This window comes from Pinus tabuliformis, chromosome 2_1 (genome assembly GCF_031772625.1).
Source record: "Pinus tabuliformis cultivar Carrire ecotype Pingquan chromosome 2_1, CPIR1, whole genome shotgun sequence".
NCBI lineage: Eukaryota > Viridiplantae > Streptophyta > Pinopsida > Pinales > Pinaceae > Pinus > Pinus tabuliformis.
In genome coordinates this window covers 642,268,676-642,340,764 of record NC_142299.1, presented here as the reverse complement: position 1 = coordinate 642,340,764, position 72,089 = coordinate 642,268,676, and the positions used below count along the sequence as shown (strand labels likewise).

Below are 72,089 nucleotides of genomic sequence, written 5' to 3'. Positions count from 1 at the left end.
CGAGGAAAAGCCTGGGCAGTTCTGATTATTTCAGGCAAAGAAATCCCCCCAGGGTCAGAGAAGAGAGACTGAAAATGATTCTTTCCCATAGCAGACAGGTCTTCAAATGAGGAAGCCTCCCTGCCTTCCGAATCCCTCAACTTCCATATAGTATTTGCATTCCTCCGCCCTTTTGCATAATTATGAAAAAATTTTGTATTTTCATCCCCTGCTTTCAACCAGATAGCTCTGCTTTTCAGTCTCCACTCCTCTTCTCTATCCAATAAGATCTTCGCTCTTCTCTTTTCCAGAGCCAGTATTCTTTCTTTCAAATCCGGAGATGCATAAGCATCAGACTCAGGGTCTTCAAGGACCCCCAGGGCCTCATCAATGCTTACTAGCTCTTCAATTTGTTTTTTCCTTCTATCTGAAGCCCATTCAATGGCTGCTTTCTTAAGTCTTTTCAGATTATCCATGAAGCGGCCGGCTTTATTCTCCGAGTGCTCCGAACCCGAATGTCTCCAGGTTTCATTGAAGAGCTTTATGAAGGAGTCCTCCTGAAGCCAAGAGGCATTGAATTTGAAAGGCGCGGCCGGTTTTGGAGGGGGTTTTGAAAATTCCAGCAGAATGGGGAAGTGATCCGAGTTTCCTCCTTCACCAACCCACTGCCGAAACAACGGAATAATGGACGCTAGCCTTTCACTGATGAGGAACCTGTCCAATCTTTTTGCAATTCTATCATCCCCCGACCTTCTGTTCCTCCATGTTGGCTTGGCTTTTATGATATTTACATCAATCAGCTGATGAGAAAGAAGAGCATTTGAAAAGAAATCTGACAGGGGATCCTCCCTCGCGAGAGGCCCCCAAGCTTCGGCGGTTCCCAAAGAAAAATTGAGGTCTCCCCCAATTATGAGATTCTTATCTTTAATCAGACTTTTTGAGAGGAGATCATTCCAAAAAGGAACCCTTCCCTGACAAGGGCCGTAAACATTAACAATCACCAAAGGAAAATCAAAGTCAGGGGAAACAACCTCCATTCCCAAAACATTCGATAGTCCCCATGCATTTAACATCTTCAGCCTTCCTTTTCTAAAGCCCATGGCTATTCCTCCCGAGTGACCTGAAGCATCCGCAGCTATGAAGACCCAACCCGGTAGAAGAGAACAGAGAGACGATTCAATATCCATACTTTTGCCCAATGTCTCTTGAAGAAAGACTATATCCGGGTTATTACGCGAGATAAGGTCTTTTAGTGCTAGTTTTTTAGGTTTACTAGCTAACCCCCTACAATTCCATGAAAGACAGATCATTTAATAACCGTCTCAGGGGGTTTTGCTGCTCTAAGCGCCCCAGGAATTGTCATCTGTTTCCCATCAGCTACATCAAAAATTGCTTTAACTTGAGTTTTTGATAGCAGGGATTTTCGCCCTCTACCCTTCTTAGAAAAGCTCTTAGGAGTCTCCACCCCTAATCCACCTACAGGCTCCATAGTCTCATACGAACAAACCGACTTCTTACTTAGGGATCTAAGGTTATAATGTCGAGCAGCAGAAGAAGGCCCAGCACCCTTACCCAATGGGGGAAAATCCTCACAGTTCAGATTTAAGGAGGGCATTTCGGCAGAGAGATTATCAATATTTTGCATGACATCATTACAATTATTTAACAGAGAAGTACCCCCAACAATAGAATCAGAGATAAAGGCAGAATTTTTTGAGGAGGACTGCATACCCGTTTGTTCATCTTCGACAACGGCGTCCGGACCAGGAGGAGAAGTGTCCATCATCAGCTGATCATCTGGAGAAAGCACCGGGCCACCGTCCTCCTTGGACTTTCCTTCCTCAGACTGATACAGTTTCTCTTCCGCAGCAGCTCCAATTTGAGTAGGCTCCTCCAACTGGCTCTCAACATGCCTCTTGGGCCCTTCCCATTCCTCTTCATCCTTTTGGGTCCTCCTCCTTCGCCTTCCCAACGGGCAATCCCTCGCCAGATGCCCGTACTCGTGGCAGCGATGACAGCGGAACGGGAGGAGTTCATAATCTAATTTCTGTTCAACTTTATACTCCTTATAGCGCAGGGTTATAGATTTTGCCAGTCCATCCTTGGGGTTGAGTCTCACCAGAATTCTTGCCACACCTTTCTCATAGGTATGCAGATACGACCTATCGGCATCCAGGTAGGTACCCAGCAAATTTCCTATAGACTTGAAGACAGAGTCCGCCCATAGAAACGGGGGTAAACTTGGTGCCCTGACCCAAACAGGGAACTCGTCGACCTTTTCTGTTTCAGCATCGAAGAGCGGTGTCCATCTTTTGAAAAACACTGGCCGGTTTCCAAATGCCCAATTCTGCCCTTCGACCCACTCCAATGCCTCCTTACAGTCAAAACTGGCCATGAACCATCCTTTGACCAGAGCATTTGATTTGAAAGAAGCCGCTGGGGTACCCAACCACTGACTCTCCGCCCACTGCCTGAGGGCTTTGCCTGAGACAGGCCTCCCTCTGATCCTGCCCACGAGCGTGACCTCAGCCACATCCAGCACGTCCTCTACCTGCACATCCATACCCAGAACCAGCTCCGAAAAGCACTTCGTCTTCAAAAGTTTTGATTTCTTTCTCTTTTCCCCTGTCCTTCTCAGCTCCGGCTCGGCATTCTTATCTCCGAGATCAGGGGTTTGTTCTCCAGCTCCCCTCTGTGCCCCATCTTCGGCCCCTGCTGCATGATCAACCCCATTACTTGACGGAGATTCGACAAGCCCTTCAATCGGACTGCCAACCTTCCCTGCCACCGAGGGGCCCTCCGCTAATCCTTCGCCTGCACCAAAACCCTGCTTTGCATGCCTACCCGGTTCGAAAGCCAAACCCTCCGACCCAACAAAACTCTGATAGGAATCCTTAGAGAAAAGGCCTCTGTTAACCGCCGACAGGTGGGAGTTTCCTCCGACCTCCTTCCCTGAAGCTTTTAATCCCCCTACGGGTCTCCAAACCCCTACGTTTTGCACCGAATTTATGATATCCTCTAAACCTCCAGACGGACAGAAAATTTTTGATGGCGATAATGACTTACCGGTCGGCGCAACGAAACCCTTGCCTCCCCATGCGTTCGGCTCTACTTTAGGGTTTTCCTTCACAGGGTCTTTTCCAGAGATACCCAGGTTGCCCGACAGGTCCCAGCTCTCGTCCAGCAGACCCTTCGCATAACTTGAGGCTCTTGAGGCAGCCGCCGCGACCGAAACAGCTCCATGTCCTTCAGACTTGTCAAATAACTCTCCAAGGTTCTGCGCATTGATCTCCTTTCCCCATACCGTGAGCAAATCTTCAGGGGATGGGTCCAGCTCCACCGACTCATTTGCATTTACCATGGTAAAAAGTTAAATGCCAGAAATAGCAATGCCTCCTTGCAACCGTTACCCGAGACAGACGCTGAAAAAACCGCCTACAGGCAAAAAGAACAGGCTTATGCAAGACCGGGACAGCAAAACTCCAAGGAAGTTTCACGGGCTTGAAAAACATGAAACCGCCCTCGCATCAACTAAACCGAGACAGGTAAACCGCCAGCCTGAAAGGGAAGTTTCCTTTAGCCCGCCGTCAATAGCACCGTTGACCCACGCAGATAGACACGGCTCTATGCATCCGCCAGCTCTGCAGGCCCCGTACCTGCGTGTCATTCTGCAGAGTCCTGCATCACCTAGGCCTAGGGCCTAGGGTTCCAGGATCGAAACCCTCCCTCGCCATCTCAATCTTTCTCGTGTGCAGAAAATATTCACTTATTCAAGTCGGTTCTTTTTCTCTTTTATCGAATTGAAGCCCTCAAAATTCATATAAGTATTGTTTAATTCAGAGTAAAAGGACAAATTGTGGAGAATTATGTTGTTGTCTTAATGATATTTTTTGCAAAAATATTTAGTATTGTATAATATGTCAATTTTTATTAAATGAAATGCTTGTCCTTGCAAATTTTCACACATCTTAAGAGGTATGAGTGTGTTCACTCACCATAACTTAGCCTAAAATGTATAATTTAAAAAAATTTATATATGAGCATGATATACACAAAGAGAGCTAAGTTTTTCATATCAAACATTATTTTTTTATGCTAAATTATATTTTTATTAGTTTTTGAAGTTGGTGAGGTGATTTTCAATTACATTTTGCAAACACGTGTTTGCGTAATTTTTTTTAACTATTTAAATAAATTGAAAAACAAAGAATATTTTTTATTTTTTATTTTTTATTTTTATTTTTATTTTTTTTAACTATTTAAATAAATTGAAAAACAAAGAATACCCTTTTGAAGAGGACTGGTAAACGAAGATACTGGTATTTTTGGTATTTTTTGAAATTTTTTCATTGGGTATATTTTATGATATTGATTTTTTATTCAACCTCTTTAAAATAATTCAAAAAAAAAATCAAGCATTATGTTTAAAAGAAATTAGATGAAGAATATCATATGAATTTGAAAACGTAAAATTCATATGGCATTGGATAGATGATTCCTTCATGAATCCAACATGATCAACTCTGCCACATAAGGTACAAAATGGTGTTGCAGGAAATTTTATAGAAGGGGTGCTGAAATTGTGGATTTTAGGACTTTAGAGGCTTGAGTTTAAATTTCAAATTCAAATAGCTTGATCGAGGGTTTCATAAACCCTTGATCAAGCCATATACGTGGTTAATAGGGATTTTATAGAAGGGGTGCTGAAATTGTGGATTTTAGGACTTTAGAGGCTTGAGTTTAAATTTCAAATTCAAATAGCTCGATCGACGGTTTCATAAACCCTTGATCAAGCCATATACATGTTTAATAGGGGCTCATCGAGCATTTATACAAAAAATTGAATCCCATAATTTAGATTTTAGAATTAACAAATATTTAAAATTTATGTTTTTACCACGTTTTAAATTTCCAAATTTTATTATAATTTTTGTTATTATGTGATATAGAAACCTTGTTAAATTTAGTATTAATATTAAAAATATTTTAATTAAATTATGAACTTTGATATTAAAATAAAAAATTAATGTTAATATATTTTAATGTTAATATTAAATTTATTAAATTTGGATTAATATAATATTATTAACTTTAATATAACATAAAATTTGTTATAATATAATATATACTAGCACAACCACATTAATAAATATGGTTGATATATGCTGTAGGCACCAACAAAAGAGTTATTAACATACAAAAAAAGTGGTACAAGATTACTCAATATGTTAATTTTATTTAACCTATTCTTTTTTATAAATCTATCTTAATAAAATATATAATATTTTTAAAATCGTGAAGTAATCATAACCTAAAGCTACCTAAAGAAATAAAACCTAAACAATATCAATTGGAATACATGAAGCGCTCTATGTATCTCTCATGGAGGTAGCTAGAATATTAATATTTTGGAATTTTTTAGATAATATTTCCATAGAAAATTATCATTTTCCCTCCAAGTGAATGTAAAACACACATTTGAAATCTTACATTTTAAATATTTATTATATAAAAAAACTTAAATTGTTGTACGACATATCAAAAAAAATAAAATTAAACATAATATTTTTTTTGTCAAAGTATTTTAAATTTTTTGAAATACAAAGGAGAGAGAAGGGTAAGATAGGGAGAGGGGGGACACAAATATGAAGAGAGGGAGAGGAGGAGAGATTCTTCAAGAAAGAGAGGGAGCTCGAGAGATGGAGTTGGAGGAAATGATAGGGAAGGACGAAGTTTGAGACATATAGAGAGAGAAAGGTGGAGAGAGAGGGGGAGTGACAAGGAAGAGATGGAGAGAGAGTGTATATGTTTTGGGGTGCGATAGAAAGACAAAGAAGGAGAGATGGAGAGAAGAGGGAGGGAGATAGTCAACAGAGTTGTACGACGAAGCTCAAGAGAGAGAGAGAGAGATATAGAGAGTGAGTGAGTGACGAGGGGGGGAGACATAGGGAGGTGGGAGAGAAAGGAAGAGAGAGAGGACTTGAGAGGGAGGGAGAGAGGGAGATGGAATTGGAGGGGGAGAGAGAGGGAGATAAGAAGAAAGACATATAGAGAGATATATAATATCCAATGAGTGTCTACCCTTGAAATTTAAGTAAACCTATAAAGAGAAAAGCCAAAAATACAATAAAAAAAGGTAGCTTTCTTCTTTTCCCTCCAAAATATTTGCATGTACCTCTTTTTAAATTTAAAGTATTTTGATTGGTTTACATATTATGACATGGAAATTACATGAAAATTTCATGGGCAGTTTTAGGTTGAAATTTCCTCTAATGTATCAAGAACGATTGAAGAGGAGCATGGTGCTTCAAATTAATGATTATCTAGAACTAATGTTCAATATGGTTGTGATATATTTGGTTCACTTGCTTATCTAGATCACATTGTATGTCTTCTTCTTCCATTCCATTCAAATCTTCTACTATTTTTTGACTAGTCCCTTGAACACATAAAGGATCTGATGATAGGCATAGTACAAATTCTTCAATCTTAGGATCCAACAATTTCTCTCCATCAAATGTGGCCCATGATTATTTAATATCCTCTATATTTTCTTCTTCTAGATTTTGTTATTCAATGATAGAAATACAATCTATTTTTGCAATACTCTTCTTGATATAAGATGAATATTACTTAGATCAAGAGGAACTATTTGGAAATTTTGTACCTCAACATTGTAAGTGGGTTGAGTTACTTTATTGTTTGGGTTTAGAAATGGTTGAGTAGGAGTAGGTATTTGATATGGTTGTGGTTGTGGTGGAGGTAGATGGTATTGATATTGGAATTGAGGATACTAAGGATGTTGAGAGAAATATGGATCATCCCATTGAGGAGGCTACAGTTGATATGGATAAAGAGGAGGAATGACATATTGGGGAGGATAAGACCGTTAATATTGAGGGAAGTATGGGTCACTCCATTGGGGAGATAAGAACATGGAGTGGGCATAGACCAAAGTGAGGTGCTAGGTGGGTACTGAAGTTGAAATTTTGCATTATAACTTGTATTGAAAAAGGAGGGCTAGTTCATACCTTGCTAATATTGGTTGACAAAGTAGAGTTGCTCCATGCTTCCTTCTAACTTTTGTGCCACCTATTCTTTTTCTACTTGCAAAACTAGACGGTGATGTGGTTATTATTGCACCACATGATCAAGTTAGGGGTTTGTGGTATTGAAGAAATCTATATATTTTTTTTTTTTTTTTTTTTTTAAATACGAAGAACATACTAATGTTGATTTGTTATTTTATTTTTATGCAAAAAAATATGAATGCATTAAAGAAATAAGGAATCAATCAAAGAGCAAGAGAGTGCTTGCTTTGACACCCTCCCTGACAATGGTGCCAAAAAGGTGATGGCTCTTAGTATTGTAGCAAGATTACCGTAATTCAAAGAATGCCATTTAATTATCAACTCGGGGTTCATTCAAACTTAAGAGGGTATGACACTGTATGTGAAACAAACACATTCCTCTCCCTAGTATGACTCCCTTTGATGAAGGTGAAAAAAGTTAATGAAGTAACTTAAAATGAGCAAAGATCCAAGTGAGCCACCAGTCCTAAGTTGTATAAGGTAAATAAAAATAAGAAAACTTATTCTACTTTGCTTGAATGTAAATGACAGAAAGGAAGAATATTCTACTTGCAAAAAATGTAAATCACACATCTTATATTACTTTTGTAGAAATGTAAAGCACAAACCTTATATTACTTTTGCAGAAATGTGAAGAACACATCTTATATTACTTTTGCAGAAGGGAAACACTTCTCTAACCTACTTTTGTAGGAAATAAATCACACATTGTAGAAAGTAAATTATAGGAAAGGGAATCTAATATAGTTTCAGAAATTGGCATTCAAGAAACAAACATTACAAAAGTTAAATGACGACTCTACCAAGCCTTGGCTCAACTAAAGTGGTCTCGAATCATTCATAGGCTATTCTAGGACATAAACCTACTTCTACCATGAATTCAAAGTGAATCTAGGCAAGGGAGAAGCTTGAAAATAGCATTAGGGGAGTTTTGAGGTCTAAAATGGGCCTCCTAAGGAAATTATAAAATAATAGTGGAAATAATAAAATAATATTAGATTACATCATCAAATTTTAGAGGGAAAAAATAAAAAAAGTATTATTTTCAACTCGTATTTTTAACTTATCTCCCTATCGATTTACTCAAATTTTGAGTGGAAACACTCGTTGGATGCAAAATTTGATTCCTCATCTAAGAAGTACCCATGTTGCATACTTTCGATGGACCCTACTACACGAAAAATGAGAAATACATGAAAAACATGATTGCAATCACGCTTTTTCATGTATTTCTAATTTTTCTTGTAGCAGGGTCCATCGAAAGTATGCAACATGGGTATTCCTTGGATGAGGAATTCATTTTTTCATCCAATGTGTACTCCCACTCAAAATTTGAGTAAAAACTTAGGGGGATAAGTTGAAAATATGAGTTGAAAAAGTAGTTTTATGATTTTATTAATTTTTAATTTTTTAACTTTTTTACTCCAAAAATGGTGAATCATCCCCCATGGTTGACATCATCATCTTGAATCCTATTGGTTCTTATAAAGTTTATTTTTGTTGTACATTTTTCTTAGGAGGCCCATTTTAGACCTCAAAATTCCCCTAATGATTGTTATAGGAAACTACCAACAAGCATGTCTATCGAGTTAACTTTCCAAATGCCTAATATAATCAAGTGAAAATGTTTTGGGTTCAAAATTTTAATTAATTTCAATGTTTTCATACTTCAATCCAAGTCGAATCAACTCAAAATAGTTTCATTAACACGTGCTAAAATTCAACAGAAATTTACTTCTAAAACCAGAAATTTCAAAATAGTGGTCTAACAAACTAATCTAAGTAATCCAATGATGAAAATGACTTTACCAAGCTATGTTAATGATTCATCACATTATTGATTATATAAAACAAAAACAAAAAAAAACCCATTTCAATCTTTTAATCAATCTAACCTACAACAAATGAAGCATGAACACTACGTGCAGAAATGGAAAATGTACATAAATAAGAAAATCTTAAAAAGAAGATAAAAGAAATGGTACAACAAGGCTTTGAGGTTCCTGGGATGGCCAATACCAAGGATACTGAAAGTCCTTTGAAGGAAACCAAGCCTTAGAAGCTAAAAATGAAATTATCATTCATTACTGGAAACAAGTCAAGTACATCACTGCAGGAAATGAAGTTAGAACTGCTTAATAATCGGTGTTCTTCTCAAAAATACAAAAAATTCCTCTCCTTAGAGGCTAATTCTAATTAGTACTATACAAGTCGATGGGGGAAGCGGTCTCCTTGAAATGAGAGTTTCTTTCCCCTCCAAAATCCTTCAAAAATTGGATATGGTCCCCAAATATAGTAATCTTCATTAAATGTTCATTTCTAGCTTTACCTGTAGTAGGGAACACATCCCTAGATTTTCTCAATTAGTGGATTTTCATATTTGTTTAATAATTTCGTAATATCATATTTATCTATTCTCTAATCCTGGTCCATCTTATAGAGGGACCAAGTCACTAAATTCTCTCATTATGTAGATCTTCAGAATTTCCCCAATATTCGAGCACAATATTTTACAAAATAAATAATATTAGGAACATAATAAGCAAGGATAAATCAAATTCCTAAGAACCTATTAAGACTATGAATTGACTCTGTAATGTGTAAGTAAGTGAGTTAAGAAAATGTTTGAGGTACCTAGGAATGACCAAATGAGCCTTATAAAATATGTGATTAAGGGGCTCGTCACCAATCTATGATTTTTCAATGCTACAAGCAACCTAAGGGACAATGAGTGAGTCTTTCATCGGTTATGCTTAGAAATAAAAATAAGAGTTGTAATACACATGAAAATATGATATGTGTAATAAGACCACTTAAATTGTAAGCACACTCAACAAAAGTACTTACATGTTGATGAACCATAACTACAAAATATTACACATATTCCTCCAACTAATGATTAATCATTACATACCATCCAAAAGACATAAATTAATGAATAAAGAAATTAAAAAAATGAGTTGAAATTTTTTGTGTGCAGCCACAAGTCAATTCACTTAGGGCCTTTGTTGAGGCTTCAAAAATTGGTAGCTCACTAGGAAAGTCCATGAATCTTTACAAGGCTTAAGACAATTAACAAGATTTAATAATAAAGGTGTTTACCTAAATGAAACAACAAAAATTAGCTTAGTGGATGCCTCTATATATCCTATTTTAGCTTACTTGCATGAGTATTTATTTTGGATTTGAGTAGATCATTTGTTACTTCTCCAAGGTAAGGTTACGAAGTTCATTCTCATGAATTAGTTCTTCTCTGAATGCTAGTGCACTATCACAAATTAGCTATAAATACAAAACCAAACATTTAGGTTAATTATTTTGTATCCCTCATCTTGCTTTACTATTGCTAATATCCATAACCCTCACAAAGTAACCCTAATGGGATAATACATGTTTATTAAAATTTCTTTAATACACTAACTTTATGATAAGGAACTTCCTTATGCATAATACCTTGGAAACTCCATCAACCTCTAGGTCAAACATCAACCATTAGTTAGGTTTAGTTGAAGTAGAAATTTGACTTACTCATGCTTATATATTGGATAAGTAGCGTTCCAACACAAATCTTGTGCCTTGAATACTAAGGTAACAAGTAATAGAGATGGGTATGTGTAGTATTACCAAGGTAACAAGTAATAGAGAAGAGCCCATGTAGTGTTTATTGAGTTCGGAGTGGATTTCCATAATTCCAACCAATTCGCCATTTAGTTGACATCATAATCCTAGAAATACACACATCATGCTTTAGGCATATGTGATGCTACTAATGCGATATAATGGAGCTAGAGGCATGTATACCATCATTTACAATCATTGATTTTAAAAAAATATAAATCATTAGTTACAATAAATGAGTTTTGAGTGTTCAAGAATATAAGTCATCACCTACAATTAATGAATTTTGAGTGTTGAGGCAGTAAATTTAAAAGAGTATAAATCTTCAACTACAATCAATGAATTTTGAAACATATAAATTGAAAATAACAAGGATGTATATCATCAACTACAATTAATAACTTTTGAAATATATAAATCTAAAAAGACTGATCACCTCTTAAAAAAACAAAAACCAAAAAACAATTTCAAATAAAACCGGATAAGTATATTGATAAACAAAATATGAAAATCACAAACAAAAAACATCTAATAAATAAATAAAAATTTAAAAAAATCAAATATATTTAAAAACAAAGAACAAAGATTCGTGTCACCAACTTCAAGTATAATAACGCAACGAAATATTTACAACGAGGTTGTTTATATGGTTGAAATATGTTTATTAGTTTATTGATTATCCACAGCACTCAAAGCAATTAATAACAAAGCTTCAAAACTTTCTAAATCTCAATAAGAAAATTTTTAACATCACTAAAAGCTATGGCAAGTCAATTAATAAAAATAATTAACCAGATTAAGTGATTTTTATAAAAATTTTCCATGAGATACGTTCAACCATGATTTGGCAATTATTAAAGTTATAAATTTCACTACAGTTTCAAGTTATTAGTTCATTTAAATTTTACCTGGAGTGGATTGGTAGATGTAATTTGGCCTAGGCAATTGATATGCTTTAAATTTGTTCTTTCACAAACATTAAATCTTCCGCAGAGTATTTATTTAACAGTAGTGCAGTGGAAATGGATCGACACAATTAACATATTTTCCTTTTTAAATTTTGTTTTTATGCACGGTTGGATTTCATATTTTAAAATTTGAAAATTTGTATTTTTTTTTTCTTAAATTTCTTAATGAGGTTGTTTATATGGTTGATATATACTTATTATAAAATTAATATTATTTTTAACAATGTATCATTTTGGTCAAATATGTATTTTGTGAACTTTGGTCAAATTTGTATTTTGTTATAGTGAGCTTGGAATATCATACTTTTTAGCCTGAGAATTCATTATATTCTCATTATAAATTTCCAGCATTGATTCCTACATTTTAAAATTTGATCCTTGGGTGCGAAGAGTTTGACTATTGTTTTAATATGGTATAAGGCCCTTATCATGAGCCTCGCCAGACCGACCAAGCATAGGCATAGTATGTGTTTTCTCAGACCCCATTTCTAGCAAATTTATATCTTCCTTTTTATGTTTCACTGGGTTAAGTAATTTGCATTTCATATTTGGTTGTTACTGTAAAATATTACAATCCCATTTGTTGCTATTACAAATTCTTTGTTAAGTTCACCTCTTTTGTGCATTAGCATATTTTTCTTTTTGGATTATATCCTATAAAGTATTGTTTATTGGCTATTTTTGGTTTTGGTTTTAAATTTTAATTTTTGGATTATGTCTTATAAATATTGTTTATGGTCTATTTTGGGTTTTGGTTTTAAATGGGTGTTTTAAAGGAAAATTAATTACACATCTTGTTTACATCATAATAATTACACATCTTATTCTAAAATGGACTATTTTGCTAAGTAAATTTTGCTTATGGTGGGGGGAAATTTAATTTGAGAAAAAAAAAGAAAATAATTACACATCTTGTTTACATCATAATAATTACACATCTTATTCTAAAATGGACCATTTTGCTAAAGGAATTACACATCTTGTTTACATCATGTTTCACCACATCTTGCTTCTCAACATCATGGGAGTAGGTTCGAGAATTGGCGATATCTTGTATGTTCTCATTATAAATTTCTAGCATTGATTCCTACATTTTAAAATTCCATCCTTGGGTGCGAAGAGTTTGACTAGAATTAAATATTTTTTTTAATATGGTATAAGGCCCTTATGATGAGCCTCGCTAGACCGACCAAGGATAGGCATAGTATATGTTTTCTCAGACCCCATCTGTAGCAAATTATATCTTCCTTCTCTTTTTGTTTCACTAGGTTAAGTAATTTGCATTTCATATTTGGTTGTTAAGGTAACATTTGTAGCAACTTATATCTTCATTCACTTTTTTTTTTTTAATATCTTAGTTTCTAGGTTCTTATTCATTTATTTCTGCTAATTTTCTTCTGCTACTTATATTTCAGTTTTTCTTATTCATTCACTTATTCATCATATCTCTAAGTAATTAGGTTGTTGGTTCTAAAATGTTTCTTAGTCAAACTTTCAATCTTCAAAATTTCAACATGTAATATCATGTGCATAAGATGGATTGATGCATGTCAAAGTAATAGGCACCAAGGATGTTGGTTTTGAAAAGTTCAGTCAAAATTTTAATTTTCCAAATTACGTTAACTACCATGCTCATTGATATAAGAATGTTGGTTCTACAGTCTTTTGTTTTTCCATTTTATTTTATTAGAGTAAATCTAATAAGATCATGACATTGATGGATTGATGCATGTCAAAGTAATAGGCAACAAGGATGTTGATTTTGAGAAGTTCGTTAGTCAAAATTTTAAGTTTCCAAATTACGTTAACTAACATGCTCATTGATATAAGAATGTTGGTTATAGTAACTATAAGATCATGACATTGATAAAATGTACAAGGCAATTTCTTTATGAGCTTTTTGGCATCTAGATCTAATTAGTACAACTTTGAACAAGTTTATTTTGTTTTTTTTAAATAGTCCACACATTGAAGATCTTGTCTAGATGATGGATTATATGATCTGTTTTGTCATAAACATCTTTGATAAGGTATCTCAAACATGAATTTTAATGGAAGAAACAAGTTTACTGGATAAACCCTTGGAAAATAGCCAATCTAGGTATATCATGCCTAGCATAAGAGTTCACAAAAACTTTGTTTAATTCTACTCCTGAATATTAGTGTGAAACCTTCATTTTACATACAAATAAAATGACTAGTTGGCCTTCACATTGGCAATGTCTTCATTCTTAACCATGAGAGAGACCTTAATACGGTGTGAGAGAGTGCCTTTAGGATTTTTGGATTAGTACCATGGGTCATATTACTGCATTCACTTTATATCCCAATTCCTTTAGTAAAGTCTTACTGATATCTTGTATAAGTGCATACTACAAATTATATATGTGGACTATTGTATGTGTAAGTATATACTATAAACTAGAAAGTGTATATATGTGCACAACAATATGCCATGCAGTTACAAACATACATTAGATAGTGATGATGAGATAGTGGTAAAGGATCTATTAGATGAAGTCATCCCTTCCATCTTGAAAAATAAACAAAAAAAATTTATACTAAGTGCTAAAAGGTGAGGGTAACATAATCTTACATTTTACCATTAAATAGTAAGAGGGTAACATAATCTTCCATTGTACCATTAAAAAGTAAGATAACATCGGCTTCTATTCCATCATAATAACTAAACATGAAGCAAAAATTTTATCAAATATTTGCAAGGCATTTAGCCTTTTCAATCTTATTGGTTACAAAAATCGTGCACAAAAATGCTAAGAAAATACCACTTTGCCCACTTAGACTAACATAACTAACTAGATACATGTTGATTTCACCCCATGAGAACCTAATTTCAATATATTTCATGGATCTCTTGACCACCATAGTAGATATTTCTTGCTAGAACACTTCACTTTATATCTCTATTTATGATAAATTCTTGGGATTTGATAAATCATAGATAAAGTGTGTATTGGGTATTGTTCTACCAACAGAAGATTCTTTATTGTTTTATTATTCTAGTCATCGCACTTAGCGAAATGATTACAATGGCCACGAAATAGATGGGTAAGGCAAAGTGTTCTAGCCTCTTGACTTTGGGGAATGACCGTGGACAATGAGATCAACAATATATTGGTAAAAGATCTTACTCCCAGGGCTTGACCACATGCAATTGTCAATGTTTGGCATAGTGGAACCCTTGTAGACTTTCCCCACATCTGCCTCTTCAACCCCAGGTCAGTATGTCTAAGGTTCAATCCATGATTGTTCCTTAGAGTTGTGGTTGGTTCTCAAATTTTCTCATTTCTAAAATTAATTGTTGCAGTGTTAGACAAATTTATTCAATGAAAATGACACGCGTAAAGTGACACCGGGAGGAGAAGCCATATATTTTATTGGATGTGATGTTGAAACTTGTCCTATAATAAGGTAAGATTATGTTATTATTTAGATTTGTTTATAACAAAATCATGTTTGTATGTATATTTTTAATATAAAATTTAATGGGAGGAGAAGCCATATCTTTTAGTGGATGTGTTGAAACTTATCAGATAAAGAAGCCATATATTTTAGTGGATGTGATGTTGAAACTTATCCTATAATAAGGTAAGATTATGTTATTATTTAGATTTGTTTTTAACAAAATCATGTTTGTATGTATATTTTTAATATAAAATTCAATGGGAGGAGAAGCCAAATCTTTTAGTGGATGTGATGTTGAAACTTATCAGATAATAAGGTAGGATTATGTTATTATTTATGTTTGTTTTTAACAAAAACATGTTTGTATCTGTTTTTTTAATACAAAATTCAAATATAATTAAGTTGATAGATGTGGCTTATTTTGGAATAAGGGTTTTAGGTTATAATTAAATTATAAAAAATAGTTAGTTGTATTTTATAATTAGTCATAATAAAAAAATGGTTTCCTTAGCCTGTTTATCTAGGTTGGATGGAAATTTCATCATCTTGCCATTTCCTTGATCAATCTGGAGGGTGAACACTTGTGAATCTTAGAAGCATATTTTGATTACAATGGCCACGAAATAGATGGGTAAGGTGAAGTGTTCTGGCCTCTTGACTTTGGGGAATGACCATGGACAATGAGATCAACGATATACTGGTAAAAGATCTTACTCCCAAAGCTTGACCACATGTAATTGTCAATGTTTGGCATAGTGGAACCCTTGTAGATTTTCCCCACATCTGCGTCTTCAACCCAAAGTCAGTACGTTTAAGGTTCAATCCATGATTGTTCCTTAGAGTTGTGGTTGGTTCTCAAATTTTCTCATTTCTAAAATTAATTGTTGTAGTGTTAGACAAATTTAGTCAATGAAAATGACATGCGTAAAGTGACACCGGGAGGAGAAGCCATATATTTTAGTGGATGTGATGTTGAAACTTGTCCTATAATAAGGTATGATTATGTTATTATTTATATTTGTTTTTAACAAAATCATGTTTGTATGTATATTTTTAATATAAAATTCAATGGGAGGAGAAGCCATATCTTTTAGTGGATGTGTTGAAACTTATTAGATAAAGAAGCCATATATTTTAGTGGATGTGATGTTGAAACTTATCCTATAATAAGGTAAGATTATGTTATTATTTAGATTTGTTTTTAACAAAATCATGTTTGTATGTATATTTTTAATATAAAATTCAATGGGAGGAGAAGCCATATCTTTTAGTGGATGTGATGTTGAAACTTATTAGATAATAAGGTAAGATTATGTTATTATTTATGTTTGTTTTTAATAAAAACATGTTTGTATCTGTTTTTTTAATACAAAATTCAAATATAATTAAGTTGATAGATGTGGCTTATTTTGGAATAAGGGTTTTAGGTTATAATTAAATTATAAAAAATAGTTAGTTGTATTTTATAATTAGTCATAATAAAATAATGGTTTCCTTGGCCTGTTCATCTAGGTTGGATGGAAATTTCATCATCTCGCTAGATGTGGCTTATTTTGGAATAAGGGTTTTAGGTTATAATTAAATTATGAAAAATAGTTAGTTGTATTTTATAATTAGTCATAATAAAATAATGGTTTCCTTAGCCTGTTCATCTAGGTTGGATGGAAATTTCATCATCTCGCCATTTCCTTGATCAATCTAGAGGATGAACACTTGTGAATCTTAGAAGCATATTTTACCATAGTTTTGAATGTGGGGTACACCCCCGAGGATTTGAAAATGTTTGTACTCTTAGGGTTAATATGCCCATCTCAAAAGTCGATAATTAAATAAAAATGCATAAAATTTTTCTTCCATCATCTACGCTACTATTTCCTAGGCTCCTACCTTACTTCCTAGGCTCCTGCCTTATGACGTTATTATTGCAACATGTGGTGCAATTTCTAGTTTTAATCATTCCCACTTTATTATGAAATTCCTAAGTTGTAAGTAGTCTTTGTTACAATACCATGGCTTATCAATAACACATTCCAAATATAACACATGTTGATATGACATTTTCTTTATTTAGTTAATTTGAGATAAATTAACAAAGGAGTATAACTAACTTGGAGATAAATTTTAACCTTTGATTTGTAAATAATACTATGAATATTTAGGCATATTCTATGAAATTTAAATTTCTACTATCCACCTAATAATTAAATTAAAAGTGGGGGAAGTCTAGAGAGAGATGGGTTTCGGAAGGCTGCAGGAACTGCAGGAGCGCACGGGCTTAGGGTAGGCACCTATCTGAGGGCTTACCATAGAAAATAGGCACGACTTGTCAGTTTTATTCAGTTACCTACCCACCGACCACACAGTTTCTGTCTCCATCTCACCATTCACCGCGCTACAGTTGGAAGTATGGACGGGCACATGGAGGAACTGGTGGATTATTCTGCGGATCCGTTTGAGGACCGCATCATCTTCGAAAATCCATACTTCGCACCCTCGGTCTCAGCCACACTCAGCTCCCTGGTCCCTTCATCGGTTTTCACTAACCCTAGCCCTAACCCTAACTGCCCTCCCTCTGCAGTGATCTCGGGTTTCTCTCTCGGTTTGGAAGCCCCTCCATTATCTCCCGGCACGGAACAGCTACAGGCTTCACTATCCCCTCAGATTCGGTCTTTTGACCAAGTTCTTCAGCCTCAGGGAAACCCGCCCCCGACTGCGGTCACTCAGGTCACGGCTCCTCTCACCTCCCCCTCCTCGGGGATTCGACCCTCCGGTTGTTTCAGTACCCCTGCTGTAAATGAGAAGCCCGTCAAACTCTCTCCTCCCGAAGGTGTCTCTAGCCCCCTGGTTAACCACCCCTCTGCACCCCGCACAAAGAAAAGGAAGACAAGGTGCATCAAGGCGACCGACAAAGAGATCACAGTCCCGTTTGGAGATCCAGCAGATTTCGGGGGCGCAGCACTCATGGCTCGATCGGTTCTAGTGGGACATGTGAGGGGACGCACCTTCACGGTGAACAGATTGACGAAATGGGTGGAGGAGATTTGGGGCAACCTGCTTAAGGATCTTCCAGAGGTTCACATACTTCTGCGTGGTTGGTTTTCCCTACACTTCACCAAGGAGGACTATATCGACCTAGTTCTGGCAAAATATTGGCACATCGAATCTGCACCCGTTCTGCTCAAGCGTTGGAGTCCCCTTTTCGACCCTGAGCGCGAACAGATTGGGGCTGGACCACTGTGGGTTCGACTGCCCGGACTACCTCTTCAATACTGGAGCGAAGAGGCACTTCAAAAAATTGGGAACGCACTGGGCACGTATCTGGATCACGATCGGTCGTACATTGAATCCAAGCAGAGAACCCTAGCTCGAGTCCTGGTTTACCTGGATACTCGGGACGGATTGGAGAAGAAGATTACTCTCAAATGGGGGAAATACAGCAGGATTCAGTTACTCGACTACGAAGGCGTTCCTTTTCGATGCTACCACTGCCATCAAGTAGGGCATTTAGCAAATGATTGCCCTTTATTCAAAGGAACTGAAGAATCCCCCAAAATCTCGCCCTCGGTCACTCGGGAGACTACTCCGGTCATCATTCGCTCAGCTCAGGGCGCGGCACCCGCACAGGACTCACAGGCGAAGACTGGGCGGATGGGGCAGAGACCATCATCGCCTCCCTTGACAAAGGCAAGGGCGGCCGAGGCTGCAGCTCAAACTTCGGGCACTGGTCAAACCCCTATCTCTTTACCTTACGAATGCTCATCTGCATTACCACCTGCATCTGCATCGGCATCATGCACTATGGCTCATTGTCCCCCATCTGTGCCCCCTCTATGTGATTCCACTGCCCCGCCGACCGTTTCCCAAATCCCTTCCTCGCCATCATTATCTTCCTATTCGCGGTCGTCTCACACATATTCCCTTCGACCTCGTCCTCTGATTTTGGGAACCTGTGGGGGTTTGGGCATTATCCCCCTGAGTATAGGGCATCAGGTCACTAGGGGTAGAAAATCAGATCTCTCAAAAGCCATCTGGAGAGCCGATGTTGAAGTCGCATCTGGAAGGCAATCTACCATTGAAGGGGTCCTTAGAGCAGCGCCCACCCCGCGTCGTGGCCCTCCATGAAGTGCCTATCATTTAACTGCAAGGGTTTGGCCAGTGAACCCAAAAAACTGGCCATCTGGAGACTATTTGAGACTGAGGTACCAGATATCATATTTCTCCAAGAAACTCTGGGTCCTGCTACAAACATCGCTCAATGCCTAAACACTTTGGCTCCCCGCTGGAAATTCTTGGCCTCGGATGCTATGGGGCGTTCCGGGGGGTTGGCAATTGGATACAACCCCAGGACTATTAGAATTGACTCCTCCTGGGGTGGGCATGGGTTCTTAGGGGCGGATATATTATCGGCAGAACTGGGAGTGGTATTCCGTATCGTGAATGTATACGGACCATGTCAGCACAGAGAGACCTTCTAGAATTGTCTGTTAAATCTATCACTGCTGAACGCGAGCCATACCATTCTGGGTGGAGATCTGAATTTTTCGATGGGGTTCCGTGAATCTTGGGGCTCTATGGCACAAGTGGATTCAATCACTGATTTTATGAGAAATGCCCTAGAACAAGCTGACTTTGTGGATGTCCCCATGCATCAACCCATGCCTACATGGCGTAACAGGAGAGTGGGTGATGCTGCATTGGCTCGCAGACTTGACCGCTTCCTTCTGAAGGGACCTCTGATCCAGGAACTTCACCACTTTAAACAATGGGTGGGATCTGGAGGATTATCGGACCATTCCCCCATACACCTGGAGATCCTTGGGCCAATGCCCAAACCAAAGGCGCCTTTCAAATTCAATCATACTTGGCTCCAAGATCAAGACTTCATCAAGATGGTATCCGATTTTTGGCAGACTCATCCTATCAATAGGGAGGCAACACTGGCCAGAGGGTTCTGTAAGAATCTCACAGAGCTTAAACACATTGTTATAAACTGGTCCAAGGAGAAAAACAAAAAGGATTCGGCTCAGCTCTTAACTATTGAGGAAGCATTGAACTCACTGCTCGATGATAGGAACCTTGGATTCAGAACGGCAGCGGACAAGACACGTCTGATTGAACTTGAAAATCAGAGGGCCACACTTCTTAGACAAAAAGAGGAATCCCTCAGGCTCCGCAGCAGAGCTATTTGGTTAAAAGCAGGGGATGAAAACTCAAAATTCTTCCACAATTTTGCAAAAGGAAGGAAAGTGGCCAACACTATTTGGAGTCTGCCACAACCAGATGGGGGATTGGCGGATAACTTCAACAAACTCTCCCGGCTGGGTACTGCACACTTCCGAGCCCTATTCAGAAACCCTCTGGGGGCAAATTTGGCTGAAATCATAGAAGTGGCTTCACATTTTCCTCGATTTGTAAATGAGGAAGACTCGGAGGATCTCATGAATCCGGTTACCATGGAGGAATTGGAAAGCACTCTCAAATGGTTCAAAAGAGACAAGAGTCCTGGACCTGACGGATGAATGATAGAATTTTATCTTGCTTTCTTTGAACAGATAGGACATGATCTGATTGGTGTGATTGAGGAATGCAGGACATCGGGGTCCTTATACCATGCCATAAATTCCACTTTCATTGCCCTTATCCCCAAGACGGACTCCCCATCATCATTTGATGACTTCCGTCCCATATCTCTCTGTAATGTCCTATACAAAATCATCTCAAAAATCATCGCCAATAGGCTTAAACCCATCCTATCCACTCACATTGCCCCCCAGCAATTCGCTTTCCTTGAGGACAGACAGATTCATGAAGCCATTGGGTCAGCACAGGAGGCCCTGCACTCCATCTGGACCAAACATCTCAAGAGCACTCTCCTGAAAATAGATCTCTCAAAAGCTTTCGACAGGGTCAGCTGGCTGTACATAAAGATGATCCTCATCCATCTGGGGTTCCCAATCTCATTCATCAACTGGATAATGGCCTGTATTATGACCCCTACATTCAGCATTCTGATAAATGGATCTGCCTCACATTTCTTTCACTCTGAAAGAGGACTGAGGCAGGGCTGCCCCCTATCTCCTTTATTGTTTCTCCTGGTCATGGAAGGATTAAGCCGCCTAATCATATCAGCCACGAGGGAAGGGACCCTCAGAGGACTTAAGATCACCGAAGAATGCTACCTCACTCATCTACTATTTGTGGATGATGTTCTCATCCTATTGGATGGAAGCATGAGAGACTCTATGACGTTCTCTCACATACTTGAGCTCTTCTCAAAAGCCACTGGAATGCAGGTCAACAGAGCAAAATCCACTATAACCATGACTCGCACATCGGTTAATGAGGCGCAACATGCCCTTCAGGATTTCCCTTACAGCATCCACCCGATTGACAGGGGCCTAAAATACCTTGGCTTCTGGTTAAAACCCACATGCCAGAGGATCGCTGATTGGACTTGGCTAATATCAAAATTGGAAAAACGCCTCACAAGCTGGAGTTATAGATACATATCCAGGGCTGGTAGGTTGACCCTCATTAAAACAGTACTGGAGGCCACCCCGGTATTCTGGATGGCTCTTGCATGGATCCCCAGACATACACTTGCTCGGCTACAGCAAATCTGTAATCGATACTTGTGGGCCGGAAGTCAAGACAAGCGGATATTTGCATGGATCGGCTGGCAGAAGATCACACTACCAAAGAAGTGGGGTGGATGGGGACTCAAAGATCTCCCACTATTTGCACAAGCACTGGCGGAAAAGATGAGTTGGGCCCTGCTAACTAGTCACAATTTATGGACTCGGATCTCGTACCATAAATACATATGGCCCCTCGGTACTATGGACTGGATTAGGCTGCCCAACTGGAACAGTACCGGGGTATCATCTTTTTGGAAGGCCATAATACACTCAATGCCCATGATCAGAGACAATCTGGCCTGGAGGATCAGAGACGGGGCTCAAGCTAGGATCGGCATCGACCCTTGGGCAGGCAGTGGGGGACGGCATCAACTGCCACGAGAATTAGTTGACCATCTTTTCGCTCACGACATTAAGGTGATTGCTCAAATAGCTGACCAAGAAGCCTCTGATATATTCCACCAGGCTTGGCGAACAGCACAGCAACTAAACCTCCCACCGCAATGGCATCGATCATGGGAATCTTACAGGGAGGCTCTGATGGAATCGCACATAAGAATTACTGAGGGGCAAGACGAGCTTATCTGGAGTCAGTCGGAATTCGGTTTTTATTCCCCGAAGGCTGGATATACACTCCTTATCAGCCACAAAAAACCGGAAGCTCTGCTGGATTGGTGGCACAACTTATGGAAGTTAACCTCATCCCCGAAATCCAAGCTTTTCTTCTGGTGCGTACTCAGGAACAAGGTACCCACAGGTGACAATTTACAGCGCAGAGCACATCACGGCCCTACCTGGTGTGCCTTATGCAAATCTGAGTCGGAATCTACAGACCACCTGTTCCTACATTGCAGGGTAGCACTAGAATTGTGGGTTGACATTAAAAACACCATTGCTTACAATGGGACCTGGACAGGACAAAATATTTCGGAGGCATGGACGGAATGGACTACGAGACATAAAGGAACAAAATCGATGAGCCTCCCAGCCATTGTCACTTGGCACATATGGAAGGCGAGGAACCAAATCGTCTTTCATGACAGACCCGCTCACAGGAACCTGATGGGGGCTTGTATCATCGCGGCTTTCAATGAATTGCCAGAACCTCCACCTGCGCATGTTCGTCGCCCCCATTCGCCACCCCACATAGATCAATCCACCCCGTGGGCATTTTTCGGCGGTGCAGCAAATCAGCAGAGCTGTGGAGGCGGTATCATCATTCACAAATCAAACCAGCATTACTTCAGAATCAAAGCAGGATTGGGCACTGGGACAAATAATTTTGCCGAACTCATCACTCTCAGACACCTTCTCCATTTCGCAATGAGCCATAATATTACTTGCATAAACATATTTGGGGATTCAAAAACCATCATTAACTGGTTCAACAACATTACAATTTGTCACATTCACACACTCAGCATCATTTTGCATGAGATTCAGGAATTCAAATCTGCATTTAACAACATCTCATGTTCACACATCTACAGGGAACATAACGAGGGTGCGGACAGATTATCCAAGGAGGCCGCGATGATGGACAGAGGAGTATGGGAAGTTACTGAGGTTCATGGACAACAGGAATTCAAATACTACCACCGTCCATATATAGATCCAAGATACCAGCAAGCACCAGAGCAATAACTTTATGTTACTTTTTGATTGATTAACAGTATTATGTAAATAACTTGATATATATAGAACAGCAAGCGAGCCAACATGGCTTTTTTGTAATTATTTTTTTGCAAAGTGAAAGATGACCCTGCGTGGAACATCTTAAGTATGAACTGAAATTCATATTTTATGAAGGCAAATAGGCACACTGTCATACAGTGACCTCAAGCATATTCATAGCGATATCAATGTAATTTTCAACCCATAATGAAAGTTACAGATTTTTCCAGTGGAAAAAAAATAAATTAAATTAAAATGTTGGAAAACTTATTTTGAAATAAACATACCTATCAAAGTAAGTATTAGATTATCTAAATTATACAATTTAAATTTATTATTATCAAAATCACACTCCAAACATTATTAATTTTATTTTTTTTAATTATAAAATAAATATAATATAATAGAAATATTCATTTACAAATATCATCCCAGTCGGGATGAGGGACACTGTCACAGGTGATAGACTGGGATGTGATATGGGCTGTACAAAGACCATAACTACCATCGTCCCCCACATGCTCAAGGCAAGGGGTGCGGTGTCCTCTGATATGAATGCTTGGATAGTGGGTTGGCAAGGTGGTGGAGGAAGGAATAAGGAAGGGTGGCAGAGAAATTTAAGGCATTCGATGTGTTGGGAAAGAGAGAGCAGTTGTGGAGATGGGAGGTGACTCAGAGTTGGAGAGGGGCGACGACACCTTGGCTGTGGACAAGAAACGGTTTCTTGGTATGTAATTCGGTCTCGCTCCTGTATCAATTCCATGATCTGGTTGGGTTCCTGTATCAATTACATGATCTGGTTGGGGTTTTGCTAGGGGGAAGGGAGGGGCAAGAGGCCATCTCAATGGGGAGTAGTGCTGTATGGGAGAAACTGGGGGAGGAAAGGGAGTTCCATGGCCTGGCTTTGCATTCTGGTTTTATCCCATTTGAACCAAAAGCTTGGCAGCAATGTTGGTAATGGTGGGCTGAGAATCTACGCGGGCCTATACCTAGTTGCTCAGACCAGGGGAATAGGGGATAGTGGGTTTTCCATTCCTGGGGGGCTAGGTGCTGAAGGGAGAGGCACGAAAGAGTTGAGGGCAGGGGGTCGGGATATCAGCCATGACAGTAGAACGTTGAGAAAACCCTGGGAAAATGGGCACCTACATGGTATTAAGGGAAAAGCTAGGGACCCTGGGCGGTATTCAGGATAGATGGGCAAGCATACCCATGGCTAGAATTTGTTGGTTGAGGGAGCTGAAAGCGGGTATAAATGCAAGTGCCGAGCTAGGCTCTGGCCTGGCCTGAGGGCTTGGATCTAGATGCAATGGGATGATAGGAAATTGCACCATAGCAAGGGGGAGGGGCACTTTGAGGAGCCCTAGGAGATGAGTTTAAAACCCAATTCCCTTGGCCACATGTGGGCTCTGGGCTACCTTAACCCGCAGATGGTGAAGCATGGAAGAGAGGCACTGTATGAACAACGACGATGGGATGATGCGCAAGGGTTGAGGAACCTAACTTCGTTTGACTGTCCACAGGGCATCACTACATAGATTATGGCTCAAGCAACAAGAGGGCGTGGTCGAGGTAGGAGAGGCTCGACCCACTGGGCAAACAAGGGGCCGAGCATGTCGGAAGCTCACATGGGCCATAAGCCTATCGAGCACCTCATAGCAGAGGCAACAATGACATACCGAGATGAGACGGACGTAGGAATTCAGAAGCTGCTCGAAGAATGGGAAGTAGAGATAGAACAAGAAAGTGAACCAGAGGAAGAGATCGACAACTAGAGGATGATGGTCCCAGGGAATACCCATGGTAGAATTACTTAGTTCAAACACATCTTTTACTTGTATTTCTGAATGAAAAGTTTGCTTGGCAAAGCGATGGAACAAATCTTTGTGGGGATGGCGGTCACAGTGCAGGGCCTGCCCAGTTATAAAAAAGACATGGAAAAAATTCTCTTTCAGTTGCACAAACAGGACATCAGGATGGATCAAATCGACCGCCACATCCCTTGCATCCTGGAGCCGTATGGAATGACAGGGGCAACTGCTAAAGATCCTGCCCCTGTAACCTCTGTTTCCGAAGAGCAGAAAGAGCAAAAAGACTAGATTCCCCATGCTTAGTTTTTGTTTATGCAGTTAGCTTTTAAGTTTCCTGTTGCATATGCTAGTTATTACAATTATGTAGTATTTGGACATGAGACCAAGACTTATCTATATTGGCTAGAAAGACTGAAGGAATTTTGTTTTTGAATGGCGTATAACACTGACAAGTGGCCAACAAACTTGGTTTCCCCTTGGGGCAAGTTGAGGCCACCTAGTTTCCCCTCGGTGCAAGTTGAAGCCACTTGGTCAATCTGTGTGGTGTAAATTTGCCTAATATATAATAGAAAATAGAGAAACCTACCACACTTGACAAAAAAATATTATTTACAAATATCAAATATTTTTTATCTTCTAAAATAATACGATATATTACGTAATTGTTTAAAATAATATTGTATATCAAAAAATTATGTATAAACCTATATAAAATTAATCATTCCATACCTTAAAAAATTGAATTCTCAAAACTAATCGTACAAAATTTTAACGTTGATACCCAAAACGAGTTATAATGATTACGATTTACAATAGCTTGTCCAATATAAAAATAATTCCTATAATGCCTAGTTATATGGTATATAAAAATAACGTTAAATACGATCAAAACTTTATCCATCATTCTTGCACAATAAATAATTAAATAAATAAATATTATATTTATATTTATATTATTCTTTAAATTTAATATATAATTTTTATATTTTTAATAAATTTTATAAAAATGATTATGATTGTAATATAAATTTGGCATATGTTCAATTTGAATGATTATGAAAGTGCATAGGCAAACCAAAACCATCATCTCTAACATTCAATACTTAAAGAGAGAGCTAAGTTAATTAGATAGAGGGAGTGGGCTAATCTTGTTTGTAATTGATATCATTTTTGAGCACATTGATGACCATAAAGGTTGTGTGAAAATTCCATAGATTGTGTAGGGAAATGAGAGGAAATGAGTTTTTTTAGGGTGTGGAGTTATTATGAGTTGGCCAATTTTTATATTAAGTGCTTTCACACTCTTAGTTGTTGTTTCTTTTTTTGTATAGTTGTTTCTTTTCTACATGTCATTTCTACTTCTAAAAATGGATTTTCTTTGGGCATTTTCTATGCTCAATCCCTTAGTTGGATCTTTTATGGTCTCATCTCACGCTTGTGGACGATGGCTCATAGCTAGAGTCTGTTTCTCTGGGCTCGATTTCTAGTGAGAAACTTTGTGCTTAACTTTTCTCCCTCAAATTTGCTTTGTTATTGGTTTCCCTTCTCTTTTTGAGCTTCAAACATTTCATGCTTTCTAGTGGCCAAGGATCCACCCTACTATCTTTGATCTTAGTTGTTTTTAAAGTTTTTAGTTTCCTTTAGTTTTCCCTATACATATTTTTTCTCCATAGAAGTGGGAGTGCCTTATTTTAGCTCTTGAGGCCTTATCATTCTCGTTCTCATTATCTATGAAGGATCACAATTCTTCTCTCAATTTGTAGTCTAGTTTCACTTTCCTCATAGTAGTCCAAATAGCTCCTCCTTAATGGCCCCTCTCTTACATCTTTTTACTTGCATCCTCTTCTCACTCCAAGGATTCCCTATCCCCTTTGGTCACATTTTGTTATGTTTCTTTTAGTACTTGAGGCATAGGTGGCTAATTACATAAAATCCATATTGATGGCTGGAAGCCCTCCACATCTAGAGGTTGGATGGCTGCTGAAATGTTTGTAGGATTTAGTGCAAAAATAACTCCCTGCTTTCCAGCAAGACACTAAAAAGGCGAAGGAAAAAATTTGGATAAAGAATAGGTTTGTATTGAAAGAAGTAGCTTAGATAAAGCACAAATTTATATCGAATGAAAAAGTAATTATACAAGTGGAAAATTAGATTCCAAACATAGGGGCTACAAATTAAAGCATTATAGGGAAGTATTAGTAGAGTGATCCAAAGAACACTAAAAAATTCTTCTCCGGCTGGACGAGACTCAAAAGAAGATGAGGAAGTTAGATTGTAAGGTTCCAAAAATAACTAATGTTTTTAATGTTTTTGTTGAATCTGGAATTTACTTTCTTGAATAACTGACACGAAGATATCATTCCTCCTATAACCAATCAAGTTAATAACTCTTCTATGTGAATAATCATGCTCTCAAAATTGGCTACTATGTTTAATTGTTTTTAGCCTATCAATTGACAATATATGGTTTATGGTTGGGAAAGATAGTTCTAGTAAATTTAATATTACAATTTCTATTCCAACTTTAAATAAGTTTGATTTGGTACATTGAAGTATGGTATATAATATCTTCCGATTTGATTTAATAAAACAACGGTTCATATTAAAAAAATGAATTTAAAATAAGGTTATAAAAAAAGTTAACTGGTTATCAAAACTTTCAAAATTAATTAGATTATAAATTTATGTTAAAGATAAATATAAGTGTTGTGTGGCAATTTAGTCTTTACTACTTAATTTAAAAATTATGTTATAGTAAAAAAATCGTAAAAGAAAAGAGTCTTTTTCACTAGAATCTGGCGGAAGATCATTTAAGGAATAACAACCGCTCTACTTGAAGGGTGTGAACGGGAGGAGAGCGCATGGGGCCGAAGGGAGATCACAGGTTGATGCCAGGGTAGGGTAGGTGTGGCCGCCCTGGCCAAGGACGTAGAACCTAGCAGGAGCTGGAAGGAATGATGTGGGAAGGTGTCAGTACGAACGAAGACAACGTGGAAGCCGTGGAACGATAGACAGAAGGAAGACAAGACTGTGACAGGAGGGGTTTTTTTAATAGGGTTTCTAGGTGGGAAAAGGGTTTCCATCCAAAAGGTCTGATACCCATGTGTTGGCACCAGAACCGGAAGTCACGATCTTTTTCGTTTAGTGAGGAACAAGCCGCTGGCGGTTTCTAGGGTTTGCATGCAGGTTTTAACCATGGTTAAACATTGGGAGGCTCTCGACCTGGAACCATCGCCGGAGGACATACTATCTGTTTGGGGGAAGGAACTTACAGCTCAAAATGTGGATTGGTATTTCGGGGCAGTAGGCAGCCAGGGGTGTGTGAAGCCTTCTGTGGAAGGAACTGTTTACAATATAAGCCCTAGAATTTCGCTGGAAGAAAGACTCGATCCGGAGGTTCAAGGCAATCCCGACACAAAGGGGCTTCAGGAGGAGAGCTTAAGGAATGAATACAGTCAATGCGCTATCCCTCGGCTGATTCAAGGAAGGAAAGGGAAGGGTTTGATCTCGAGCCCGATACTTTCAGGGGGACTTGAGGATATTGTAAACTTTGGGGTGGCCTGAGGGATCCGAACCAGTGCAGATAATGAATGAGGCCCGGCAGTTATCAGACCCGTTAATGCCGAGAATCTAGTAAACCCTAGCCGGATCCCAGCTGCGGCTATTACTGAACCTGGAGAGTATGTGGATCCGAGATCCAGTCTCATTAGATCCGGCAATGAGAGACTCGAAGAGGTGCATGAACCTATAGGTGGGTTAAAGAAAATTTCAGGAGGCGATGCAGATCCAGAAATTAGCACGCAGAGGACGTCCTCAGACCAGCAAGAAGGGGTACCCCAGAAGACCGTAAACACACAGGCTGGGGAGGAGGGTTTGGTGGTAAATAAGTCAGGGGAGAAAAGGAAAAAATCGAAACCCATTAAGAAGAAGGACATCAAAGAAAACTTAGTGTTTGGTATGGATGTACAGGTGGAGGAGGCAATAGAAGTGGCCGAATGCACCCTAGTTGGAAGAGCGAGGGGGAAGAAGCATACAACTCAATTCATTAAAAAATGGGGAGAGCAGGTATGGCAGACGGACCTAGTCAAAGAATTCAAGGTCGCGGCTCTGGCAAAAGGATGGTTCAGGGTGAGATTTGAAAATAAAGAAGCGGCGGACTGGGTGATGGCGAGAAACTGGGCTTTTGGCAATTATCCGATATTATTCAAGAGATGGAGCCCAATGTTTGATGCTATGCATGAAAGGACAGATACATTTCCAGTTTGGGTGCGAGCCCCAGGATTGCCCTCATTCCTCTGGGTAGAATCGGTTTTTAGGTCTATTGGGAACAGGCTGGGCACCTTTCTGGAGGCGGACATGTCGTTTCTTCAAACCCAAAATATGGCGATGGCCCGGATACTAGTAAATCTAAACCCCAGGGGAGGACTGGCGGAAAAGATAAACATCCAGTACAGAGAATATGTTTTTGAGCAAATTCTTGACTATGAGCATCTCCCTTTCAGATGCCATAGATGCCATGTCTATGGACATCTAGCAAGAGACTGTCCCATGGGGAAACGTAGAAGAAGGAACCAGAAACCGTCGGAGGATGAAGGCATGTACGTGGATCAAGAACATCATGTTCAAGAATTGGAAATAAAGAAGAACCTGGTGATGGAATTGATGGAGATGGACTATCAGCTGGGGGAGAAGGAATTAGAACAGATCCCAGTCAGCTCTCCAGGCAGGGATGGAAGGAACGGAACAGAACCCGATAAAGAAAGAATGCCTGGATCAGAGCCTGTCAATGAAAGCCCGATTTAGAAGCCTATCAATGAATTTCCAGCTTCCATGAGTACATCTCCAGCTGAAGACCTTCCGGGTATGAGACTAGACTCAAGTAACCCATCTTTAACTCTTTCTGAATCTAAAGATGATTGCTTGATTACTAGTTTGAATTCTAAAAAACGCTCGCTTGATGATCAGTTACATATTGAAAATTTTGTTGAAAATATCACGGCTGCCATCCCCTCCATTGATCTGAACTGTGAGGATGAACCTCCTGAGGAAGCTAAACCGGTTTCGGCCTCCCTTACCTGCCATTATAACCTAAGATCCCTAGATAAAAAGCCTAAGCGTCTAGGATCGTTTGGAGGAATAGGTCGAACCTCTCCTCAAATAAAGAAAGTGAGGGGTAGGAAATCGAGTTTATCTAATGCCAAGGTTAGAGCAAAGATTGATGTTGCAGATGGGAAACAAATGACTATTCATGGGGCGCTTAGAGCTGTGAACCCCCAAGAGACAGTAATTAAATGATCCTGTTATCCTGGAACTGTAGGGGGTTAGCCAGTAAACCCAAAAAACTGGCCTTAAAGGAGCTGGTACTGAGTTCGAAACCGGACTATATCCTTCTGCAAGAAACTTTAGGCAACAACGGTGAAGTAGAAAAAGCTCTTACGGCTCTACTTCCGGGGTGGCGGTTCTGTGCTATGGACTCTATCGGCCACTCGGGAGGTTTGGCTATAGGGTACAAAGAAGGAAGAGTGAGAATTTTAAATCAGTGGGGTTTGCAACGTGCTATGGGAGCAGAGATTCAATCTACAGATCTTGATGTTCCTCTTACAATTGTAAATATATATGGGCCCTGTCAGGGAAGGATGGAGTTCTGGAACGACCTTCTGTCAAAAGATATAATGGGAAGAAGCAACATGGTTCTGGGTGGAGACATGAACTTCTCTTTAGGGAGGGCCGAAACCTGGGGTCCGGCGGCTAGAGAAGATATGCTATCAGAATTCTTTCAAAGCTCCATAACCTCTCATAATCTAATAGACATAAATCTCATTAAAATGAAACCCACATGGAGGAACCGAAGAGTAGGAGAGGCCAGAATTGCAAAGAGGCTGGATCGATTTCTTTTGAGCGAAGACTTGACTGCCAGTATTCCCATGTTTCGGCAGTGGGTGGGAGAGGGGGGAAACTCGGACCATTTCCCGATCTTCCTAGAGTTATCCAAATTACCTAGGAAACCAGCAACGCCTTTTAAATTCAATGCAACATGGTTGCAAGAGGAATCCTATGAAAAGCTATTCAAGGAAACTTGGATCCATCCAGATGGAAGATCCCAGGAGGGGAAAGGTGTTCTGTTCATGGAAAATTTAAAAAGTTAAAAAAAGCAACTATTGAATGGGCGAAGTCAACGAGGGAGAGACAGAAAGAGGATTTAGTCCTCATTTATGAAGAGCCCCAAAGGATGGAATGTACAGAGATAGATGGCTACAGATCACAGGAGTCAAAAGAGAAAATTTTACTGCTAGAAAAACAGAGGGACCAAATTCTACTGGCAAAAGAAGAGGAATGGAGGCTAAAGAGCAGGGCAATATGGCTGAAGGCTGGGGATGAAAACACGAAGTTTTTTCACAACTATGCAAAAGGGAAAAAAAAATTCAAATACAATATGGAAGCTAAAAAACGAGGAGGGTGAAGAGGCTAACACTTTCGAGGAACTTTCTCTCCTGGGGAGGAATCACTTTCAGAGCCTGTTTGCGGATCAAGGGGAAATCACATTAGCAGAAATTATCAGGACTGCCCAATGCTTCCCCAGATATGTAGAGGACAAGGAGGCAGAGATTCTAATGTATGAAGTCTCAAAGGAGGAAGTAGAAAGTGTTATAAAATCAATGGCAAAAGATAAGAGCCCAGGTCCGGACGGATGGACCATAGAGCTATTCCAACATTTTTTTGAACAAATTGGGACAGAACTAACAGAGGTAGTGGAAGAGTCTAGGAGGAAAGGAGAGGTATACAGCCCCTTCAACTCAACTTTTATAGCACTTATCCCGAAGAAGGAGAATCCGGACTCATTTGAAGACTTCAGGCCTATATCTTTATGCAACTGTATTTACAAAATCATTGCCAAATTGATAGCAGTAAGGATAAAACCAATTCTTTCAAGATGCATTACAAATGAGCAGTTTGGTTTTTTGGATGGTCGGCAGATACATGAAGCTATAGGAGTGGCACAGGAAACTATCCACAGTGTCAAGCAAATGAAAAGAAAGGGAGCAGTGATAAAAATTGACTTATCAAAAGCATATGATAGAATAAATTGGGTTTATATAAGGATGCTACTCACCCATTTAGGATTTAAATATGAATTCATCAAATGGATAATGGGATGCATCTCCAATGTAAACTTTGCAATTCTAATAAATGGTGCAGCCACTCCTTTCTTCAAAAGCTTCAGGGGGTTAAGACAAGGGTGCCCCTTATCGCCCCTGCTTTTCCTTTTGGTGGCAGAAGGCCTGAGTCACCTGATTCGATCAGCCAAAAGAGAGGGAGCAGTAAAAGGATTGGAAGTAGCAGTCAACATGTTTATCACTCACCTCTTGTTTGTGGACGACATCTTACTGTTCACAAATGGAAGTCTGAATGAAATTAAGGAATTAAAAAATATTCTGGATCTGTTCATGAAAGCGACTGGAATGCAAATAAATTATAGAAAGTCCCAGCTTATCACTGAAGGTTTAAACAGAAATGAGAAAAACCAGATCTCCGCCCTTCTTCCCTTTGAAGTGCACAGCATGGAGAATCCTTTCAAATACTTAGGATTTTGGCTGAAGCCTAACGCATATAGGAACCAAGATTGGAACTGGCTGGTGGCCAAAACTGAATCCAGAATATCTCAATGGAGTTACAAATGGCTCTCCAGAGCAGGAAGACTGACTTTAATCAAATCAGTGCTCCTAGCCATGCCAGTCTATTGGGTTGCTTTAACATGGGTTCCAAAGGGGATTCTAAGGAAAATAAATAGGATTTGCAGTAGGTTCCTCTGGGCAGGCTCAAAGGAGGAATCTGTTCTTCCATGGGTAGCCTGGGATAAAATAGCAAGACCAAAAGAATGGGGTGGATGGGGGATAAAAAACCTTACAGATTTCAGTACATCTCTGGCAGCAAAATCAGGATGGAGAATAATCAAAATGGAGAATCTCTGGACAAAAGTGGTAAAAAGGAAATATATTGACCCCACACCACTAGAAGAATGGATAAGGAAGGAAAGTAAGAAGGAGAAAAATGGTTCGGTGGTGTGGAAAGCCACTGTGGAGGCTTTCAAGGTGATAGAACAAGGGCTGGCATGGCAGATTGGGAATGGGGAAAACCTGAAGGTAGGGAAAGATCCTTGGGTTGGATGTAATGAAAAATATGCTCTTTCTCCAGGTCTAATCAGACATCTAGAATCCAAAGGTATCAGGCATCTAAGTCAAGTTGAGAAAATTGGTTTCTCAACGATTTGGGGGCAAGCCTGGAAATCTGGTGAAGAGCTAGGTCTTCGCCCAGCCTGGTGGAACGAATGGAAGGTATACACCGAGGAATTAACTCGGTCCAATGTAAGGTTAAGGGACAGACAGGATCAGCTGGTCTGGGCACACGTGGAAAATGGATCGTACTCCCCAAAATTCGGATATAAATATCTAATGAACAGAAAAGGATGGGGAGAACCAGAATGGTGGGACAAGCTGATCTGGAAACTAAAATGCCCAGCAAAAGCTAGACTATTCTTTTGGTGCATTTTAAAAAGAAAAATTCCTACTTGGGACTTGCTTCAAGCTAGGTACAAGCAAGGGCCGGGGAGATGCTCTCTATGCAAGTCGGATTCCGAGAATATAAGCCATATATTCCTCGCATGCCCTTTCGTCAAAACAGTCTGGGCAGAGGTCGGGAAACTCATAGGGAAAAGGATTGAATGGGAGGGGGGAAATGTTCAGGAGGTTTGGGATAAATGGTGGCGCAACTATCCCGGTTGGAAAATGAGAAATCTTCCTCCTATCATATGCTGGGGAATATGGATTGCAAGAAATCGGAGTATTTTCATGGAGAAGGAAACCACAGCTGAATCAATTGCAATTCAAAGTTCTGCTATCCTTGAAAGTATCCCAGATTCAGAGGAAGGAAGCAACACCAGGCAGATTAGGGAGGAGCAGATCCGAGAAGGGATTCCATGGGCATATTTCGATGGAGCCTCACAGAACAACACAGCAGGAGCAGGAATGATCATACATTTAAGCAAAACCAAGTCTTTAAAAGCATCTGTAGGGCTAGGCACAGGGACAAATAATTATGCAGAACTTTCAGCCTTAAAACTCCTTCTATGCTGGCTTATTCACAGGAACATTCTTACAGTTCAGATCTTTGGAGACTCTTTATCTGTTGTTAATTGGGTCAACGGACAAAGTAGATGTCACAGTTATATGCTTAGACCTTTGCTTGAAGAAATTATGTCCTTAAAGATCTCTTTTAATGTATTTTCAATCTGTCATATCTACAGGGAGCGAAACGTTACAGCGGATACCCTTTCTAAAGAAGGTTTACAACAAGCTATGGGCAGTTGGAAAGTAGTGGAAGAAGATCAGGGACAGATCCATGTGTCGGATCAACCTCCATGCACTTAATGTCTATCATCCTTACAGTTAAATATTTTGGTTTTTTTTTCATATGTTTTAGCATAAACAATTGGAACCTATGGTATTATGTTCTGAACTACTTGTTGGTGAAACATTGTCACAGTTTTTGAAATATGTCGTTTGCTATTTTCGTTTTGGGCTGTTTTCCTCTTAAGAGGAAGCCCAGGAAATAGTAAATGGACATACACAGTTGGATCACTTTATTTTGGCTTGTACTGAGTGCATAATGGGCTGAAAACGAAACTGATAATTCGTCCTTTCAGCTGACCTTAAGCCAGATTTTGAGACACAGAAAGGTTTGTTCTTTTTGTAGCAGCTCTATGACTTCGTCATACAGCAAACGGAATTCCTTTGGCATATACTTGTAACTTTTTATGTTTAATGAAAAGTTCACTTTTTTCCTTGGGAAAAAAAAAAAAAATCGTAAAAATTTATAATTTATATTGGTCAATGTTAGCAATATAAATAGAACCATATAGTCTTGCTTTAGGAGAAACTAATGAATTAAGATTGTTTTACTCTTATATAAATGTTGAGGAAAACATAAATAATAGCGAGAATTATAAATATATTTATTTGCATATTTTTCCTATCCATTTTTTAATGCAAAAACTCGTTTAAATTATAGTGGGAAATAATGAATGGTAAATTTGTCATTTACTTCAATAAAAAATCACTACACCAATATTTAAAAATAATGCATGAATATTGAAACCATATCCATAAATATGTTGGAAGTAATGCTTCCATGTCATTTACAGGTTGTCATTATGAATCCCAAGGTATCAATTTAGAAATTGTTGATTCTTGTGTTATGAGTTGGAGTAATGTGATCTAATTCTTATATATGTAACTTCTTTATGTGATTAATAAATAGATGTGTGTGATTTGTTGTGTGCATAATATCTCTGCTTTCAATCTCTATTTCTATCATAGTATTAGAGTCAGTTTTCACTTGACTCTTTCAATAGAGAACCAGAAAAATATGAGAGTTGAGATAGCTAATTCCGTGTAAATATGTAAGATTAATAGGTAAATAATGAGAGTAAATCACTGTGTTATTTTTTCCCATGTGTGCAATAAGGGTGTGTTTATTTTCGACGTTGTTTCCCTTGGAGCCCATCTATCTACTACAAATTTTGGTGTCCATCTATCTACACGGGTTTTGAAAAGAAATCATTTGCATCAGTATGAAAGACTAGGTCGAGTGGAGGATCCGTTGAGAAGGAGCCAACATCTGTGCAGGAATTATTTCTTCCAGAGACAAGATTAATGATCGATTCAACATCATAAAGGAGTTTTTTCAATTTCTTAAGAAAAGAATAAAATAAAATTGAAGATAAATGTAGATCTTTTCATGATACTATTTCTTTTGGCATAAAAAAGAGGCAACAATAATTTTGAATGGTGGATTGATTGAAAGCATTGGGAATGGTAATGGTTAAAGAAAGAGATAAATGAAAATCTTTCAAGAAGGATTTCAGTTTGGTGATGTACGTAGAATATAATATTGTATGTTTGAGTGGTTCTTACATTAAATGAGAGATTTTATTTATTTGTAAAATTTTTTTGGTGTGTTAAAAAAAATAGATAGATACAAAATCACAAAGAACATATCAACTATTGAATAGACTAATGTAATTCTCCTGTTCCGAGAGTATTAGTTAAAGGTAGTTTTTAATGGTGTTACCCGTAGTACTGCAGGAGCATCGATTGTAGAATTGTTGGTTGAAGACATTTTGTACCCAAAATGTTATCCTAGATAACTAATGAAGAATGTGGAGGTCTGTGGATTCAATAGATGATGGTAGTTCCATAGGATGGTTCACTATCGATATTGATCAGTTACACTCCAGGAGTTTGAGAATCGTCAATTCTGCAAAATACTTCAACAATAGTATGAAGCGGTTATGTCGAAAGTGTGGTGAAGAAAAGAGTGAAAACCTCGAGATTTCATAGTGGAGATACACATATGAATTTTATTTATTTATTGTTGTAATGTGTGTTTCTATATTTGTTACATGTAAGGCAGGGAGGGTGTTGAAAGTAATGCTTCCATGTCATTTACAAGTTGTCATTATGAGTCCCAAAGTGTCAATCTAGAAGTTGTTGATTCCTATGTTATGAGTTGGAGTCGCGTTATGTCTGAGTCATAATTTTCCGAAGTCAGTGATTTATGTGATGAATAAATATGTGTGTGATTTGTTGTGTGCACAATCTCTCTTTGCTCTCGATCGACATCCAAGTTATAGTTCTTAAACTTCAAAATTTTAGGTGTCCTAGGCATTTTTGATGGTGCTGAATCCATTTCCACCATCAAAAACACGATTCAAACACTGCCTCTACAAGATTTTTCGAAATTTTTTTGTCCGAATTCTGACCACTTTTGACTGTCCGGGCAATTCCTCCGCCTCGTTAGACGACTCCTATTCCTTATCGCCTAGTCTAACGAGGCGAAGGAGTTTCCCGGAAAGTTATGGAAATTCCGGTCATATTTAGAGAAAATCCGGCAAGGATTTTTGTAAATCCAAGTTATAGTTCTTAAACTTCAAAATTTTAGGTGTCCTAGGCGTTTTTGATGGCGCTGAATCCATTTCCACCATCAAAAACATGATTCAAACACTGCCTCTACAAGATTTTTTGAAATTTTTTTGCCCGGATTCTGACCACTTTTGACCGTCCAGGCAATTCCTTCGTCTCGTTAGACAACTCCCTTATCCTTATTGCATTTAGGCAAGGAGCAATTACTATAGTCCCTGCTCGGACTGTTAATAATATTTATTGGGTTAAATATAGATTAAAAATATCAGTGTATGAAAATATAAAAATAATGTCAAAACTCCCAAAATATTCACTTATAGCCATATACTCTCTAGAACTATGCCCAAATATATAAAAATACTACCAAAACCGTATAACCTATATGAAAGGACTACCAAAACGTATTTGAGTTTAAACAGATTATTACAATATATTAGAGTATACTATGTTGATTATAATATAAAAATAAGGCTCATATTTTGTTGATTAATACCTCAAAATAATGCCTAAGTTTTGTTGATTAATACATTGTGCTAATTTGAAAGTATAATTATTTAATAATATTATATGATTAGAAGAGAATTTTTTCGGAGAGATCACATCAAATAATTTTTTGGAGCTAATATTTAAAACCAGCGACTATAGTTTATCATGAAAGAAAGGTAAAGTATCTGATCTAACATTAACAAAATATATATAGGTAGAGATGCTTCAGATAAAACAAAGAAACACAAATTGATTCTTTAGAAAGTCAAAAAATCAATATATATATATATATATATATATACACACACACACACACACACACACACACACACACACACGTTATAAAGTCAAAGTAAAATGAAATGAAATTAAACGTTCAAAAACATCCTCATACATTGAAATAAAAGTGGAAAATAAAAAATATATATAAAAAAATAAAAGATGAAATGTTGAAATTATGGAGAAAATAAAGGAAGTCAAAACAGAATCAATGAATAATACAAATTTAAAAATAAATAAATAAACAAATTTAATTAATTAATTAATTTTTTTTAATACAAATTTAAAAATAAATAATTAAATAGACAAATTATATATATATTAATTTGTATTATTCATTGATCTTGTTTTTGACTTCCTTTTTTTTCTCCATAATTTTAGCAATTCATCTTTATATTTTTTTATATATATTCTTTATTTTCCAATTTTATTTCAATGTATTGATTTTTCAACTTTCTAACAAATCAATTTGTTTTTCCTTGTTTTCTCTGAAGCATTTCCACTAATCTCAATCCCACTTCTTCACCCTTGTGAGCATCACCGGATGCAATGAGTGCTAAGTGAACTATTCAAAAATCATGAGAAATTAGTCAGTTACAACTACCTCTCATGGAAATGGTCATACGTGAATCACTTACTTAACGTAGTTGAATCCCAAAAATGATATCTAATATAATGCACTGCATAAACCCCCTAATACTTAAATTCAAAAAGAGTGAAGGGATCTCTACTTGAATGGTTCATGAGGCACAATACTTGTTAAGGTTTTGCAAATGGGGTAGCAAGCTAAGTGGGCTTGATTGTGGGAAAAACTCCATAGTTAAGCGCGCTTGAGCTAGAGGCGATCTGAGATGGGTGACCTCCCAGGAAGTCGTGGTTACCGGGTGCAAGCCCCAGAAGTGATGATTGATGCTATGTGATTCATTTCACTAATTTCAATCCCACTTCTTCACCCCTATGAGCATCACCCCATGCAATGAGTGCTAAGTGAACTATTCAAAAATCATGAGAAATTAGTCAGTTACGACTACCTCTCATGGAAATGGTCATACGTGAATGACTTACTTAATGCAGTTGAATCCCAAAAATGATATCTAATATAATGCACTACGTAAACCCCCTAATACTTAAATTCAAAACGAGTGAAGGGATCTTTACTTGAATGGTTCATGAGGCACAATACTTGCTAAAGTTTTGCAAATGGGGTAGTAAGCTAAGTGGGCTTGATTGTGGGGAAAACTCCACAGTTAAGCAGGCTTGAGCCAGAGGCGATCTGGGATAGGTGACTTCCCGAGAAGTCGTGGTTACCGGGTGCAAGCCCCAGAAGTGATGATTGATACTATGTGATTCATTTCACTAATTTCAATCCCACTTCTTCACCCCTGTGAGCATCACCCGATGCAATGAGTGCTAAGTGAATTATTAAAAAATCATGAGAAATTAGTTAGTTACGACTACCTCTCATGGAAATGGTCATACGTGAATGACTTACTTAATGCAGTTGAATCCCAAAAATGATATCTAATATAATGCACTGCGTAAACCCCCTAATATATATATATATATATATATATATATATATATATATATATATATTGTTAATGTTAGATCAGATACTCCACCTTTGCCCTGATGATAATTTGAGCATTTCATCTTTATATTTTTTTTTATATATATTCATTATTTTCCAAATTTATTTCAATGTATTGATTTTTCAACTTTCTAACAGATCAATTTGTTTTTCCTTGTTTTCTTTGAAGCATCTCCACCTATATATATATTGTTAATGTTAGATCAGATACTCCACCTTTTCCCTAATGATAATTTTAGCATTTCATCTTTATATTTTTTTTATATATATTGATGCGGGAGCATCCTGCTCAGAAAAACCATTGCAATTTTAGTAAGCATAGGGTCTTATGTCTCAAGGGACCTAATTCCCTAAAGAGTGATTAATTATTTATTTTCCTATGATTTTATGAGGGTTGTATAATAGGAAGGATATTGTAATGAAATCTTTTTGTTAAGAGAGATTTCAAGAATAGTGTGTGAGTTAGAGGAACTAGGAGTTAGTTTCATGATTTTAGGGATTAGATTAGGATATTTAGGATTTAGGTGAAATTATTCAGAATCTGAACCAAAATTGGTTATCAGAATCCTTTGTGTATAATTTGTAAGCCTCGAAGGCTTAAAACAAAGAGTGTTAGTGAGAGAGGAAGTAGACAGGAGGGTTGGATTGTTAGCCTATGGGCATTGAAACAAGAAAGGCCAACTGAGTGTAAATCTAGCCATTGAGGTTAATGATATACAGATTTTTATTAGCAAATAGAAGTTTCATATCTTCTAAGTCAATATTAGTTGAGGGTATGTATATGATCTGTCTGTATGTACGATTATCCGAAGGATTTGTCCATGTATTTGTGAATAAGGCGGAAATCCCAACTAACTGTGTGCATATATCGCAACGCTTGTAACTATGCTTGAATATGGTTTTGTAATAATGGATGTGAGAGTTTTGACATATAAATGAATGTGTATGCAACAATGATAATGGTGGAGAATCAATTGAGAGTTTATTGGGGTTGGTTCAGGAAGTAATCTGAACTTGATTTTGTAAGAAGGGCTATTCAAGATCGGTGTGATTCCGTTGGAAGGAGTTCAAAAACTAATAGCGGAGTGGATTTAAAGATCCATATGCACTAGTTGCATGGTAGGATAAAGAAATCAGAGAAGTCTCGGCACACTGTTTCTAAGCAGAGAAAGGAGTTGGCAAAATTGAACTTGGTAACAAGTTAATCTGGAGGGGAGAAGGAAACTTAGTGGAAGTGCCAAGTTTGGTGGAAGAGTAGAACCCTGACGAAGTAAAATTGTGATTAAGTGGATTTCAGAGTAAGCGGAATCTTGAGCAGTGGAATGGTGAGTTGGTGATGGAACTGGGTGACAGCAACTGCAGGGGTTAAGAGTGTACGGATAGCTGGATCATGGTTGAAGTCTCGCGCTAAATCCTAGCCATCAATCTCCTTTTCAAATGCTTACGTCACAGTCAACTGCGGGGCTAAGATGTTTGGTAACCCATGCGCTAATTGAAGACTCACAAGCCGTAGGATTTGATGGCCTTTGATATCCAACAGATATCGGGCCATAAAGAGATCGGACTTTAACTTCAAAGTCGGACCCGAACTTTTATAGACCAAGGATTTATAATCTTTATTGGCTCTGGAAGGGCAGTTAAACATCGTGCAAGTAGTCCATGCGATATCACTGTTGACCATTGGATCAAGTGGGCCTTGATCAACGGTGGAGGATCGCCAATTAGGATCACATCACAATATTCCAAGAGTGAACGAACCTTGGCCTCAAGCGACTTGCGATGTGCGATATGAATCGCATCGCAATATTCCAAGAGTGAATGAACCCTAGCCTTAAGCGATTTGCGATGTGTGATATCAAAGATCGACGATTGGGTTTGTTGATCGGGTCGTATCATCAACCGTTGGATTTAAAGGCGCGATCAAATGGCGGAGATTGAAGCCGATAAGGCTTGGGACTGAGCGGACCCGAGAAGTTGTGAATGCGGGTTTATTTTAATTGGGGTCCGGTTGTGCTTATCGCATATCGCATGCGAGAAGAGGAGTCTGAGGAATGCGATGAAGGGTCACATGTTGGTGTGATCTGCGAAATTGCGATGGACTGCTGTGAAGGAAACTTCGGTCCGAGGAACGAGTCAATTGCACAATCAAAAAATTAACCAGTTGTTGTGGTTTAATAACCCATACGTTCATGAATGTGTTAAGATGTAGCTTTGCTGCATCAAAGTGGTATCAGAGCGGGAATAGGTAAATTTTTTGAAGAACTTAGAGCAAGAACGAAACAGTGAAAGAAAACTCAGCGAAGGAGTAATTGTTGCTGACAGTTAGAGCTTCACCAAGATAAAGCTAGGAGATTGAAAGAAAGAATCAAATTCTAAATCTGATTGACAGTAGCTGAATGTTGAAAATTTGCGCAGTGGAAGCATGAAGATTTGCACAGTAACAGATTTGCATGAGTGGTGAGATCCTGAAGACAGGTGATGGTATGCAAGTTTGTTTAATGATTAACAGAAATTGAATGGGTGAAATTTTGGAGCAAGATTACATTAGTTAAACTGTAAGAGGGACTTTTGCAAGTTCTTGAAGAGTGGCAGAGTTTGAAGATACAATTGAAGGTTGGATAAAAGAACAGTCCATTCAAAGTGCAGGTGAATGGGGGGCCAAGATCAGACAGAGATCTTGAAGGTGAGATGATATGTTTTTATTTTATCTTGATTTGAAGATTTGAAAGTTTGTGGTATTTATATTTATGCACAGGTAGCATCATAATAAGGTGAGAATATTGCAACAACCTAGAACAATGTAAACTTTGAAACGAGAACTGATACTGTTACCCATTACGTAGAGATAGCAAAAAATTGACCCAATTTTGAAAACGGGCGATGCAGAATACACATATTTTTTTTAGAACATAGTTTTTGGCACTTTAAATAACCGATACGATTACCCGTTTCATAGAGGTAGTAAAAACATGACCCGATTTTGAAAAGTGGTTTAAACAAAAAATAAACTTTTTAATAATTGTTTTTTTTTTAAATAATAATAAATAAATAAAAAAAACAAAAAACATTGTTTAAAAAAAAAGAAAATTTAATAATTGGTTTTAAAAAAAAAAAAAAAAAAAAAAAAAAAAAAAAAAAAATTGTTTATCAAGTAATTTAAAAAATTTTAATGTATACTTTTCTAAAAAAAAAAAAAAAAAAACGATATGTGTTAAAAAATTTTAATTTCTTTTTCTTTTTTTTAAATAGATAAATAAATGTTTCTTTAAAAATTTTATTTTATTTTTTTTAATTTTTGGGGTTTTTTTTTTTTTTGGAAAAGGCATATTTTTTAATTTTTTGGTTTTAATTTCAGTGTATTTTTATTTTTTTTAGTTTTTTTTAAATGTTTTTGATGTTAATTTTTTTTTTTTTTTTGTGGATTTTTTATGTTGTTGTTGTTGTTGTTTTTTTTTTTTTTTAATCTAGTTTGCTTTTATTTTTCTTCCTAAGTTTTTTTAATGTTTTTATTTACATATATATATATATATATTTTTAAATTGTTTTTTTTTTTTTTTCCTAATTCTTTTATGGTTTATGACATAATTTTTTATTTTTTTTGTCTTTTTAATATATATATTTTTAAGTAATTAACATTTTAATCTTAATTTTAGTAGTTTTTAAATTATTATTTTTTTGTTAATTTTCTATGTTTTTATTAAATTTAGTTTGTTTTTAATTTTCATTTTTTTTAGTTTTTTGATAATGTTTTTTAAATTTTTCTATTTTTACCTAAATTTTATAGTTTGTTTATTTTTTTTTCTTTTCCATATATATATTTCTTTTCTTTTCTTTTGACAATTTTTTTTATTGTTTACAAGATTTTTTAATTTTTTTATTATTATTTTTTTTAATATGTTTTTTTACTATTTATTTGTTTATAATTTTTAAGTGTTTTTTAGTTTTTTAATTTAGGTTTTTTTGACATTTTTATGATTGATTTTTTTGTTTTTTTTTATGTTCTTTTTTTAGTATATGCTTTAATTTATGTTTTGTTAATTTTTAAACTTTTTTGTTTTGTGTTTTTTCATTGTTTTAATTTTTTTAATTTTTAATTTTATTTTATGTCTTCATTATTTGTTTGAAATTTTAATCCTTTTCAGGGTCATGATAAAATATTTTACGCTATTATTTCGAAATGTTGAAATATTACCCTCGAAAAAAAAAAAAGTGTTATCCCAACGTTAACACTTTTTGTTTTGAAGGCGTTTTTGTGACAATTTTTGCATAAAAAATTGGTTTTCACCGCCATTTTTAAAACATGTTCAAAATTTACCCTAGAAAAAAAAAAAGTGTTATTCCAGCATCAACACTTTTTGTTTTTAGCACTATTTTTGATGTTTTTAAGGGGTTTTTTGGCTAGAGTTCTCGTTTTGAGTTTATAGTTCCCGTTTCAAAGTTACATTGTTCTAGAGCAAGGAGTGCTCAATTAGTTCTAGAGGAAAGAACCAAAGAAATGTTAACAGACTGAGCTTAGAGGAGAGAAGTTTAGTGAGGCATATGTAGCAAAAATGTAGCAAGAAGGAGACTTGTTACTACAGAGGTATTGTTGCAACTCATAAGAAGATCATAAAGGAAATTCCATAGAGGATGTGGGTATAATTGCTAGGGAATGAAGGAAGTTGGTAAAAGTTTATAAGTGAAAGAAGAGGTGGTAAAAACCAAGTATTTCATTATGAGAGGATGGTTTTGTTCTTAGAAGTGCAGATGAGTTGAAGCCTAGAAGGAGTAGAAGAAAATGCTCAAGGTGGTTCTAGACAGAGGACCAATACTTGCCAAAAGACCAAGTCCAGAGGAGAGCCTGGTGAGGTAAGTTGCAGCAAGGAAGACTTGCTGTTGCAGAGGCTTGCACAACTCATATTGAAGTGAGAGGAACTCATAGAGATGGAAAGGATGATGACTAGTGATAGTCATAACAGAGGTTCTGAAAGAGATCACAGCAGAGGACAAAAGAAGAAAGATGCAAAGGCAAATGGCATGAGAAATGAGATGGGCCAGAAATATGGTTATGTCATGAGAAAGAAAGTAAAGTGGCAGAGGTTACAAGAGAAGAGGAATCAACAAGAAAATATGTAGTTAATAAAGGAGCTGAGGGAACTTGAACATATTATAGATGTCAAATTGAAGATAGAGAAGCTCAAAGGAGTTGAGCTACAGCAAAAGGAAAATGCTGGAGAAGGTGTTGAAGTTTTGGTATGTAAACCAGAACATGGACCATTACTTTTTGAAAGTAATGAAGAGATAGAGGAGTTGAATCATATGAATGATTCAGAGCAGCCAGAAGACTTGATGGCTGAAGCATCAAATGAGACCATAAGGTCTTGTGTTTTTAAAACTGATAATTTATGTATGGTTGTAGGATTGAAAGAAGATAGGAAGTCTTTTAAAGCTGTCAAAAACATGGAAGAAAACCTTCCAGAAGATGAAAGTTTTGAAGCAGAGTATGACAATGAGACTGGAAAGGAAACAATTCACTACAATGAACAAGTGTAGAGAGGCATCATTAAAACAGATGGTGTAGAAAAGAGACTTGATGACAGTCTCAAAATTTCTTTGAGTTTGAATCAGCATACTAATGTGCTGACAGAGGAGTTAAAGGAAAGATCAGAGCAACATACTAAGGAGTTGCTAGAGGAAGAAGAGGCACAAAGGCCTTATATTTTTTATTTTGATAATTGTCCTATGATTGCAGATTTTATTGTAGAAACTGGAACATATTTGGCATAGGTGGATAGCCAAATGAAAGAAGAAGAGAAAGAACATCTACTAAAAGATGTTAAGGAAGATTTAGCAGAGGAAGAAGGACCATCTGATGATTGATCAATATCAAATGAAGAAATGGGAGATTGTGTAAAATTTTCAAATTTTACTCCAAGTACAATCATTGAGTTATATAGAGAGTTAGACCTTCAAAGGAGAAAGCTAGAACAACAGAGAATAAATATCCATAGTAAATTGTCGATGAAGGATGACAAGGAAATTGTCATAAAGGAAAGTCAAGAAGAAGTTGACAGGTACAGTAAACAGAAGCAGAAAATTGTCTTGAAAGACAATATGGCAGCAACTGGAAAGGTGCAAGACAATAGTGAACAAGAGGTTAAGGATGTAAGGGTGGCAGTAGAAATGAAAATTCAGCAATTAAGAGCTAAAGACAATTAGCAAATAGAGGATATACTAGACAAAGAAATTGAGTTGGTAAGAAGGTTAATGATGAAAGTGTCTCAGAAGAAGACAACAGTGAGAAAGAAAAGAAGCAACAACAAGAGGAAGACAACAATAGAATATGAAAGCAAGGCAAGTGGAGCATTATAGCATAAGGTATGGAGACCTAGAGAACAACAGTAGACAACAAGAGCAATAGAACAGTTGACAAGCAAAGATAGATTACAAAATAAAGTCTGGGATCTAGGAGGAATCAATTATCCAGACTTATGACCAGGAGGTCATAATTTTCTTACCTGGGGAGTCTGATGCAGGAGCATCCTACTTAGAAAAACCATTGCAATTTTAGTAAGCATAGGGTCTTATGTCTCAAGGGACTTGATTCCCTAAAGAGTGATTAATTATTTATTTTCCTATGATTTTATGAGGGTAGTATAATAGTGAGGATATTGTAATGAAATCTTCTAGTTAAGAGAGATTTCAAGAATAGTGTGTGAGTTAGAGGAACTAGGAGTTAGTTTCATGATTTTATGGATTAGATTAAGATATTTATGATTCAGGTGAAATTATTCAGGATCTGAACCAAAATTGGTTAACATAATCCTTTCTGTATAATTTGTAAGCCTCGAAGGCTTAAAACAGAGAGAGTTAGTGAGAGAGGAAGCAGACAGGAGGGTTGGATTGTGAGCCTACGGGCATTGAAACGAGAAAGGCCAACTGAGTGTAAATCAGGCCATTGAGGTTATGTATATATAGATTTTTATTAGCAAATAAAAGTTTCATATCTTTTGAGTCAATATTAGTTGAGGGTCTATATATGATCTGTCTGTATGTATGATTATCTGAAGGATTTGTCCGTGTATTTGTGAATAAGGAGGAAATCCCAAATGACTGTGTGCATATATCACAATGCTTGTAACTATGCTTGAATATGGTTCTGTAACAATGCATGTGAGAGTTTTGACATATAAATGAATGTGTATACAACAGTGATAATGGTGGAGAATCGATTAAGAGTTTATTAGGGTTGGTTCAGGAAGTAATCTAAACTTGGTTCTGTAAGAAGGGCTATTCGAGATCGGTGTGATTCTGTTGGAAGGAGTTTGAAAACTAATAGCGGAGTGGATTCAAAGATCCATATGCACTAGTTGCAAGGCAGAGTAAAGAAATCAGAGAAGTTTCGGCACACTGTTTCTAAGCGAAGAAAGAAGTTGGCATAATTGAGCTTGGTAACAAGTCAATTTGGAGGGGATAAGGTAACTTAGTGGAAGCACCAAGTTTGGTGGAAGAGTGGAACCACGACGAAGTGAAATTGTGATTAAGTTGATTTCAGAGTAAGCAGAATCTTGAGGAGTGGAATGATGAGTTGGTGATGGAACTAAGTGACAGCAACTGCGGGGGTTAGGAGCATACGGATCGCTGGATCATGGCTGAAGTCCCACGCTAAATCCTAGCCATCAATCTCCTTTTCAAATGCTTATGTCACAGTCAACTGCGGGGCTACGCTGTTTGGTAACCCGTGCGCTAATTGAAGACTCGCAAGCCGTAGGATTTGATGGCCTTTGATATCCATCGGATATTGAGCCGTAAAGAGATCAGAATTTAACTTCAAAGTTGGACCCGAACTTTTATAGACCAAGGATTTATAATATTTATCGGCTCCGTGAGGGCGGTTAAACGTCGTGTAAGTAGTCCGTGCGATATCACTGTTGACCGTTGGATCAAGTGGGCCTTGATCAACGGTGGAGGATCACCAATTAGGATCGCATCGCAATATTCCAAGAGTGAATGAACCTTGGCCTTAAGTGATTTGCGATGTGCGATATCAAATGGCGGAGGATCAACGATTGGGTTTGTTGATCGGGTCGTATCATCAACCGTCAATTTTAAAGGTGCCATTACATGACGGAGATTGAAGCTGATAAGGCATGGGACTGAGCGGGCCCGAGAAGTTGTGATTGCAGGTTTATTTTAATTGGGGTCCAGTTGTGCTTATCGCATATCACATGCGAGAAGAGGAGTCTGAGGAATGCGATGAAGGGTCACATGTTGGTGTGATCCGCGATACTGCGATGGATTGTTGTGAAGGAAACTTCAGCTCGAGGAACAAGTCAATTGCACATCTGAAAAATTAACCAATTGTTGTGGTTTAATAACCCATAGGTTCGGGAATGTGTTAAGATGCAGCTTTTCTGCATCATATATTCTTTATTTTCCAATTTTATTTCAATGTATTGATTTTTAAACTTTTTAACAGATCAATTTGTTTTTCCTTGTTTTCTATGAAGCATCTCCACTTTTATATATATATATATATATATATATATATATATAGATATATATATAATGTTAGATCAGATACTCCACCTTTGCCCTGATGAATCATAGTAGAGAATTCGAAACGTTAACTCCAAAAAATTATTCAATATAATCTCTCCGAAAAAAATTTCTTCTAAACATTATAGATCACAAAAGTCTAAACTCAAAAATATTATATGATATATGATATTTGTGTCTAACTTTGTATATATGAGCATTGCACGTTTGAGGACAATTGATAGATTTCATGATCCACTTCATCATGAGATTGAGAAAATTGGTATGTTTTTATGAATAATGACCATTAGATAATAATTAAAAAAAAAAAACATTATTCAATCCATTTATGTTGGAAAACTCTTCCTTTGAAGTGCTTAATTTACTTGTAATTCATTCACTCATTTATTACATGCTAGAGAGCCCCAGCTATGTTGTAGAGCCTATATAAGCTCCTACAAAACCCAGTACATGCGCAGCTGGAGTGCGAACAACATTTTTATTTACATGTCTAGACGTGGCGTCGAATATCACAGTGGCGGGGTGACTCATGGACGTTGCATCTATCGGGAAGCTCTTCGGCTCTCTCCACCACCTCCTCTTCTTCTTCTTCCCTTCTGTGCCCTTTGCCGTGGCATCGGCGACGTTGCTTAAGTGGTGCACCATCCTGAGAATCGGAATCCTTGAAAATCTCTTCCGTGGATGAATCATATGATTCAGATTGATCTAGTGCTTACTCTATGGCTCGGCATCGGCAGTGTGGAGACATTCTTTGTAATTCCTCGCAACATCTTTCTGACGGCTATTCTCTCGGGTGCTACAAGTAGTCGCGGCAAGCAGACAATCTCTGCAGGTTGCATGACCGTCCTTGTTGTTGCACCACCTCTCCATCCATGAAGATGTTTTCATGAGCATCAACAATGGGGGTGCCCCACTCAACGAGAAGCAGAAGGGCCACGAATAAAGTCACCCATTTCAACGTCAACATCGGAGAGGAGAAGACACCCATTCCTCTTCTTTCTCTTCTTCTTTGTTACTTTCACTAATGGAATACAACTGATCAGAATGTATGAAGAGTTCGTGGTTATTAACTTTGAATTTATGGATGGTGAGGGATGGGTGGAGAGCGAGCACTGCAACACGAAGAGGAGGAAGATAGGAACAGTTGTAGTGCATGCAGATTCTCAGTCTCCACGTCCCATTGCAACGCCACCCGAAGAAGGAAGGCTTGGCTGCCTCCCTTTCCAATGGCCGTGTCTCTCAAAGATGAGGAGAATCTTGCAGGCAGAGTACAGATCACGACAGTGCACTGCAACGTCCCAACAATGCAACTTACTTCACATTTTACAGAAATCACCTGAGTCACAAGAAAATGCATTACCATTTTCCTTATCATTATTCTTCGTAACCCACGGGATATTACAATCTTGAACACCATAATGGAACACGTGAACATAACTCTTCATTTCGTTTCGTTTCTAGCTTATTAGTACTAAAAAAAAATAATAAAAAATTATAACCTATATTGGTTAATGTTAGCAACATAAATAGAATCTTATAGTTTTGCTTTGGGAAGAACTAATGAATTAAGATTGTTTTACTCTTCTATAAATGTTGAAGAAAACATAAATAATAGTGAGAATTATAAATATATTTATTTACTTATTATTATTATCCCTTTTTTTTATATAAAGACTGGTTTAAATTATAGTGGAAAATAACTAATGGTAAATATGTTATTTACTTCAATAAAAAATCACTACACCAATATTTAAAAATAATGCATGAATATTGAAACCATATCCTTAAATATGTTGGAAATAATGCTTCCATATCATTTACAAGTTGTCATTATAAGTCCGAAGGTGTCAATTTAGAAGCTGTCAATTCTTATGTTATGAGTTGGAGTCTTGTCATGTCTGAGTCATAATAATGCATGAATATTGAAACCATATCCATAAATATGTTGGAAGTAATTCTTTCATGTCATTTAAAGGTTTCCATTATGAGTCCCAAAGTGTCAATTTAGAAGTTGTTGATTCTTATGTTATGAGATGGAGTGATGACATGTCTAAGTCATAATTTTTCAAAGTCAATGATCTAATTTTTATATATGTAACTTCTTTATGTGATTAATAAATAGATATGTATGATTTGTTGTGTGCATAATCTTCATCTGCTTTCAATCTCTATTTCTATTATGGTATTAGAGTTTGTTCTAGCTTCACCCCCTTAATAGAGGGCCAAAAATATGTGAGAGTAGAAATAACTAATTCCATGTAAATATGTAAGATTAATGGGTAAATAATGGAAGTAAATCATTGTGCTATTTTTTCCTATGTATGCAATATAACGGTGTGTTTGTTTCCCTTGGAACCCATCTATCTACTACAAATTTTAGAGCCCATCTATCTACACGGGTTTTGAAAAGAAATCATTTGCATTTGTACGAAAGACTAGGTTGAGTGGAGGATCCGCTGAGAAGGAGCCACCATTTGTGCAGGAATTATTTCTTGAGAGATAAGATTAATGATTGATTCAACATCATAAAGGAGTATTTTCAATTTCTTAAGAAAAGAATGAAACAAAATTGAAGATAAATGTAGATCTTTTCCATGATGTTAATTTTTTTTGGGGTATAAAGAAGAGGCAATAACAATTTTGAATGGTGGATTGATTGAAAGCATTCAGAATGGTAATGGTCAAAGAAAGAGGTAAATGAGGATCTTTCTGAAAGAAGGATTTTAGTTTGATGATGTAGGTAGAATATATTGTTGTATGTTTGAGAGGTTTTTACATTAATTGAGTGAGGTGTAAAGTGATTTTGGTGTGTTAAAAAAAAATAGATAGATGGAAAACCACAAAAACATGTCAACTATTGAATAGACTAATGTAATTCTAGTTAAAGGTAGTTTTTAATAAGGTAAGTTGGTGTTACCCGTCGTGTTATGGGAGCATCGATACATACAAGATCAAGTTGTAGAATCGATACATACAAGGTCAAGTCATAGAATTGTTCATTGAAGACATTTTGTACCCATAATGTTATCCTAGATAACTAATGAAGGATGTGGTGGAGGTCTGTGGATTCAAGAGATGATGGTAGTTCCATAGGATGGTTTAGTATTGACAGTGACCTGTTGCACTCTGGGAGGTTCAGAATCGTTAATTCTGCAAAGTACTTCAATGATTGTATGAAGCGGTTATGTCGAAAGTGTGGTGAAGAAAAGAGTGGAAACCATGAGATTTCATAGTGGAGAGACAAATATGAAAAAGATTTATTTATTGTTGTAATTTGTGTTTCTATATTTGTTACATGTAAGGCATGGAGGGTGTTGGAAGTAATGCTTCTATGTCATTTACAAGTTGTCATTATGAGTCCCAAAGTGTCAATGTAGAAGTTGTTTATTCCTATGTTATGAGTTAGAGTCGTGTCATGTCTGAGTCATAATTTTCTGAAGTCAATGATCTAATTCTTATATATGTAATTGCTTTATGTGATCAATAAATATATGTGTGATTTGTTGTGTGCATCAGCATAAAATATGTGAAACAATTATTAACATGCTATTATCTTGGGTAAAAATTGCAATAATACTTTCAAATTATAGTTCAATGAAATATTTGAAAATTAGCTTGTTAATAATATTGAAAAATAAATATGTATTTTTCAAAATTAAAAATTATAAGTAAATCTAAATAAAACAATTGGTAAAATTGTGGCAATGACTAATAATACAAATAATACTAAAACTTTATTTAAGTTTAAATTCATTAAACTAAATTAGGATAAATTTGACCAAATTATAAATTATAATAATTTGAAAACTAGATTATAATAAATTTTCTTAATATTTAAAAAAAAAAAAAAAAAAAAAAACAAAAACAAAAACAAAAAAAACTCAACATTATTTCTCTTTTTTGCTAAAGCAAGAGTCGTACCTTCTATTTCATTAAATCTGAGAACAAATTACATAAAATACAACAGTTCTCAAGGAATTGTGGGCCAAAGAAAAAACTAGCTTCTTAAAATCGAGGGCACTGAGCGAAGGCTAAAACACCAAACCAAGGTCCCGCCAAAAAAACTACAAAACCCTCGAAAACTAGACAAAGCCGAAACTGTTTGATTTCCCCTCAGAGATCTGACGGATGAGGCTCAAATCGAGCTGGAAACAAGCAACCACTTTAAAATTAGAATCGGACCCGATGAGGAAATAGGGACCAATCGAAAAGGATTTCGGGTCCGAATGGGGGGATAACCCTCGAGCATGTAGATCGCGCGAAATACATCGATTCCCACCATGATGCGAAACAAGCACAGAAGATATTCCTCGCCCGGACATGCATACTTATTCTTAACCATCAATTCTCCTCGCCAAATCCAATGTCGAAGGATGATATCACAATACCTAGAAGCACGGCTATTAACCATGCAATAAACCTAGACCCACCAACATGCACGCTTATTCCTGACCGTAGATCCATCTTGCTTGATCTGATGGCTGAGGATTATATCGCACGAGCCAACAACACTGAGAATTAGTACACGATGAGGGTGGTATTCTTTCCCCTCCCTAGGCCACATGTTGCTTGGTGAGTGCAATCGTTCCCAACTCCAAAAAACCGCTTCCAACTTGAAGGGCCTGCGATAAACCATAAAGAACCCCGAGAATGGTATTGCATCCACAGAAAGAAAGATAGGGGTTTTAAGGCTGTCGAGAAAGCCAGGACTCCAGCGACTCGCCCCATCTCATCTCCACTGGTGTGTGAACCAATGTAGGATGAAGATCCATCCATCCAGCCATCCATCCGAGAAACAGTGTCTGTCATGCAACTTCCATCTGAAACTTATGTGCTTGTACTTACTAGGGTTAAGGAGACCGACAGTGACTTGCATCCCAAAAATGACCTCACTTCTGAAAAAACACTTCATAATGAATTCAAATCAGCTAGACCCTGCCTCTGTGGCTCTGTTTCGAAACACCATCCTATCCTCATCTGCCTGGTCGTGACAATGTGCCTTTAATCTATTCTGAGGCAACTCTTGCCAACTCAGTGCGACCTTGCTTTTGGTACAAAGCACCCCTTGATTGGCCAGAATGTCTGTCAATTTGTTTGCCGTCCTTCGCACATGGTTAAAAATCACTGTATGTATGCACAAGAGGTGAAGCTGAATCCTTTGAAAGACCTAGAGCAACCTCCAGTGTTTTGAGACTTTTTCCAGCTCCGTGCCACAGCTGATTCTTTTGACCGAGTTAATGATTAACTCAGAATCAGCTTCGACAATTACATTTTGGAGATTATCCTTCTTCAGGAAATCTAAACATTTCTCAAGAGCCATTAATTCCACCATATTATTAGTGGCTATTCCCAAATGGCAATGGAAGATGAAAAGGATACTGTCGTTTTCATCCCTTAACACCCCTCCAAAGCCAACAATACCCGAGTTGCCTTTTGAAGCTCCATCAATGTCGTATTTCAAAAAACCCTGAGGGGGAGGATGCCAGTAATCCTGCTCGGTATCCAGTTTCATGACCTTCCTATCCAAGGCTTGTCGTATAAGCCCCTGCATACCAACTGAAGAAGTATCTGCATTTCAGCTTCTGAAGGTGGATTCTGAGGGAAAGTTCACACTATAGTACCTACTGTCTCCTTAAGCTGTCTTAAGATCTGCTCGAAAAGGCGTTGGAGGAACTCTTTTCATTTTTTAATATTCTGTTGTTCCTTTCTTTCCAGATATGAAGCTTGGCATTAAAGCCCAAGCTGAGCCAAGAAATTCATAATTAGAGAAGTTTCGTCTCCAATTGTTTAGGGTATTGATAATGCTTCCTTTGTCCCTGTTTGTCTATTGGAAAATAGTGGTGAAAGTATCCCACAACCTAGAGGTGAAAATGAAATTATTGAGAAGGTTCTCCATTGTTTCCTCTTGGGCTTCATAGAGCTGACATCTGGAAGGACCCAGAACACCCCTCTTCCGAATGTTATCCCAAGTCAGAATTTTCTTATGATGTACCGGCCACATGAAGAGTTTGATCTTCATCCATCCTTGATGCCTCCATAGGTTCTGCCAAACCCTGCCCGGTGCATTAGAGTCTAGCTCAAGGAGTATGCGTTTTGCCTTCTTAAGATTGAAGGTACCTTCATTATTGTTGCCCCATCTAAGTTGGTCATGCCCCTCTGTAACTAAAATCTTCCTTTGTTCCAACATTTTCAGAAGTGCCTCTGCTTTTGCTTTCAAGGGGTTGTCATCCCTGTAATCAATATTCTTCCAGGTTCTCCATTTTCCTTCACTATTGGTTTGATCCCAAAAATATTTTACCTTAAATAATCCTTTGGTGTCTGTCTCTTTCTTGAGGTCCAGAAAGTCCTCTCTTAGCAGTGTAGGTTCGTGTTGCCATTTATCCTCCCAAAATAAAGTAAGATCTCCCTCTCTGATTTCCCAGAAGCTATTTTTTGTACTAAGCCTCTATTCTCCTAGGCCATTCAAGATGTGTGAGCCCTTTATGATGCCAGACATCCTTATGTGATCATTATTTTGCCAAGTGCTAGCATATTTTTCTTTCCAGATACTAGCCCACTGAGCGTTTGGGTCTTTTACCCAACACCACCATAATTTTTCCCCTAAAACTTTGCTTAGTACTTCTGGATCATCCAGTCCAAGACCCCCATGGTTTTTAGGTTTACAAATCTTATCCCAGGCTACCAAGGCCCATTTCTTTCTTTCCTCCCCCTTACCCCAAAGAAAGTCTCTTTGAACGTTTCTAAATTGTTGTAAAATTCCTTTAGGAGCTGGAAGGGCTGATAGCATGAAGACGGGGATTGATTGAAGAACAGCTTTTGTAAGCACTAACTGACTAGCTAAGTTTAAAGATCTAATAGTCCATTTCCTGATTTTATCATGCATCTTATTAATCACCGGCTCCCAAATGCTCTTGTGTAAAGGTTTATCAGTTAGAGGAACTCCCAAATATTTGGAAGGAAGGATATCCCTTTGAAAGCCCAAAATTCTGGAGATATTTCTTTGAATATCAATATTGGTATTAAAGAAAAAAATATTAGATTTGGAGAGATTAACTTCCATACCTGTAGCCATGGCAAAGTCACACAGGATTTGTTTATACGCTAGTGCTTCTTTGACCGTGGGGATTCCCTGCAGCATAGTATCATCAACAAATTATTGATGGGTCAAAGCCTGTCCAGTCTCAGAAAGTTGGAGACCCTTGATATTACAAACTTCTTTCGCATGCTTGATAGACCGACCAAGTCCTTCCATCATGAGGATGAAGAGAAAGGGAGAGAGAGGATCTCCTTGCCTAAGGCCTCTTGAAGGAGTAAAAGTCTCAGAGGGAGAACCATTAACCAGAATTGAAAACCTAGAAGAAGTTACCAGGGCCATGACCCATCTTACCCAGTTATGATCAAACCCAGAAGCAATAAGGACCTTTCTGATGTAGTTCCAATTCAACTTATCGTAAGCTTTGGCTAGGTCCAATTGCATAATAATTCTAGCCTTCCTATTGCTTGTCAATGAGTGCACCACCTGATGCACTTGAATGATGTTATTGAGAATTTGTCTACCCTCCACATATCTAGATTGCTCCACAGAAACTAGAGTAGGAAGAAGTGGTTTGAGTCTATTGGCAACAACCTTGGATATTATCTTGTATACCACATTGCACAAAGATATGGGTCTAAACTTGTCGAGAGTCTGAGCATTGTCCTGTTTGGGGATTAGGGAGATGAAGGAAGTATTGAGCACCTTCAAAATAGTTCTATTCATCCTGGAATCTTCCACTACATTCAGAATATCCTGTTTAACAATATTCCAACAAGCTTTAAAGAAATCCACATTGAAACCATCAGGGCCTGGCGCTTTACCATTCTGCATTTCTTTGATGACCTCACTAACCTCCTCTTCAGTCACTGGCCTATTAAGATTGAAATTATCCTCTCTAGATACCAACCTAGGTATATGCCTTGTTAAGTCCCTGATAAAATGCTCTCTGTCTGAAATGGTTTCCTTTGCTATACCTTGAAAGTGCTGAACTAACACAGCTTCTATATCTTCATGGGAATTAAGAAGATGACCTCCCTCGTTCTTAATCGAAGAGATCCTATTATGAGATATATTTGCCATGGTGGATCTGTGGAAAAATCTAGTGTTTCGCTCTCTTTCTTTTAGCCATTGAACTCTAGATTTTTGTCTCCAAAATATTTCCTCTTGTTTACATAAATTCTCCTAGTCTTGATGATGTTTGGTGACTTGATCATTTTTTACTTTATCAAAGCCATCCGTGATAAGGGCCTTGATTGAGTTCCTGCATTTTATCTTCAACAATTTTTTTCACTTCAAAAATATTGCCAAATTCATTCTTGTTCCAATCTTTAAGTTTGAGCTTAATGTGCTTTAATCTTTTGTGTAGTAAGAACATTCTTGTACCCTAAATATGCAAATATTCTATCCACCATTTTGCAATGTTGCTGATGAAATCCAGGTGGGTGAGCCAAATATTCTCAAATCTAAAAGGTCTATTCCTGGGGGTACCAATGCCTTAAACCTCAAGTTGAACAGGCCAATGGTTTGAGCCTCCAAAGGGGAGAATTCTCGCTATCATTTCCTTGTCGGTGAGCATAAGGTCCTCTGAAATTATGAATATGTCTAACTTTGAGGCTACTTGAGACTCTCCTCCTCTTTTATTATTCCAAGTAAAGAGACCATTACTCGCCTTAGTGTCAACTAGATTCATATTATCTATAAAAGTTTGAAATGTTGAAGAGTCTTTGCTTAAAGTTCTAGTTCCCCCTTTTTTCTCCGAAAGTGATTTGATCATATTGAAGTGCCCACCCATGATCCATGGTACTCCTACATGTTTGTCTCTTAGATCTACAAGAGAATCTAGAAACCTGAGTTTATCATCCATTCTTTGAGGGCCATACACATTCGTGACCAGATAAGTCTCCCTATCTTCCACAGGCTGAATAACCACTAATAAATAATTCCTAGATGCCTCAGCATCTATTATGCCAATCTTTTGGGGGTTCCAAAGAGTCAGTATGCCTCCTACTTCTAAAAACTCAAAACGATTGAGCCATTTGCTGTGAATTTCATTTATTTTTTGAATTGAACATTTTGTTTCCTGGATAAAGATCATATCCAGAGCTTCTTGTTTCATTCTATTACTAAGTATTCTTTGTTTTCTTTTACTACCTAGACCTTTGATATTCCAAGATGTAAACTTCATTATTAAAGATCTGTAAAGGAGTAGCCGGTTAGGTCTTGCATCTTTCTGAATCTATCATTAGCTTTCCACATTTCGTCAATAGTTAGTTTTGCTTTTTCCTGCCTCTTTTCTTTCCTGGGTTTCTAGGTGCTAGTATTGGTGTGGTTTTCATAGTTTTCACACCTTTGTTGCCCTACCTTTCATTGTTTCTTTGCCTTTCCAGCCCTTTAGCCTAAGTTTTCCATACGAATAGCTGTTGTACTCTGTTGAACTCTTCTTGAGGTAATGAGTCTACTCCTCCCATGGTTCCCTGTTTCAAGAACCTTTCCAGATCTAGGTGTTCTCTATCAAGAATCTCTTGTAGTCAATGGTCCTCCATTTCCATCTCACTCTGGGTCATTTCCTAGACCATCTCCAGTTCTACATCGCTCAACGTAGTCTCTTTCTGTTTATTAATATCTTGTGTTTGTTCACTGTCTTCTTCTTTCTCTTTCGCCACTAGGCTTCCTTCCATTACCTGTTCTACTTTTGTTATCTCTTCTTCTTCTTCGAGTACTTGGAACTTGTTCAAACTAGCCTGTTGCCCTTCTGTTTGATGTTGCTTTGGCCCCTTTTTGCCCCCTTTTCCTCTATGTCCCACTTTGTGAAAGCTTTCAGTATCTTTCATTGTGGTAGCTTTACTTTTTTTCTCTATTTTATTGACAGGGCAGTCTCTAAATAGGTGCCCATGTTCATGGCACCTGCGACATCTGAAAGGAATATGTTCATAATCTATTATTTGCATCCATTCTTCATAAAAAACTTCCAAGATGGCCTCATTCGGTAGAGCTCCAGAGAGGTTCATCTCCACACAAATTCGTGCAAAGGAAGTGTATTTTCCCCTTTTGGTGGCCTCAGAAGCTTTGACAAAACGCCCTAATTTGTTTCCTATGGCAGATAACAATTCTGTTTGCCAGTAATCAAGAGGTAGGGAGTAGAGTCTTACCCAGACTGGGACCGAAATGAAAGTCTATCGCTCCGAGACAAAATTCATCATCCACGGCCGCATGTAGAGGCCTGTTGCTGCATAGAAGTAGGACCCTCCTTCAAACACCCTATCTTTATCCTCAATATTTGTAAAGACCACAGTGAAGAATCCCTTTGACCCAAGATGTAGGTCTATGCTTCCTTTTGGTTTCCAGTGGTATTTAATCCATGTCTATAATGCCTTTTTAGTGGGTCATAATCCCATGAATTTACAAATGATAACATATGTCCGCATGTGGTCCCTATGTGCCTGTAGAGCAAGATTATTTAAAACTACTCTAGGTGTAATCTCAGCTTTGGGTTTACATAGTCCCTTTTGTGCTTTATTTTTTGTTTCGTGTTCCTTGTCTTATTCTTCATTTTCTTTTATGCTATTATTTTCCCTTGATTTGGTAAAATCTTGCTCTTCTTCCATGTTCCTTTTCCCTTTTCTTGAAGGACCTCTGACAGTTTCTATTGGTTCCTTCCCTCGGTTGGCCACGGCTTGCTGCTTTTGTCCTTCCATAAAGTTCAACATCTACAGAAACCTAAAAACCCTAACTTTTCGTCCCATTTCTCTCTTTTCAATATGTGTCGACTCAACATTATTTCAATATACACTATTAAAAAAATAAATCATATTATTTCAATGTACGATATTCTCCTCCGTAATAACTCTACATTATGTGAATCTACGATATTCTCCCATGTAATAACTCTACATTATTTCAATATACAACATTTTCCAATGACACTATACAGTATACTCCCTCCGATCGCATCATGCACATTATACAAATTAAAATAATTGTAAATAATATCAAAACAAAAAATTGGTTAAAGTCATTGCAAATAATATTAAAACAAATAATTGATTTAAGAAATGGTGTAAAAATTTAATCGGCGAGAAAAAGTATTTTGATACCATATAATTGTAAAATTAAAACTAATGTGAGGGTAGTTATTTGTGTGTCACTAATATTTATTGGTTTAAAAATAAATTAAAAATAAACTAATGTGAGGGTAGTTATTTGTGTGTCACTAATATTTATTGGTTTAAAAATAAATTAAAAATATCAAGAGATAACCATATAGCGTGTATGAAAATATAAAAATAATGTTAAAATAATGTCGTGTAAAATAATGTTAAAAATATCTTCATAGTTTAATAATGTCGTGTAAAATAATGTTAAAAATATCTTCATAGTGTGTATGAAGATAGTTCTAGTAAATTTAATGTTACAATTTCTATTTTAATAATGTCGTGTAAAATAATGTTAAAAATATCTTCATAGTGTGTATGAAGATAGTTCTAGTAAATTTAATGTTACAATTTCTATTTCAACTTTACATAAGTTTGATTTCGTACATTGAAATATGGTTTTTCGGTTTGATCTAATAAAACAACACATAGCTCATATCAAAAAAATAATAATTTAAAATAAAGTTATAAAAGTTAACTGATTATCAAAATTAATTAGATTATAAATTTATGACAAAGATAAATATAAGTGTTATTTGACAATTTAGTCTCTACTACTCAATTTAAAAATTATGTTATGGAAAAAAATTATAAAAAATTATAATTGTATTAGTTAATATTAGCAACATAAATGAAATCCTATAAATTTTCTTTGGGAGGAACTAATGAATTAAGATTGTTTTACTCTTATATAAGTATTGATGAAAACATAAATAATAGTGAGAATTATAAATATATTTATTTACATATTATTCCTATCCATTTTTATGCAAAAACTGATTTAAATTATAGTGGGAAATAACTAATGGTAAATATGTTATTTACTTCAATAAAAAATCACTACATCAATATTTAAAAATAATGCAGGAATATTGAAACCATATCCATAAATATGTTGGAAGTAATGCTTCCATGTCATTTCATTATGAGTCTCAATGTGTCAATTTAGAAGTTGTTGTTGTTGTTGTTGTTTTTTTTTTTTTTTTTTTGTATGTTATGAATTGGAATCATGTCATGTTTGATTCATAAATTTTTGAAGGGAGTGATCTAATTCTTATACATGTAACTTTTTTGTGTGATTAATAAATAGATATGTGTGATTTGTTGTGTGCATAATCTCTCTGCTTTGCTCTCCATCTCTATATCTATCATGGTATTAGAGTGAGTTCTGACTTGACTCCCTTAATCGAAAGCCAAGGAAATATGAGAGTTGAGATAGCAAATTCCATATAAATATGTAAAATTAATAGGTAAATAATGAGACTAAATCACTGTGCTATTTTTTCTTGTGTGTGCAATATGTAAACATGTAAGATTAATAGATAAATTATAAGACTATAAGACTAAATCACTGTGCTATTTTTTCCTGTGTGCAATATAAGAATGTGTTTATTTTCGACGTTGTTTCCCTTGGAGCCCATCTATCTACTACAAATTTTGGAGCCCATCTATCTACACGGGTTTTGAAAAGAAATCATTTGCATCCACACGAAAGACTAGGTTGAGTGGAGGATCCGGTGAGAAGGAGCCACCATCTGTGCAAGAATTATTTCTTCAAGAGACAAGATTAATGATCGATTCAACATCATAAAAGGATTCTTTTCAATTTCTTAAGAAAAGAATGAAATAAAATTGAAGATAAATTTGATATTTTTCACGATGTTATTTCTTTTGGCATAGAGAAGAGGCAACAATGATTTTGAATGATTGAAAAGAATGAAATAAAATTAAAGATAAATTTTGATTTTTTCATGATGTTATTTTTTTTTGGCATAAAGAAGAGGCAACAATGATTTTGAATGGTGGATTGATTGTGTCAGGCCAGGCAGTAACTCCATAAGGCAAAATGATTCGTGTGTTTTTATTCCATCAGGTAGGTCTTCATTATATACATGAGGGAGAGACTATTTAGTTCATCTCCCGATGACTGTTCATATTTCTAATTTATCTATTTACATAAATTCACCCAATCACAAAGATTAGGTGTCAACATTCCCCCCCTTAATCTGAAGGGATGTTGGTGAGTCCAAGCATCATTCTAAATCGTTCAAGCTTTTCTCTTCCAAGTGCTTTGGTGAAGATGTCTACAATTTGCTCAATTGTGGAACAATGATGGAGATGGATTGTTTTGGCCTCAACATGATGTCGAATCAGATGATATTTAGTATTGATGTGCTTCATTCGATCATGGAAATTTGGGTTCTTGGCCAACTTTATTGCAGAGGTATTGTCAATCATGAGTGGAGTTGATTGTACTTGTTTTACCTGCAAATCTTCAAGAATTCTCCTAAGACACACAATTTCTTTTGTTGCTTCAGCTGCTGCCACGTATTCTGCTTTTGTTGTGGAATCTGCTGGAACTGATTGTTTGCGTGATCTCTAGGAGACAACTCCTAATCCAAGACTCATAGCATATCTTGAAGTTGATACCCCAGTTTCTTTGTCTCCATCGAAGTTTGAATCAGAGTATCCAATCAAGCTGAAGTCGTCCACCTGTGTATACTTGATTCCAAAGTCTTGAGTTCCCTTCAAGTACCTTAGAACTCTTTTTGCAGCAGACCAATGTCCCTCACAAGGCTTTTGCATAGACCTGGAGAGGATTCCAACAGCAAACGAAATGTCTGGTCTGGTAGTAGTTAGGTAGTTGAGACTTCCTACAAGCTGTCTATACTTTGTTGCATCCTCAAATTCTTTTCCTTCAATAGATGTGAGCTTTAAGTTTTGTTCCATTGGAGTAGTAAGAGGATTGCATTTTGTCATGCCAAACCTATTCAACGAATCTCCAATGTTTTTCTTTTGAGAAATAAATATGGACTTTGGATGTTGGGTTACTTCAGTGCCAAGATAGTAATGAACATAGCCCAAATCAGTCATTTCAAAACTTTTCCCCAATTCCTTCTTTATGGATGCAATGTAGCTTTCATTGTTCCCTATCAACAAAATATCATCTACATATACCACAAGATATACAACTGTTTTGCCAACTTTCTTGACAAATAAAGTTGCTTCATCAAGATCATAATGTTTGAAATTGAGTTTCAGAAGATGCTCAGTTAGTTTTTCATACCAGGCTCGCGGTGCTTGTTTGAGGCCATACAAGGACTTCACTAGTTTGCATACTTTATGTTCATGTCCTTTCATAGAAAATCCTTCAAGTTGGGACATAAAAACATTCTCTTTTAGATCTCCATTTAAGAAAGCAGTTTTTACATCCATTTGGTGGACCTTCCAATCGTTCTGAGATGCTAGTGCAAAGAGTGTCTGTTTGGTAGCCCATTTTGCTGTGGGGGCAAAAGTCTCATCATAATCGACCCCTTCCTTCTGTGCAAAACCTTTTGCCACAAGCCTAGCTTTGTGCTTGTCAAGTGAGCCATCAGCTTTATACTTGTTCTTGTAGATCCACTTGCAGCCAATTGGTTTGGTTCCTAATGGAGGATCAACCAGCTTCCAAGTGTCGTTCTTTATGAGGGCATCATACTCCTTTTGCATTGCTTCTTTCCATTCATCATGAGAAGCAACTTCTTTGAAGGAAGTTGGTTCAAAATCTGTAGACAAGTTCAATTCACAATCATAAGAAACATCCATATCAACAGGTGAATTAGAGTCATCCACATCACCTCCATTTTGCCGGTTTGAATTTCTAGTTCCTGTCTTTCCAACCTCATCAGGATGAACAATTTCAAGTGTCTTTGTCAGCCACTTTGGGGGACCTTTTTCAGATGGTCCAGGCTGCTCCGTTGATTGAGTTGGGACTGAATCAAGATTGAGTCTCCCAATTCTATCAATTACATCACTTAAAGCATCATCCGTTGTTGGAGTTTCATGCGGGGGAGAGTGTTCTTCAGAAGAAGATTCCACATGTTGATCTAGTATAGGAATCCCCCCTTTAGGATGTGGAATCTGATTATCAAATTCTTGAAATGATTTTGCTTTTGCGAATCTATCCAAGCAATCAAGTTGCCGCTCAACAACATTGTCAGTTTTGGATGATTCAAGAAAATACATCTCTAGATATAACAAACTTCTTATTGACTTCATCATAGAGGCGGTATGCTTTGGAGGTGTTTGAATACCCCAGGAAGATACACTTATGACTTCTAGCACTAAGTTTGTTTCTATGTACCTTTGGTATCAAGGCATAACAGGTGGAACCAAAGACCCTAAGATGCTTTAGCGAAGGAACATGTCCATACCACATTTCATATGGAGTTTTTTTTCTTATAGCATTAGATGGACATCTATTCTTTATATATGTAGCACATAGAACAACATCAACCCAAAACATTATCTTTACATTTTTGAAGAAAAGCATGGATCGTACCATATTTAAGATTTCCCTATTCATTCTTTTAGCTACACCATTCTATTGGGAATTATAAGGCATAGTTGTTTGATGTTTGATCCCATGTTGGCGAAGATAGTTTTCAAATTCATTTGATGTGTATTCTTTTCCATTATTAGTGCGAATAGACCCAATATGAGATTGTGCATCATTTTCAATCCATTGATGAAAATTCTTGAATGTTTGAAAAGCATCAGATTTGTTCTTCAATAAATAAACCCAACACATTCTGGTGTAGTCATCAATAAATGTCATGATATATTTATTTCCATTTGCAGAAGGAACAGGCATTGGACCACATAAATCTGAATGAATGAGTTCAATTTTTCTATGTGCTCTTGAATGTGAATCATGAAAAGACTGTTTGCTATGCTTTCCTAGAATGCAAGCATCACATTGCTTAAGTTTTCTAGGAATTATATGCAAACCAACAACACCATTTTTCTTCAACAAGCAGAGACTGTCATAGTTCAAATGTCCAAATCTAGCATGCCATAATAAACTTGATGGAAGTGTACCTTCTTCATGATGAGAATTGTATGAGAAATGTTGTGCACGAGCAGAGGTTCCTTGCAGCTTGAGAAGCCTTTCTTCTTCTATTCCCCTCATGACAAGTGAGTGGTTAGATGCTTTTCTTACCTCAAGCTTGCCATCAAACATATGAATGGAGTGACCTTGCTAGCAGATGTGGACCAAGGACAACAAGTTTCTCTTGAGCTGTGGGAGATATAGAACATGATGCAGAAGAAAGTCTGGAAGACCAGGCAATTTAAGATTGATTGTGCCAAGCCCTGATGGCTTGATTTTTTATTGATTTGCAAAGTATACTGCTCCATCAACATTGTCAGTGAAATCTTCAAAAAAATCTTTTTTATGAGTCATGTGGTAGGTTTCTCCTGAATCAAGCAACCAATCATTTTTCCAAGAAGCAAGTGAAGCATTAAATAAATCTTCATTTACTCCAATGTTACATTGTGCCACAACATAGTGAGCGGATTCAGGTGCTTTACCTTTGTCTGTATCATCAGTTTTACCTTTCTGTTGGTTTCTTTTCTGCTCAATTTCGTCCCATGGTAGCTTGCATGTAGAGGCATCATGTGATCCATTTCTTTATGCAGTGCAAATATGCCTTTTCTCCTTGAGAATGTCTGCCCCCCTGCCTCTGAAATATCTTCCTCTTCCTCTTCGATCACTTCTTCCTCTTGTAGAATCTTGAGCAGGATGCTTTTCTTTATGAGCAAGGCACACAGCCTCTTCAGAAGATTCAGGGGTTGTCTTCTTTCCAAAAGCTTTCTCTCTTTCAGCAAACTTTTTCACAAGAGAGTCAAAGGTGATATCTTTAAGATTTCCATTTGCTTGCAAAGACCCAAGATAATTGGAGTAAGTAGGATAAAGTGCCTTGAGAAAAGAAATAAGAGGAATATCCAATTCAACCTTAGTGGATTTGATATCATGCATTATAGACTTTACTTCAGATGCAAAAGCAAGAGGATCATTATTTTGCAGTTCATGAGTGAAGAGTTTAATCATGAGTTGAACAACTTCAACTGCAGAAAGTGAGTCATAGAGTTCTTTCAGCTTTTGTAAGGCTTCAAAGGTAGTTGAATATGACGAAATATGGCGACTCACCTCTTCATTTATAGATGATGTGATTAATGCATAAGCTTTGCTGTTCTTGTTTTCCCAAATGACGAGCTCTTTGTTTGAGGTAGGCTATATTGGTTCATTGTCTCCGTCTTCGACACACACTCCTTTCCACAACTCATTGAAAATGAGGGTGTGTTTTATCATCCGGGACCATTCAGGATAGTTCTCCTTGCCAATGAGAACTATTCCTACCATGGATATGATTGAATGCATTCTGTAAAAATTACTTCTACTGATAGAAAAATACTTCTGCTGAGAAAACTGTATCAAATGCAAACCAGAGATTTGTCATTTTTATTTATACATAGGCTTTGTGCATGACTGAATTCCTTAAAGCTAGGTCTCTGCCTAGAATTGCAAAACAAATTAAAAATGGAAATGAACTTGACAACTACGGCTATATGCGGTCTCAACTGCCCAATAATTCAGGAAAACAGTGCCAACTATTAAAGCAACAGTCCTTTTATTCTATTTTTTTGAGAAGTATATATTTTGTTAAACCTTCCAGAAAAAGACAATGGGTTGATATATGACAATATTCAGGTAAACTATCGCTGTGTCCCACCACTTGGAATAATGCAGGCGTAATGGTTCACTTGGAATTTATCACTAATTTTTATGCATTCCTGGTGTGAAAGAATTGAACTCTACACTCTGCAAAGCCCAAGCGCTATACCAGCTGAGAATTTAGATTTGCAAACTTTAAAAAAAATAGGCACATTACTTAATACAGAATCAGGCCACGTGAAGACAATGTCAACCTCTTAACATAACGTTTTGGAGTCTGATAGGACAAGCTCATTATATGACTGAAGTCCTACGAAACCATCTCAGCTTTGACACAGAAATACAATTTTTTTAATTACCATTGGAGCCATACGCAGATTATCTCTGACCACTCTCATCATTGAGCTCGCACAACGTCGGCTCGTTATGAAGGATTTGCAAGGTCTGCGAGGTTACCACAAAAATTGGGCCTTAAAAGTTCTCGGTGCAGTGTTAATTCATCTGCCTGAACGGAGTTCCAAGAAACAACATTTTCCTGTATCGTTAGAACCTTGGCTAAGTGAATTCAAGACTTATAACTTCGCATTTCAAGGCCTCGGCCGCTCCCTCTCCACGCTCACCGCACCAGCGTTCCTCAAACGGACTGCATGGACTCACAATAATGGCGGAGGAGATGGCTTTCAGTGAATAAGTATCGCAGAAAATGTTATGGCAGAAAATGTTTGTGGATAGTCCAGAGAGCCAAAGAACGCAAATAATGCAGCGTTCAAACCTGCCCACTATGTCAGGCCTGGATATATGGAATATGGCAGACAGAGGGCGCAGGTAGTGTCAGGAGCAGTTAATTGTATGGAGGAGCAGCGCAGGTATATGGAGAGTAGACAAGGGAGTTACAAGGGATATAAGAGCTAAAAAAGGAGCTGGCTCTGATACCATGTCAGGCTAGGCAGTAACTCCATAAGGCAAAAATGATTCGTGTGTTTTTATTCCATCAGGTAGGTCTTCATTATATACATGAGGGAGAGACTATTCAGTTCATCTCCCTATGACTGTTCATATTTCTAATTTATCTATTTACATAAATTCACCCAATCACGAGGATTAGGTGTCTACAGATTGAAAGCATTGGGGATGGTAATGGTCAAAGAAAGAAGTAAATGAGGTTTTTTGAAGAAGGATTTCAGTTTGGTGATGTAAGTAGAATATATTGGTGTATGTTTAAGTGGTTCTTACATTAAATGAGTAGGGTGTAAAGTGATTTTATTTACTTGTAAAATTATTTTTGGTGTGTTAAAAAAAAAGATAGATGTAAAACCAGAAAGGACATGTTAATTATTGAATAGATTAATGTAACTCGTCGTGTTTAGAGAGCATTAGTTAAAGGTAGTTTTTAATAAGGTCAAGTTGGTGTTACCCATCGTGTTCCACGAGCATAGATACATACAAAGTCAAGTTGTAGAATTGTTCGTTGAAGACATTTTGTACCCAGAATGTTATCCTAGATAACTAATGAAGGACGTGGAGGTTTGTGGATTCAAGAGATGGTGGTAATTCCATAGGAGTATCAATACTGACTGTCCCGAGGTTGAGAATCGTCAATTCTGCAAAGTACTTCAACGATAGTCTGACGCCCTTATGTCGAAAAGTGTGGTGAAAAAAAGAGAAGAAATGTTGAGATTTCATAGTGTAGAGACAAATATGAAAAATATTTATTTATTGTTGTAATGTGTGTTTCTATATTTGTTAGATGTAAGGAAATGAATGTTTCCATGTCATTTACAAGTTGTCATTATGAGTCCCAAAGTGTCAATTTAAAAGTTGTTAATTCATATGTTATGAGTTGGAGTCTTGTCATGTCTGAGTCATAATTTCCGAAGTTACTGATCTATTTCTTATATATGTAACTGCTTTATGTGATCAATAAATATATGTGTGTGATTTGTTGTGTGTACAATCTCTCTCTGTTCGATCGGCATAAAATATGTGAGGCAATTATTAACATGCCATTATCTTGGGTAAAAATTGCAATAAGGCCTTCAAATTATAGTTCAAAGAAATGTTTGAAAATTAACTGGTTAATAATATTGAAAAATAAAGATGTATTTTTCAAAGTTAAACATTATAAATAAATCTAAGTAAATCAATTGGTAGAATATTATAAATAAATCTAAGTAAATCAATTGGTAGAATTGTAGTAGTGACTAATAATACAAATAATACTAAAACTTTATTTAAATTTAAATTCATTAAACTAAAATTTGATAAATTTGACTAAACTTATAATAATTTGACAACTAAACTATGATAAGTTTTCCCAATATTTAAAAAAATAAAAAAAATAATTCAACATTTCATCTTTTTATATATATATATATATATATATATATATATATATATATTCCTTACTTTATATTTTAGTATTTCATTTTTATATTTATTTTTATATATATTCTTTACTTTCCAATGTATGAGGATGTTTTTGAAAGTTTAATTTCATTTTCATTTTACTTTGATTTTATACAATTTAAAAAAATATTCTTTACTTTATATTTTAGCATTTCATTTTTATATTTATTTATATATATTCTTTTACTTTCCAATTTTATTTCAATGTATGGGATGTTTTTGAAAGTTTAATTTCATTTTCATTTTGCTTTGATTTTATATGGTTTTCTAACGGATTAATTTGTCCGTTAATTTGTTTATCTCCACCTGATTTGTTTTTCCTTGTTTTCTTTGAAGCATCTTCGCCTAAATATTGTTAATGTTATTAGATTGATTTTATAAGGTTTAAAAAAAAAAAAAAATGAATTTTCTTCGCCTAAATATTGTTAATGTTAGATTAGATTGATTTTATAAGGTTTTAAAAAAAAAAAAAAGTGAATTTTTTATTTTCTAACGGATTAATTTGTTTTTCCTTGTTTTCTTTGAAGCATTTCCTTGTTTTCTTTGAAGCATCTCCACCTGATTTGTTTTTCCTTGTTTTCATTTGTTTTTCCTTGTTTTCTTTGAAGCATCTAACGGATTAATTTGTTTTTCCTTGTTTTCTTTGAAGCATTTCCTTGTTTTCTTTGAAGCATCTCCACCTGATTTGTTTTTTCATTTGTTTTTCCTTGTTTTCTTTGAAGCATCTAACGGATTAATTTGTTTTTCCTTGTTTTCTTTGAAGCATCTCCACCTGATTTGTTTTTCCTTGTTTTCTTTGAAGCATCTCCACCTATATATTGTTAATGTTATCATTGAAGCATCTCCACCTATATATTGTTAAGTTAATGTTAGATCAAATACTCCGCCTTTGTCTTCGCTACAGCTGATAAAATACCGTTACTTGGGACGGTGCATATGTAGAAAGCCTTTTCTTTTGCCCTTACTCGTAGTAGTTATTAACTAAGTTATTCTATGGTACAGATAGTCGCACGTAATGACAGATCAAGGCCGTATTATTAAGAGCTTGTGGTAAGGATGGGTTCCGTTCTAATGCTTGGAAATAATATTCCAAAGCCTTCGTATGTTCCCCATTACTTGTATGCACAAGACCTATATTATATAGTATATAACTTCGATCATAAGGATCAGTTTCCAGTCGCATAGCTTCATAATAATTTTGTAAAGCTTCCGCATATTCCCCTTCCGATTGAGCTGACATTCGTTACGGTCGTTCATTCCATTGAAATGATCTCCGCTTCAAAACCGTACATGAGATTCCCACCTCATATCCTTTCTTTACAGTAGGTAATATGAGTAATCCTCTGACCCTGTTGTCTTCATTACGAAGTAAAAGAAATTATTTAATATAATTTCTCCAAAAAAATTCTCTAAATCACAAAAATCTGAACTCAAAAATGTTACTCTAAACCTTTTAAACCACAAAAATCTAATCTAAACTCAAAAATGTTAATCTAAACTCAAACATGTTACATAATATTTGTATCTCGGATTCTATATTTGAGAATTACAGATTTGAGAATCCACTTAATCATGAGATTGAGAAAATTGGTATGTTTTTAAGAATAATGCCCATTCGATATTAAAAAATTACATATTTCAATCCATTTATGTTCGACAACTTTTCCATTTAGCTGCGTAATTTACTTGTAATTCATTCACTAGTTTATTACATGCTATAGCGCCGGTTATGTTGTAGAGCCTATATAAGCTCCTACAAAACCCAGTACATGCGTAGCTGGAGTGCGAGCAGCATGTTTATTTACATGCGTAGACGTGGTAGTCAGTCGCTCAGGAGCTACCGCCGATAATGGAATAGCCTGCGCACACACCAATCAAAACAAAAATAAATCATTGTCTATAGCATGGAAGAACTTACAGAAAGAATTGCAGATAAAGTATGACAATTAATTATTGTTCGTCCATAATTGGTAACGCTGTTGGAGTGACTTACGAGAGTGGCGTCGAATATCGCAGCGGCGGGGTGACTCGCGGACGTTGCATCTATCGGGAAGCTCTTCGGCTCTCTCCATTGCCTCCTCCTCTTCTAGTTCCCTTCAGCGCCCTTCGCGGCGGCGACGGGGGCGTCGGCGGCGTCGGTGGCGTCGGTTCCCTTCAGCGCCCTTCGCGGCGGCGTCGGTGGCGTGGCGGCGTCGGAGGCGTCGGCGGTGTCGGTGGCGTGGGTGACCCCGGTGGCGTCGGTGGCGTTGGCGGTGTTGGCGGTGTAGGCGGCGTCGGCGGCGTCGAATCGGAAATCTCTTCCGTGGATGAATCATACGATTCAGATTGATTCAGTGATTGCTCTATGGCTCGGCATCGGCAGTGTGGAGACATTCTTTGCAATTCCTCGCAACATCTTTCCGATGGCTGTTCTCTCCGGCGCTGCAAGTAGTCGCGGCAAGCAGACAATCTCTGCGAGTCGCAAGACGGTCCTTGCTGTTGCACCACCTCTCCATCCATGACGATGTCTTCATGAGCATCAATAGTGGGGGTGCCCCACTCAAGGAGAAGCAGAAGGGCCGCGAATGAGGTCACCCATTTCAGCGTCGACATTGGAGAGGAGAAGACACCCATTGCTCCTTTTTCTCTTCTTCTTTGTTAATTTCGCTGATGGAATACAACTGATCGGAATGTATGAAGAGTTCTGGGTATTAACTTTGTATTTATGGATGGTGAGGGAAGGGAGGAGAGCGACCACCGCAACACGAAGAGGAGGAAGAGAGGAACAGTTGTAGTGCATGCAGATTCTCAGTCTCCACGTCCACTGCAACGCCACCCGAAGAAGTAACGCCTGGCTGCCTCCCTTTCCAATGGCCACGTCTTTCAAAGACGAGAAGAATCTTGCAGCCGGAGTACAGGTCACGACAGGGCACTGCAACGTCCCAGCAACGCGACTGACTTCGCATTTTACAGAAATCACCCGAGTCACGAGACAATGCGTTGCCCTTGTCATTATTCTTCGTAAACCACGGGACATTACACTCTTGAACACCAGAATGGAACGCGTGAACATAACTGCGAAAAACACATTATACATTATCATATTGGATCATATACAAACATAGACTTCATCCATTCTTATCAACATAGTCCCAATCCGAAATAAACAAGATAATACTATATACATCATATGAACACATATGTCTAGTATGCAGCATGGTTCAGAATTAGAAGGGGATCGAAAGAAGTAATTGATCTAGCAATATGGTCGATGTGAATAAACAAACTATTACCATATTATTACCTATATTTTTTAAAATATCCCATCGTTAACATGTTGACTATTAGCAATATGGTCGATGTGAATAAACAAACTATTACCATATTATCACCTATATTTTTTTATATCCCATAGTTAACATGTTGACTATGTGGTTAGTAATTTCTGAAAAAAAAAAAAAAAAAAAATACACAAAATTATAAAAAATGATAAATACAAGAATTATCTAGGAAATGGAAATTCCCCAACATCTATAACATTGTCTTCCAAAATTATTTCTATGTGTATATCATTCAGATTTTTTTGAAGTCCCTTCTTAGAAAGTTCATCAGCTAGTTGATTGTGTTCTCTGCCTATATGCTTAATTGTAGAGTTTCTAAACTGTGTCCATAGCTTATCAATTCTCGTAACCAACCAAGGAGCCTTGGTTGATTGATATTTGCACATCCATTTACATGATCAATGATAATCTTGGAATCTCCAAAAATATGAATATATGGAATATTGAGGAAGTTTGTGAACCATAATAAACCCTATAAGACCATTTCTTCTGCTCTAGTATTTGTGCCGCTACCCACATTCCAGTAAATCCTATATTCCAATTTTTTAAATATGACTAACCAAAAGCCATAATCACAATTATTCCTTTGCACATCACCATAAAAAA

General features: G+C 37.0%; 2 protein-coding genes and 2 pseudogenes across 2 annotated transcripts; 2 read left to right on the top strand and 2 right to left on the bottom strand.

Annotated features, from left to right (window-relative positions):
* Positions 1 to 19,626: 19,626 nt before the first annotated feature.
* Positions 19,627 to 20,601, top strand: LOC149202206 (uncharacterized). The gene has a single exon (XM_089401518.1). It carries the CDS (start codon positions 19,627 to 19,629, stop codon positions 20,599 to 20,601), a length of 975 nt encoding a protein of 324 aa, XP_089257644.1.
* Positions 20,602 to 32,350: 11,749 nt separating this feature from the next.
* On the top strand, positions 32,351 to 34,574 carry LOC149202205 (uncharacterized). The gene is made up of 2 exons (XM_089401517.1): positions 32,351 to 34,409; positions 34,504 to 34,574. Exons 1-2 carry the CDS (start codon positions 32,351 to 32,353, stop codon positions 34,572 to 34,574), a joined length of 2,130 nt encoding a protein of 709 aa, XP_089257643.1.
* A 13,990-nt stretch (positions 34,575 to 48,564) lies between these two features.
* On the bottom strand, positions 48,565 to 49,062 carry LOC149202204 (2S albumin seed storage protein PINP1 pseudogene; annotated as a pseudogene).
* Positions 49,063 to 70,317: 21,255 nt separating this feature from the next.
* Positions 70,318 to 71,053, bottom strand: LOC149202203 (2S albumin seed storage protein PINP1 pseudogene; annotated as a pseudogene).
* Between the last annotated feature and the right edge of the window lie 1,036 nt (positions 71,054 to 72,089).

Bases quoted from the DNA above. Each gene is read 5' to 3' on its own strand.
- LOC149202205 (XM_089401517.1), top strand. From the start codon at position 32,351: ATGGGATGCATCTCCAATGTAAACTTTGCAATTCTAATAAATGGTGCA. The intron at 34,410-34,503 runs GTAGATGTCACA...TCATATCTACAG, and splicing joins TAATTGGGTCAACGGACAAA to GGAGCGAAACGTTACAGCGG.
- LOC149202206 (XM_089401518.1), top strand. From the start codon at position 19,627: ATGGGGTTCCGTGAATCTTGGGGCTCTATGGCACAAGTGGATTCAATC.